At 38.0% G+C, this 72,089-nt stretch overlaps 1 protein-coding gene, 1 non-coding gene and 1 pseudogene across 2 annotated transcripts; all 3 read right to left on the minus strand.

Annotated features, from left to right (window-relative positions):
* Positions 1-21,558: 21,558 nt before the first annotated feature.
* LOC140176700 (uncharacterized) lies at positions 21,559-26,444 on the minus strand (annotated as a pseudogene).
* A 24,681-nt stretch (positions 26,445-51,125) lies between these two features.
* Positions 51,126-51,233, minus strand: LOC112731839 (small nucleolar RNA R71). The gene has a single exon (XR_003167595.1). It is a non-coding gene; the product is annotated as a small nucleolar RNA R71 (small nucleolar RNA).
* Positions 51,234-65,252: 14,019 nt separating this feature from the next.
* On the minus strand, positions 65,253-65,677 carry LOC112729963 (uncharacterized). Its single transcript, XM_025780091.1, has 2 exons — positions 65,428-65,677; positions 65,253-65,344 (listed from the first exon to the last, which is right to left on the minus strand). Exons 1-2 carry the CDS (start codon positions 65,675-65,677, stop codon positions 65,253-65,255), a joined length of 342 nt encoding a protein of 113 aa, XP_025635876.1.
* Positions 65,678-72,089: the final 6,412 nt, after the last annotated feature.

Consider the following 72,089-nt stretch of genomic DNA (forward strand, 5'->3'; position numbering starts at 1 on the left):
AGAGCTGTGATTGATGTTGACAGAGGTGAAATATTCCTTCAATGGAATGAGGACTCCCTTGTGTTTAAAACTCAAGGATCTCCCTCTGTAACCATGGAGAGGAAGCAGAAAAAGCTTCTCTCCAAGCAGAGTCAACCAGAGCCCCCACAGTCAAACTCTAAGTTTGGTGTTGGGAGGCCACAACCAAACTCTAAGTTTGGTGTTGAACTCCCATATCCAAACTCTAAGTTTGGTGTTGGAGAGTCTCAACAAAGCTCTGCACATCTGTGAGGCTCCATGAGAGCCCACTGTCAAGCTATTGACATTAAAGAAGCGCTTGTTGGGAGGCAACCCAATGTTTATCTAATTCTCATTTTTATTGTTTTTCATGTTTTCTTAGGTTCATGATCATGTGGAGTCACAAAATAAATATAAAAATTGAAAACGGAATCAAAAACAGCAGAAAAAAAAAAATCACACCCTGGAGGAGCATCTGTCTGGCGTTCAGCGCCAGAACAGAGCATGGTTCTGGCGCTGAACGCCCAAAATGGGCAGCTTCTGGGTGCTGAACGCCAGAACAGGCATGGTTTTGGCGTTCAACACCAGAAATGGCACACAAATGGGCGTTGAACGCCCAAAATGGCCACCAACCTGGCGCTGAACGCCCAGAGTTGGGTACAAAGGCATTTTTTACATGCCTAATGGGTGCAGGGATGTAAATCCTTGAACACCTCAGGATCTGTGGACCCCACAGGATCCACTCAGGATCTGTGGATCCCACAAGATCCCCACCTACCTCCACTCACTCCTTCTCACCACTCTCTTTCACACAACCCCATAAACACTCTTCCCCAAAAACCCTTCACCAATCACCTCAAACTCTCTTCCCCATCACCTCTTCACCACTCACATCCATCCACTCTTCCCCATAAACCTACCTCATAAACTCCACCTACCTTCAAAATTCAAAACCAATTTCCCACCCAAACCCACCCATATGGCCGAACCTTAACCCCCCTCCCTTCCCTATATAAAGACCTCCATTCTTCATCAAATTCACACAACACACCCCTCTACACTCCTCTTGGCCGAAACCACATCTCCCTCTCCCTCTCTATATTTCTTCTTCTTCTTCTTCTATTCTTTTGTTTATTACTCGAGGGCGAGCAATATTCTAAGTTTAGTGTGGTAAAAAGCATAGCTTTTTTGTTTTTCCATTACCATTGATGGCACCCAAGACCGGAGAAACCTCTAGAAAGAGGAAAGGGAAGACAAAAGCTTCCATCAAGGGTCTATAGCTCAGTGGTAGAACATTTGACTGCAAATCAAGAGATCCCTGAGATACCTCAGGGGATACATTTTCTTCCACACAACTACTAGGAAGCAACTAAGGGTGGAACATCAAGAGCACTCCATCATCCTTCATGAAATCAGAAAAGATCTAAAAAGCAATGAAGGAGGAGCAGCAAAGACAAGGAAGAGACATAGAAGAGCTCAAGGACATCACTAAGGTGGACTCATTCCTTGTTCTTATTTCTTCTGTTTTTCGTTTTCTATGTTATGTGCTTATCCATGTTTGTGTCTTCATTACATGATCATTAGTAGTTAGTAACTTTGTCTTAAAGTTATAAATGTCCTATGAATCCATCACCTCTCTTAAATGAAAAATGTTTTAATTCAAAAGAACAAGAAGTACATGAGTTCTGAATTTATCCTTGAACTTAGTTTAATTATATTGATGTGGTGACAATGCTTCTTGTTTTCTGAATGTACGCTTGAACAGTGCATATGTCTTTTAAAGTTGTTGTTTAAGAATGTTAAATATGTTGGCTCTTGAAAGAATGATGACTAGGAGACATGTTATTTGATAATCTGAAAAATCATAAAAATGATTCTTGAAGCAAGAAAAAGCAGCAAAGAACAAAGCTTGCAGAAATAAAAAAAAATATAGGCGAAAAAAAAATAGAAAGAAAAAAAGAAAAAGCAAGCAGAAAAAGCCAAAAGCTCTTAAAACCAAGAGGCAAGAGCAAAAAGCCAATAACCCTTAAAACCAAAAGGCAAGGGCAAATAAAAAGGATCCCAAGGCTTTGAGCATCAGTGGATAGGAGGGCCTAAAGGAATAAAATCCTGGTCTAAGCGGCTAAACCAAGCTGTCCCTAACCATGTGCTTGTGACGTGTAGGTGTCAAGTGAAAACTTGAGACTGAGCGGTTAAAGTCAAGGTCCAAAGCAAAAAAAGAGTGTGCTTAAGAACCCTGGACACCTCTAATTGGGGACTTTAGCAAAGCTGAGTCACAATCTGAAAAGGTTTACCCAATTATGTGTCTGTGGCATTTATGTATCCGGTGGTAATACTGGAAAACAAAGTGCTTAGGGCCACGGCCAAGACTCATAAAGAAGCTGTGTTCAAGAATCATCATACTGAACTAGGAGAGTCAATAACACTATTCGAAATCTGAAGTTCCTATAGATGCCAATCATTCTAAACTTAAATGGATAAAGTGAGATGCCAAAACTATTCAAGAGGCAAAAAGCTATAAGTCCCGCTCATATGATTGAAGCTCTGTTTCACTGATAGTTTGGAATTTATAGTATATTCTCTTCTTTTTATCCTATTTGATTTTCAGTTGCTTGGGGACAAGCAACAATTTAAGTTTGGTGTTGTGATGAGCGGATAATTTATACGCTTTTTGGCATTGTTTTTAGTATGTTTTTAGTAGGATCTAGTTACTTTTAGGGATGTTTTCATTAGTTTTTATGTTAAATTCACATTTCTGGACTTTACTATGAGTTTGTGTATTTTTTTGTGATTTCAGGTATTTTCTAGCTGAAATTGAGGGACTTGAGCAAAAATCAGATTCAGAGGTTGAAAAAGGACTGCTGATGCTGTTGGATTCTGACCTCCCTGCACCCAAAGTGGATTTTCTGGAGCTACAGAACTCGAAATGGCGCGCTTCCAATTGCGTTGGAAAGTAGACATCCAGCGCATTCCAGCAATATATAATAGTCCATACTTTGGCCAAGAATAGATGATGTAAACTGGCGTTCAACGCAAGCTTTCTACCCAAATCTGGCGTCCAGCGCCAGAAAAGGAGCCAAAACCAGAGTTGAACGCCCAAACTGGCACTAAAGCTGGCGTTCAACTCCAAGGAGGACCTCTACACGTGCAACACTCAAGCTCAGCCCAAACACACACCAAGTGGGCCCAGGAAGTGAATTTATGCATCAATTACTTACTCATGTAAACCCTAGTATCTAGTTTATTAAAAATAGGACCTTTTACTATTGTATTAGACATCTTTGGATCTTTGGATTACCTTATGATCCTTTGATCACGTTTTAGGAGGCTGGCCATCTCGGCCATGCCTGGACCTCTCACTTATGTATTTTCAACGGTAGAGTTTCTACACTCCATAGATTAAGGTGTGGAGCTCTGCTGTTCCTCAAAGATTAATGCAAAGTACTACTGTTTTCTATTCAATTCATCTTATTTTGCTTCTAAGATATCCATTCACACCCAAGAACGTGATGAAGGTGATGATTATGTGTGACGCTCATCACCATTCTTCCCTTTGAACACGTGCCTGACAAACACTTCCGTTCTACATGAAATAAGCTAGAATGAATATCTCTTAGATCTCCTAACAGGAATCTTCGTGGCGTAAGCTAGAATGATGGCGGCATTCAAGAGAATCCGGAAAGTCGAAACCTTGTCTGTGGTATTCCGAGTAGGATTCAATGATTGAATGACTGTGACGAGCTTCAAACTCGCGAGTGCTGGGCGTTAGTGACAGACGCAAAAGGAGGGTGAATCCTATTCCAGCATGATCGAGAACCGACAGATGAATAGCCGTGCCGTGACAGGGTGCGTGAGCATATTATTCACTGAGAGGATAAGATGAAGCCATTGACAAGGGTGATGCCTCCAGACGATTAGCCGTGCCGTGACAGGGTATTGGATCATTTTCCCGAGAGATGACTGAAAGTAGCCATTGACAGTGGTGATGTATCACATAAAGCCAGCCATGAAAAGGAGTAAGACTGATTGGATGAAGATAGCAGGAAAGAAGAGGTTCAGAGGAACGAAAAGCATCTCCATTCGCTTATCTGAAATTTCTACCAATGATTTACATAAGTACCTCTATCCCTATTCTATTATTTATTATTCGAAAACACCATTATCAATTTATATCTGCCTAACTGAGATTTGCAAGGTGACCATAGCTTGCTTCTTACCAACAATCTCCGTGGGATTCGACCCTTACTCACGTAAGGTATTACTTGGACGACCCAGTGCACTTGCTGGTTAGTTGTATCGAAGTTGTGAACCATGGTATTGGCACCATGTTCTTGGCGCCATTGCCAGAGAAAGAAAGAGCCATGAATTTTACATAATTAAAGTGTAATCACGATTACGCGTACCAAGTTGCTCACGTTGCCAGGGATTGTTCGAGCCTGGACATCACAATTTCATGCACCAGCCGTGACCCTAAACATTTTGTTTTCTAGTATTATCACCAGATACATAAATGCCACAAACACATAACTGGGTGAACCTTTTCAGAATGTGACTCTGCTTTGCTAGAGTCCCAAGTTAGAGGTGCCCAGAGCTCTTAAGCACACTCTTTTTGCTTTGGATCACGACTTTAACTGCTCAGTCTCAAGCTTTTCACATGACACCTTCACGCCACAAGCACATGGTTAGGGACAGCTTGGTTTAGCCGTTTAGCCCAGGATTTTATTCCTTGGGCCCTCCTATCCATTAATGCTCAAAGCCTTGGATCCTTTTTACCCTTGCCTTTTGGTTTAAAGGGTTATTGGCTTTTTCTGCTTGCTTTTTCTTTTTCTTTCTTTTTTTTCTTTATTTTTTTTTGCCAATTTTTTTCTTTTTTTTTTCCGCAAGCTTTGTTTTTCATTGCTTTTTCTTGCTTCAAGAATCAATTTTATGATTTTTCAGATTATCAATAATATTTCTCCGTTTTCATTATTCTTTCAAGAGCCAACAATTTTAATATTCATAAACAACAATATCAAAAATATGCACTGTTCAAGCATTCATTCAGAAAATAAAAGTATTGCCACCACATCAAAATAATTAAACTAATTTCAAGATAGATTTCAAAATCATGCACTTCTTATTCTTTTGCAAATAAAAACATTTTTTCATTTAAGAAAGGTGAAGGATTCATAGGACATTCATAGCTTTAAGACATAGACACTAAACACTAATGATCATGTAAAAAAAACATAGACAAAACATAAAGCATAGAAACCGAAAAACAGAAAAATAAGAACAAGGAAATTAAAGAACGGGTCCACCTTAGTGACGGCGGCTAGGTCTTCCTCTTGAAGATCTTATGGAGTGCTTGAGCTCCTATATGTCTCTTCCTTGTCTTTGTTGCTCCTCCCTCATGGCCTTTTGGTCCTCTCTGATTTCATGGAGGATGATGGAGTGCTCTTGGTGCTCCATCCTCTTTCTAGTTATGGGCTTTTGAGATGGATCTCTCCATCTCCCATGACTCGGAGTTGGAAGCAACTGCCTTCTTTTTCCTCTTCCTAGAGGATTCTCCAGCCTTAGGTGCCATTAATGGTTATGAAAAAACAAAAAGCAAAGCTTTTTCCACACCAAACTTAGAAGGTTTGCTCGTCCTCAAGCAAAATAAGATAGAAGGGAGTAGAAGAAGAATAATGCAATTAATTTTGAAAACTTATTACTGTATGCAAGAAAAATTAAAAAGAGTTTAAAAGAATTTGAAAAGATATGTAAGTTTTGAAAACATTTTGGAAGGAATTGAAAAGAATAAAAAAGAGAATTAAAAAGAATTGGAAAGATTACAAATTTTTGAAAATAGAAATTGAAAGATGCACGTTTAAAATATGTTTGATGCAAAAAATTATGAATTAAAACATGAAAAATTGAAAAAAATTGAATTGGAAACACACAGATACCCTGACTGTCGTTAAACGCCAGGAATCCTTCTTTACTGGGCATTTTTCTGAACGCCCAGAATGCTGCCTGCATGGGTGTTAAACGCCCATTCTGCTATCCTTACTGGCGTTTAAACGCCAGTAAGCCTGTCCTCCAGAGTGTGCTATTTTTTATGCTATTTTTTATTTTGCTTTAATTCTGCAGCTATTTTTATGACTTCACATGATCATCTACCTAAAGAAAACATAAAATAACAATAGAAAATAAATGTCTATGAAATTAAACATAATTAAATAATATTGGGTTGCCTCCCAATAAGCCCTTCTTTAATGGCAATAGCTTGACAGTGAGCTCTTAGAGAGCTTCACAGAGACTCAGAGCTTAATGGTGGCCTCCCAACACCAAACTTAGAAGTTAAGTGTGGGGGCTCTGTTTGACTCTGTATTGAGAGAAGCTTTTCATGCTTTCTCTCCATGGTTACAGAAGAAGATCCTTGAGCCTTAAACACAAGGTAGTCCTCATTCAATTGAAGGACTAACTCTCCTCTATCCACATCAATCACAGCCCTTGCTATGGCTAGGAAGGGTCTTCCAAGGATGATGGATTCATCCTCATCCTTCCCAGTGTCTAGGATTATAAAGTCAGCAGGGATGTACAGGCCTTCAACCTTCACTAAGACATCCTCTACAAGTCCATAAGCCTGTTTCATTGATTTGTCTGCCATCTCCAGTGAGATTCTTGCAGCTTGTACCTCAGAGATCCCTAGTTTCTCCATTACAGAGAGTGGCATGAGGTTTATTCCTGACCCCAGGTCACACAGAACCTTCTCAAAGGTCATGGTGCCTATGCTACAAGGTATTAAGAACTTTCCGGGATCCGGTTTCTTCTGAGGTAATTTCCGTTGAACCAAAGTATTCAGTTCACTGATGAGCAATGGAGGTTCATCCTCCCAGGTCTCATTACCAAATAGCATGGCATTCAGCTTCATGATTGCTCCTAGATACCGAGCAACTTGCTCTTCAACAATATCTTCATCCTCATCAGAGGAAGAATCTTCATCAGAGCTCATGAACTACAACATTAAGTTCCATGGAATCTCTATGGTCTCTATATGAGCCTCAGATTCCTTTGGCTCCTCATTAGAGAACTCCTTATTGGTCAGTGGACGTCCAGCAAGGTCTTCCTCACTGGAAATCACTGCCTTTTTACTCTCTCTAAGTTCGGCCACTTTGTATATAGTTATGGCCTTGCACACTCTTTTGGGATTCTCTTATGTACTGCTTGGGAGAGTACTAGAAGGAGTTTCAGTAACCCTTTTACTCAGCTGACCCACTTGTGCCTCCAAATTTCTGATGGACGACCTTGTTTCAATTATGAAACTGAGAGTGGTCTTAGATAGATCAGAGACTATGGTTGCTAAGTCAGAGAGGCTTTGCTTAGAATTCTCTGTCTATTGCTCAGAAGATGATGGAAAAGGCTTGCTATTGCCAAACCTATTTCTACCACCATTATTCTTATTAAAGCCTTGTTGAGGCTTCTGTTGATCCTTTCATGAGAAATTAGGATGATTCCTCCATGAAGGATTGTAGGTGTTTACATAGGATTCTACCATGTAATTCACTTCTTCCATTACAGGATTCTCAGGGTCATAAGTTTCTTTTTCAGAGGAAGCTTCTTTAGTACTGCCGGATGCAGCTTGCATTCCAGTCAGATTCTAAGAAATCATATTGACTTGCTAAGTCAATATTTTTTTCTGAGCCAATATGACATTTAGAGTATCAATCTCAAGAACTCTTTTCTTCTGAGTCATCCCATTATTCACAGGATTTCGTTCAGAAGTATATATGAACTGGTTATTTGTAACCATTTCAATGAGTTCCTGGGCTTCTGCAGGCATTTTCTTCAGATGAAGAGACCCACCAGGAGAGTGGTCCAATGACATCTTGGACAATTCAGACAGACCATCATAGAATATACATAAGATGCTCCATTCTGAAAGCATGTCAGAAGGACACCTTCTAAGCAATTGCTTGTATCTTTCCCAAGCTTCATAGAGGGATTCACCTTTCTTCTGTTTGAAGGTTTGGACTTCCACTCTAAGCTTGCTCAACATTTGAGGTGGAAAGAATTTGGCCAAGAAAGCATTGACCAACTTTTTCCAAGATTTCAGGCTTTCTTTAGGTTGTGAGTCCAACCATATCCTAGCTCTGTCTCTTACAGCAAAGGGGAAAAGCATAAGTCTGTAGACCTCAGGATTAGCCCCATTGGTCTTAACAGTGTCACAGATTTTCAAGAATTCAGCTAAGAATTGATGAGGATCTTCCAATGGAAGACTATGAAACTTGCAATTCCGTTGCATTAGAGAAACTAATTGAGGCTTAAGCTCAAAGTTGTTTGCTCCAATTGCAGGAATTGAGATGCTTCTTCCATAGAAGTCAGAAGTTGGTGCAGTAAAGTCACCAAGCACCTTCCTTGCATCTCCACCATTGTTGTTATTTTCGGCAGCCATGTCTTCTTCTTTTTCGAAAATTTCTGTTAGGTCCTCTCAAGAGTTTTGTGCTTTAGCTTCTCTTAACTTCCTTTTCAGAGTCCTTTCAGGTTTAGGATCAGCGTCAACAAGAATGTTCTTATCCTTGTTCCTGCTCATATGAAAAAGAAGATAACAGAAAAGAAGAGAAATTCTCTATGTCACAGTATAGAGATTCCTTTATGTGAGTAGAAGAATAGAAGAAATAGAATGAAGAAGGGAGAAGAAGAAGAATTCGAACAAGAGAGAGGGAGAGGGTTCGAATTTTAAGAAGAAGAGAAGTGTTAGTAATTAAATAAAATAAATAAAAAGAGATGAGAAAAAGTGTGTATTCGAATTTTTAATTAAAACAAAAGAAAAATATTTTTTTTATTTTAATTATAAGTTAGAATTTGATATTATTAAAATAAATAAAATAAAATTAGAATTTAAAACAATTAGTTAATTAAAAAGAATTTTGAAAAAGTGGTTAGTGATTTTCGAAAATTAGAGAGAGAGAAGTAGTTAAGTGGTTTTGAAAAAGATAGGAATTAATAAACTTTTTTTAAAAATCAAAACAAACAAGTCAAGGGGTTAATTGAAAAAGATTTGAAAATCAATTTTGAAAAGATAAGAAGTTAGAAAAAAATTTTGAAATTAAGTTTTGAAAAAGATATTATTGAAATTTATTTTGAAAAAGATTTGAAAAAGAAATTTAAAAAGATTTAATTTTGAAAATTAAAGTTGATGACTTGACTAACAAGAAACTAAAAGATATGATTCTAGAATTTAAAGATTGAACCTTTCTTAACAAGAAAGTAACAAATTTAAAATTTTTGAATCAAAACATTAAATGTTAGCAATAATTTCGAAATTTATGAAATAAAATTAAGAAAAAGATTTCGAAAATTAATTTTTGGAAAGTTTTCGAAAAAAATGAAAGAAAAATGAAAAAAATTTGATTTTGAAAAAGAATTGAAAAGATAGAATTTTTAAATTGAAATTTTGGCTTGACTAACAAGAAACAACTAAATTTTTAAAAAATTTTTACTAAGTCAACCCAAAATTTCGAAATTTATGAGCAAAATAAGGGAAAGATATTATTTTTGATTTTTTTTAATTAATGAGGAAAGATTATTTTTGTTGTTTTTCTCTTTCCTCATTAAACAACAAAAATAAAACAAAACATAAAAATTTAAGATCAAAACAAATAATGCATGCAAGAACACTTTGAATGTCAAGATGAACACCAAGAACACTTTGAAGATCATGATGAACATCAAGAACATATTTTTGAAAATTTTTAAGAAAAGAAACACATGCAAGATACCAAACTTAGAAATTTTTAATGTTTAGACTCTAGGAATTCGAAAATGCATATGAAAAATAAGAAAAGACACAAAACAAGAAAATCACAATATTAAACAAGGAAAATCATCAAGAACAACTTGAAGATCAAAGAAGAACTCAATGCTTATATTTTCGAAAATTTAAGAAAAATTAAAAAACATGCAATTGACACCAAACTTAAAATTTGACACAAGACTCAAACAAGAAACACAAAATTTTTTTTTTCGGTTTTATGATTTTATTAAATTTTTTTTGTATTTTTTTTATTTTTTTTTTTTTGAAAAAGAAAATAAAAAAATTCAAAATTTTTAATAAGAATTCCAAAGGATTAGACATGGCCAATGTTAGTCTAAAACTTCGGTCCAAAAGAATTAGACATGGCCAATGGCCAGCCAAGCTTTAGCACAGAATTTTAATTGAGAATCCAAAGGCTCATGCAATATTATTCTAAAGCTCCGGTCCAAAAGAATTAGACATGGCCAAATAGCCAGCCAAGCTTTAACATAACACATACAAGCATGTCCTCTTTACAATGGAAAGTGAAAACCTCAGTCCAAAAGTTTAGACATGGCTTAACAGCCAGCCAGGTTTCAACATATCTCATGAAGCTCTAGAATTCATTCTTAAAAATTCTGAAGAACACATTTTTTTTTGAATTTTTTGAAAATTAAAAATAAAAAGCTTAAACATAAAATAAAAGTACCTAATCTAAGCAACAAGATGAACCGTCAGTTGTCCAAACTCAAACAATCTCCGGCAACGGCGCCAAAAACTTGCTGCACAAAATTGTGATTCACACTTTTCACAACTCCGCACAACTAACCAGCAAGTGCACTGGGTCGTCCAAGTAATACCTTATGTGAGTAAGGGTCAATCTCACGGAGATTGTCGGCTTGAAGCAAGCTATGGTCATCTTGTAAATCTCAGTTAGGCGGATTCAAATGGTTATGAAGTTTTGATAATTAAAAGATAAATAAAACATAAAATAAGATAGAGATACTTATGTGATTCATTGGTGGGAATTTCAGATAAGCGTTTGGAGATGCTTTGTTGCTTCTGAACCTCTGCTTCCCTATTGTCTTCTTCCAATCATGCGTGCTCCCTTCCATGGCAAGCTGTATGATCCTCTCGGATGAAAAATACCAGGTACGATCTCTGCACCGCTAATCAACTGTCGAATTTCTCGTCTCGGATGAAAAATACCAAGTACAGCTACCACACGGCTAATCATCTGTCGGTTCCTTCTAGCGTCGGAATAGGACCCTTGTTCTTTTGTACACTGTCACTGCACCCAACATTCGCAAGTTTAAAGCTCGTCACAGTCATCCCTTTCCAGATCCTACTCGGAATACCACAGACAAGGTTTAGACTTTTTGGATCTCAGAAATGTTGCTAATGGTTCTAGTCTCTACTACAAAGATTCTGATCTCACGGACTTGGTGGGTGGATGAGAGATCCAAGAGATACACACTCAAGCTGTCGCCCAATGACTACGTTGAGCTCAGATAGAACGGAAGTGGTTATCAGGCACGCGTTCATAGAATTGAGAATAATGATAAGTGTCATGGATCATATCATTCTCCAGATTAAAGTACGAGTGAGTATCTTAGAATAGAATTAATCGTGATTGAATAGAAAAACAGTAGTAATTATATTAATTCATGAAGAACAGCAGAGCTCCACACCTTAATCTATGAGGTGTAGAAACTCCACCGTAGAAAATACATAAGTGAAGAAGGTCTAGGCATGGCCATGAGGCCAGCCTCCAAAACGTGAACAATGGTCTCTAAAGTACGATAAAAGATCGTCGAATACAATAGTAAAAATTGCTATTTATACTAAACTAGTTACTAGGGTTTACAGAAAATAAGTAACTAAGTGCAGATAGTGCAGAAATCCACTTCCGAGGCCCACTTGGTGTGTGCTTGGGCTGAGCATTGAAGCTTTCACGTGCATAGGCTGTTCTTGGAGTTAAACGCCAGCTTGGGTGCCAGTTTGGGCGTTTAACTCCAGTTTTGGTGCCAGTTCTGGCGTTTTACGCCAGAAAGTTTTTGGCAACGCCAGAAAGTTTTTGGCTGGCTTTTAGCGCCAGTTTGGGCTATCAAATCTTGGGTAAAGTATATACTATTATATATTTCTGGAAAGCCCAAGATGTCTACTTTCCAACGCAATTGAGATCGTGCCAATTGAACTTCGGTAGCGCCAGAAAATCCACTTCGAGTACAGGAGGGTCAGAATCCAACAGCATCTGCAGTCCTTTTTCAGCCTCTGAATCAGATATTTGCTCAGGTCCCTCAATTTCAGCCCGAAAATACCTGAAATCACAGAAAAATACACAAAATCATAGTAAAGTCTAGAAATGTAATTTTTTCATAAAAACTAATAAAAATATAATAAAAAGTAACTAAAACATGCTAAAAACTATGTAAAAATATTGCCAAAAATGGTATAAATTATCCGCTCATCAAGAACGAAGATACATCTTAGAATAGAATCAAGCATAGATTGAAGTAAAGTAGTGATATTATTAATCCATAAGAATCAAGAAAGCTCCTAACCTTAATGATAAACCACTGTTTTATGGTTTATCTTGTGCTCAATTGAGTGGTTTTTATCAACTATTTACTCACTTATTCATACTAATTGCATGGTTTTACGTTTTCCTTCCTGATTTTGTGCTATGATTGAAAACATGCTTCTTTGGTCTTAATTTTGATATGTTTAATCTTCTCTTATTACCATTCGATACCTTGATATGTGTATTAAGTGTTTTTAGAGATTACAGGGCAGGAATGGCTTGGAGGATGGAAAGGAAGCATGCAAAAGTGGAAGGAATACAAGAAGTTGAAGGAACTGTAAAGCTGTCAGCCTGACCCTCTCGCACTAAAACGGTCATAACTTGAACTACAAAGGTCCAAATGAGGCGGTTCCAGTTTCGTTGGAAATCTAACATCCAGGGCTTCAATTTAATATATAATTCGCTATAGTAGCCATACAGCAAAATGACGCGCACGCGTGAATCATGCGGACCCATCGTTCTGCAGAAATTTCAGCGACCTGCACGTGTTTGAATTCGGTCCCAGCGATTTCTGGGCTATTTCCGGCCCAGTTTCAAGCCCTGAAAACACAGATTAAAGGCTGCAAAGTGGAGGAATGAAGGGAGATGACTCATATTTCACTTTTCATAATTTAGATGTAGTTTTAGAGAGAGAGAGGCTCTCTCCTCTCTCTTAGGATTTAGGATTAGGATTCCTCTTAAAGGAATTAGGATTTCTTATTATTTCAACTTACAATTTCTTCTGAGTTCCAGGTTCAATGTTCCTTTTATTTATTTTTCCAATTTAATTTATGAACTTTTCCATGTTAGATTTGAATATTCTATTTAATATAATTTGAGGTATTTCAGTTATAAGATTGTTTTATTTATGCTATGAATGCTTTCGATTTATACAAATTATTTTCATTCAAGTAGATTCTCTTCCCTTTTGGCTCTGGTTAAGTAATTGGTGACGCTTGAGTTATCAAATAAAGCAGTGGTTGATATTGGTAGATTACTAATTGATCTAGATCGCTCTAAAGATAGTCTTCCTACAGGGATTGACTAGGACTTAAGGATCAAGCTAATTAGTCCACTTGACTTAACTAAGCGGGATTAAAACCCAATTCTCATCACCGTTGATAAGGATAACTAGGATAGGACTTCTAATTCTCATACCTTGCCAAGAGTTTATTTTATAATTATTAATTTATTTTTCTTGTCAATTAAATTACTTGCTCCTTATTTCAAAAACCCAAAAATATATCTTTTTACATAACCAATAATAAATCATACTTCCCTCCAATTCCTTGAGAATACGACCCGAGGTTTGAATACTTCGGTTATAAATTTTATTGGGTTTTGTTACTTGTGACAACCAAACTTTTGTATGAAAGGATTCTCTGTTGGTTTAGAAACTATACTTACAACGCGATTATATATTTGTGAATTTCTTTACCGATAGAAATCAGATTGTCACTTAACCTAGGAGGTTAGTGACTCATAGCTTACAGAAATAATAAAATTCGAATGGTGGAGGAAGAAGATCCTAAACAAGGTTGATCTTCTCCTATATATACTAATCTAATAACTAAGGATTACAGAAATAAGATAAACTAGTCATGTAGTGCGAAAATCCACTATCTGGGCCCACTTGGTGAGTGTTTTGACTGAGCTTAAGTGAAGCCACAAGCTAGTGCTCCCTTTTGGGTGTCCAACGCCAGCTTTGGACTCCTGAATGGGCGTTGGATGCCAGCTACCCCCCTTTTAGGCATTGGACGCCAGGAATGGGGCTGGTGGCTTGCGTTGAATGCCAGTTTTGGACCTTCATTTCCAAAGCAAAGTATAAACTATTATATATTTCTGGAAAGCCCTGGATGTTAGCTTTCCATAGCCATTGCGAGTGCACCATTTAGATGTCTGTAGCTCCGGAAATGCTCCTTCGAGTGCACAGAGGTCAAATCGTGACAGCATCTGCAGTCCTTTCTCTGTCTCTGAATCAGACTTTTTTCAAAACTCCTTAATTTCAATTAGAAAATACCTGAAATCATCATAAAACATACAAACTCAAAGTAGAATCCAAAAATATTAATTTTGCACTAAAACATATGAAAATATAATAAAACTTAAACAAAACATAATAAAAACTATATGAAAATAATGCCAAAAAGCGTATAAAATATCCGCTCATCAGAACACCAAACTTAAACTGTTGCTTGTCCCCAAGCAACCAAATAGTAGGATAAAAAGAAGAAGAGGATACAATAAATCTAAGAGTTCTCAATGAAGCTCAGTTTCAATTAGATGAGCGGGACTAGTAGTTTTTTGCTTCTGAATAGTTTTGGCATCTCACTATCCTTTGAAGCTCAGAATAATTGGCATCTTTAGGAACTCAGAATCCAGATGATATTATTGACTCTCCTAGTTCAGTTCTTTTTCATTCTTGAACATAGCTTCTTTTGAGTCTTGGCCATGACCCAAAGCGCTTTGTTTTCCAGTATTACCACCGAATACATAAACGCCACAGACACTTAACTGGGTGAACCCAATTGGATTGTGATTCAGCTTTGCTAGAATCCCTAGCCAGTGGTGTCCAGAGCTCTTAAGCACACTCTTTTTACTTTGGATCCTTGCTCTTGCCTTTTGGTTTAAAGAGCTATTGTCTTTTTCTTTTTCTTTCTTTTTCTGCTTTCTCTTCTCTCTCTTTTTTCTCATTTTTCTTTTTGGTGCTTTTTCTTTCTTCAAGAATCAATTTTTTTTTTGGATTTTTCAGATTACCAATAATACTTCTCCTTTTTCATCATTCTTTCAAGAGCCAACATTCTTAACTCCAACATCAAACATGAACTATTTATTCATGCATTCAGAAAATAAAATCAATGCCACTACATCAACATAATTGAACTATTCTCATTATATACTCTAAATTCATGCATCTTTACGACTTCTAAAAAAAGTCAAAATTTTATTCAAGTTCAATAAGATGATAAGAGGAACATTTTATAGCTAATTGGAAAATAGAAACTTAAATTCTAATACTGCTCATGCAATTCTTAAATTAAAAAACAAAAACTTAAACGTTACTAGTGATCATGTAAATCTAAACATAAGAAATAAGAATTAGAATAAGCACAGGAATAGGGGGTAGGACTCAACCACCTTAGTCATGGGAGGCGTTAGGCTCTTCAGGGGATAACTTCTTATGCTTCAGCTCTACTAGTTCACGCCCCTACTTCTCTTGTTCCTTGATCAGTTTGCAAAGCATGCTAGTCTGGTCTTTTTGTTCCTCTCTTAATTGATCCAAGGTGGTGCAACAAATGCTTCCAACTGGGTCTAATATTCAATTAGAGGGACCTCTTGCGTCTGAAGAGGCTCAGGTGTCTTCCTCTTGGGATGATCATCTGGTGGTCTGGCGCTTTCCATCACTTGCTTGGTGATTGGGCCATCTACTGGGATTCATGAGTCTCTGTTAATCAGGACTCCAGCCTCTTTGTATAAGTAAAGATAAGGTTTGGATAGGCCAACTTGGCTTGAGTTGACATCCTGTTTGCAACCTTTTACAGCTCAAAGGGGATTAATTGGTGGACCTCCACCTCATTCCCTATCAGGATGCAATGAATCATCACCGCTCTTCTAATGTTGACTTCAGAACGGTTACTAGTAGGGAGTATGGAACACCCAATAAAATCCAACCAATCCCTAGCAACTAGTTTGAGATCCAACCTCCTCAGTTGGTTTGGTTTTCCTTTTGTGTTATTGATCCATTGAGTTCCAGGTAGACATATGTCTTCTAGAATCTGATCCAGCTTGGGGTTAGCCATCACCCTCCTATTAAAGGATTATTGATCATCCCTTTGTGGGGGTAATTTAAAGATCTCTCTCACCTTATCAAGATGAAAATAGAGAGTCTTTCCCCGAACCATGGGGCGAAAATTTTGGAACCATTGTCCAACTATCTTTTGCTTATCTGTCATCCATAGATTTGCATAGAATTCATGGATCATTGTTATTCCAACATTGATCTCAGGGTCGGCCAGGATCTCCCAACCTCTCTTTTGAATCTGCTCTTAGATCTCCGGATATTTATCTTCTTTTAATTCAAATCTAGCCTCCAGGATCACTGTCCTTTTGCACATTATTTTGTAATAATGTTCTTCATGTTGCTTGGTATAGAATCTGAAAGGTTTGAAAATAGCTATTTAGTTGTCTTCTTTGCTTCTTGAAGTGGGTTTTGTGCTTTTTGGAGCCATGAAATTTGAATGGTGTGAGAAGGCAAGGCTTTTTCCACACCAAACGTAAAAGGTTTGCTCGTCCTCGAGCAAAAGAAAAGAAAGAAGATGAAGAAGAGGAGAGGGATTCGAATTGAGTTTGGATGAGGGAGTGTGTGGGGTGAATTTTATATAGGGAGGGGAGGGTGGGTTTCCGAAATTAAGTAGATAAAAGATAAAGAAGATATGATTCACATTTTGGTAAAAGATAGAAAAAGATAAGTTTTAAAATCAAAAGATATGAAAATGATAAAAAGATAAGATAGAAGGTATGAAAAAGATTTTAAAGTTTAATAAAAGATATGAAATTTTGAAAGATATTTGAAAAAGAATTGAAAAAGATTAAAAAAGATTGTAAATTTGAAAGGAATTTGAAATTAAAAGATGATGATTGAAAGAATCTTGTTTAGAAGATATGATTAAAAAGATAAGATTTGGAAAAGATAAGTTTTGAACAAGTCAAAAACTTCCCTAACCCTTGTTGGGCGTTAAACGCCCAAAATGTCCCTATTCTGGCATTCAACGCTAGTTGTGTGCTCCTCCTGGGCGCTAAACGCCCAACCAGTGCTCCCTGTCTGGCGTTCAACGCCAGCCTTGCTTCCTCCCTTTAGGGCGTTGAATGCCCATCCAGTGCTCCCTGGCTGGCGTTCAATGCCAGGATTGCTACACCTTGAGGGCCTCTGATTTTAGTTCTGACTGTCTCTGCTTCTGTTTAAACTACTGCACATGATCACAAACCTAAAGAAACAATTATGAAAATTAAACAAATATAATTGAAATATATGTAATAAAAACAAAAATAACTTTAATTATGGTTGGGTTGCCTCCCAACAAGTTCTTCTTTACTGTCGTTTAGCTGGACTGTGCTATGTTTATGTGAGTAATAGGGTGGATTCCTCTTGCTCAATTTCACCACCCAAGTAATGTTTCACTCTCTGGCCATTAACAGTAAATTATTTATTAGAGTAATTACTCTAGAGTTCTATATGACCATAGGATGATACATTAGTGATCAGGAAAGGTCCTGTCCGTCGTGGCTTGAGCTTTCCAGGGAAGAGCTTCAGTCTAGAGTTGAAGAGAATAACTCTCTGTCCAGGTTCAAAGACTCTGGAAGATATCTTTCTGTCATGCCACTTCTTGGCCCTTTCTTTATAAATTTTTGCATTTTCAAATGCAGCCAATCGGAATTCATCCAACTCGTTTAGCTGGAGTAACCTCTTCTCTCCTACTGCCTTTGCATCAAGGTTTAGGAGTCAGGTTTCCCAGTAAGCCTTGTGTTCTAGCTCTACTAGCAGGTGGCACGCCTTCCTATACACCAATTGGTAAGGTGACGTTCCTATAGGGGTTTTGAAAGCTGTTCTGTATGCCCAGAGTACATCATCAAGCTTTCTTGCCTAATCCTTTCTAGAGGTGTTCACCATCCTTTCCAGGATTCTCTTTAGTTCTCTATTTGAGACCCCAGCCTGCCCATTTGTCTGTGGGTGATATGGGGTGGCCACTTTATGGCGAACTCCATATTGGTTCAGCATAGAGTCAAGCTGTTTGTCGCAGAAATGAGTTCTTCCATCACTGATCAGTGTCCGAGGGACACCAAACCTAGTGAAGGTGTTCTTCTGTAGGAACTTCATCACTACTGTAGTACCATTTGTGGGTAATGCAATTGCTTCAACCCATTTAGACACATAATCCACTGCCACGAGAATATAGGTGTTTGAGTACGAAGGTGGGAAAGGACCCATGAAGTCTATACCCCATACATCAAACAGCTCAATCTCTAGGATTCCTTGCTGAGGCATGTCGTGACCATGAGGGAGATTGCCAACCCTTTGGCAATTGTCACAATGACAGAGAAACTCTCGGGAATCCTTAAACAGTGTGGGCTAGTAGAAACTACTTTGGAGAACCTTTGTGGTTGTTCGCTCACTACCAAAGTGTCCTCCATAGTCGGAGCCATGGCAATGCCATAGAATTTTATGTGCCTCTTCTTCAGACACACAGCGGCGGATTATCCCATCCGAGAATCTCTTAAAGAGATACGGTTCATCCCACAAGTAGTACCTCGCATCATGAATGAGTTTTCGAGCTTGATGCCTACTGTATTCCTTGGGGATGAACCTTATAGCATTGTAGTTCGCAATGTCTGCGAACCAGGGTGTCATCCGAATGGCAAAGAGTTGCTCATCCGGTAAGGTTTCAGACACCTCAGTAGAGGGAGGAGATGTCCCTTCTACTGGTTCAATCCGAGACAAGTGGTCAGCTACCTGGTTTTCTGACCCTTTTCTGTCTCTAATTTCTATATCAAACTCTTGCAGGAGTAGTACCCATCTTATCAGCCTAAGCTAAGAATCTTGCTTGGTGAGGAGATATTTAAGAGCAGCAAGGTCAGAGTAGATAATGACCTTAGATCCTATTAAATAGGATCTGAACTTGTCAATGGGATAAACCACTGCAAGCAATTCCTTCTCTATGGTAGTATAGTTCTTTTGTGCGTCATTTAGAACATGACTGGCATAATAAATGACATGCAGAAGATTGTCCTGTCTCTGCCCCAGAACTGCACCAATGGCATGGTCACTGGCATCACACATTAGTTCGAATGGTAAGTCCCAGTTGGGTGCAGAAATGACAGGTGCTGTGGTAAGCTTCGCCTTCAGAGTTTCAAAGGCATTCAGACACTCTTGGTCAAAGACAAACGGAGTGTCAGTAGCTAATAAGTTCCACAGGGGTTTTGCAATTTCAGAGAAATCTTTTATAAACCTCCTATAGGCCCAGAAAACTTCTGATTGCCTTAACATTAGTTGGTGGTGGTAATCGTTCAATTACCTCCACCTTATCTTGATCCACTTCTATTCCCTTGTTCGAGATCTGATGCCCGAGAACAATCCCTTTAGTCACCATAAAGTGCATTTCTCCCAATTTAAAACTAGGTTTGTCTCTTGACAACATTTGAGAACTAGGGCTAGATGGTCAAGGCAGGAGTCAAATGAGTCTCCAAAGATGGAAAAGTCATCCATGAATACTTCAAGAAATTTTTCACCATGTCAGAGAAAATAGAGAGCATACACCTTTGAAAGGTTGCTGGTGCATTGCACATGCCAAATGGCATTCGCCTATAAGCAAACACGCCATATGGCCATGTAAATGATGTTTTTTCTTGGTCCTAAGGATCTACTACAATTTGATTATAGCCTGAATAGCCATCCAAAAAGCAGTAGAATGCATGACCCGCCAGTCTCTCCAGTATTTGGTCTATAAATGGTAAAGGAAAATGATCCTTTCTGGTGGCATTATTGAGCCTTCTGTAGTCAATACACATACGTGACCCTGTAACTGTTCTTGTGGAAATCAGTTCATTTTTTTCATTATGAACCACTGTCATGCCTTTTTTTTGGGAACAACTTGGACAGGACTCACCTAGGGGCTGTCAGAAATGGGATAAATAATCCCAGCCTCCCAAAATTTTATGACTTTTTTTTGCACCACTTCCTTCATGGCTGGATTCAGTCGCCTTTGTGGTTGCATCACTGGTTTGGCGTCATCCTCCAGCAGGATCTTGTGCATGCATTGGGTAGGGCTAATGCCCTTAAGGTCACTGATTGTCCACCCAAGAGCTTTCTTGTGTGTCTTTAGCACTTGGATTAGTGCTTTTTCTTCCTGTGGTTCTAAAGCAGAGCTTATAATCACAGGATAAGTATCCTCATCTCCAAGAAATGCATATTTCAAGGATGATGGTAATGGCTTGAGCTCGAGTTTAGGGGACTTATCCTCTTCCTTAGGAGTTTTCAAAGGCTCCTTTGTTACCTCTAGCTCCTCTAAATCAGGCTAGGCATCATAAAAGATGTCATTCAGCTCTTCTTTGAGTCTCTCAACCATGTTCACTTCTTCCACTAGGGAATCAATGATATCAATACCCATGCGCTCCTCTGGAGTGTTTGGATGCTACATAGCTTTGACAGCATTTAGCACGAACTTATCCTCGTTGACTCTCAGGGTTACTTCTCCTTTTTGAACGTCAATAAGGGTCCGTCCTATAGCTAGAAAGGGTTGATACGGAAAAAAATTATTTCCGCAATAACTACCGGCAAGTGCACCGGGTCGTATCAAGTAATAAAACTCACAAAAGAGTGAGGTCGATCCCACGAGGATTAACAGATTAAGCAAACAATGGTTGATAATTAACCTAGTTAGACGGTTCATATTGGAGTGATAATCAAACAGAAAATGTAAATTGCATGAATGTAAACAAAAACTATAAAGTGCAGAAAAGTAAAATGGCAAGAAAAGTGCAGGAAATGTAAAGTGCAGAAAAGTAAATGACTATAAAGTAAATGTAAGAACTAAAAATAAAATGAACATTGTGATCAAGAGATATTGCAATCGTCCGGATCAAGTTCATTCTCATCTCTTTCTTAATCAATGCATTCATTGATCTACTTGGAAATCTTAGGTGATTGGATCCCAATTCCTTGGCAATCCGATCTCTCTAAGCTTGAACAATTGCCAATTCTTTGATCTAATTGCTCATGGGAAGAGATGAAGCTTGGTCAATGATTATACCACACACCTTCATAGATCAAAGTACTGGTAGGATTACATGTCATTATATCCATCCAACCCCCAACCTAATCCAACATGAGAAAGAATTTCTAGCATGATTTCCTCATTCCTCTTTCAAGGCTCTGAGGAAATTCAAGTATGATAAGAATTTAATTGGGGTTTAATACATTCAAAGTATTAAAATCCTAATGGAAGGGGGCAAGAAAAGGATGGCATCAAGAAGAGGAATTTATTGGCTTAAAGAGACACAGCGGAAACATAAAAAGATAGATAAAGGTTTTCCTACTAGACTTCTAAGATACCTGTTCTTAGCAACCTAGGTCACCGGAAAGGATTCCCTACTAGACCTTCAAAGAACTTGTCCTTAACAACCTAGATCAGAGGGACGAAAACTAAAAGAAACTACCACGCAGATTACCTTAGTGTTGGATCCTTCAATCTTCCTCATGCAACAAGCGAAGCAAATCACTCACCTCACTTCTCACACAATAAAACGTGCTTAAAAGCAACTGAAATTTGTTCATCAAAGTTATGTAAATTATCTCACCAGAAGGTGTTTAAATAGACCCTGAACAACCTAGCTAAAAGATAAGATATGATAACTAATTTAAATCAGATTTGATCTTATTGGATTAGATCAGATTTGATTTAAATTTTAAAATCCTAAAGATATGATAACTAATTTAAATCAGATTTGATCTTATTAGATTAGATCAGATTTTGATTTAAATTTAAAATCTCTAAAAATACTACTAAGCAAATCAAAAGTAAATCAAATCTTCCAACAAACTCTAACAACAAAACAAACAAAAATAAATGCCTAAAAATCAAAAATTAATAATAAAGTATGCCTTCCATTGAATTTGAAAAGCATTATTGGGATTCTTGCTGTCCTGACTTAGCCCAATGGGCCTTGCCCATTCTTCCTTGGTTAGAACTTGATGTAACACCATATGCATGAGTGCTGCCAAGTTTTCAAAGCTCTCTTTGAGCTTCTTTGCACGTGCTCTAGTGATGGGGCCCTCTAGAAGTGTGAAATTTCTATTATGTCCTTTTGTTTTAGAATGCCCCAGTTGTCTTTCTGAGCATGTATCATTCCCTCCTTCCTCAAAAAGATTTGTCCTCGAATCTGTGTCCATATCAAAAGGAGAGAGATCAGAAATATTGAAAGTAGCAAAGACATTATACTCACCTGGTAGGTCAATCTTGTAGGTGTTGTCATTGATCTTCTCAAGCACTTGGAATGGGCCATCCCCTCAAGCATCAAGTTTAGACTTCCTCTGAGTAGGGAATTTTTCCTTCCTCAATTGTACCCAAACCCAATCTCCTAGTTCGAAGACTATATGCTTTCGGCTCTTGTTAATCCTTTTAGCCGTGGCTTTGTTCTTCCTCTCAATTAGGTCACGAGCCTTTGCATGTATTGCTTTAACTTTCTCAGCCTTGTTTGCTCCATCTAAGCTAATAAGATCACTCAAAGGTAAAGGCATTAAATCTAAGAAAGTTAGAGGATTAAAACCATAGACAAGTTCAAAGGGCAAAAAACCAGTGGAAGAATGGATTGTCCTGTTATAAGCAAACTCAATAAAAGGTAAACAATCTTCCCAAGTTTTCAAATTCTTACCAACAACAGCACGCAACAAGGTTCCCAATGTCCTATTTACCACTTCAGTTTGACCATCAGTTTGAGGGTGACAAGTAGTTGAGTATAACAATTTTGTTCCCAACTTACTCCACAAAACTTTCCAAAAGTGACTTAAGAATTTGACATCACGATCAGAAACAATAGTTTGGGGTACACCATGTAAGCGCACAACTTCTCTAAAGAATAGGTCAGCAATATTTGTGGCATCATCAGTTTTATGGCAAGCAATGAAATGAGCCATTTTACTAAATCTATCTACCACAACAAAAATTCTATCTCGACCTCTCCTAGTTCTAGGAAAACCAAGAACAAAATCCATAGAAATATCAACCCATGGATGCACAGGAACAGGAAAGGAGTATACAAACCATGTGGTAAAGACTTAGATTTAGCTTGTTTACATGCAATGCATTTAGCACAAAAATTTTCAACATCTTTACGCATGTGGGGCCAGTAAAAATGCTCAGATAAAATATCCAAAGTCTTATGCACACTAAAATGACCCATCAAACCCCCACTATGTGATTCTAGAACAAGTAACTCCCTAATAGAACAAGTAGGTACACAAGTCCTATTACCCCGAAAAAGAAAGCCATCATGCTTATAGAATTTGTTATATGCACTATGTTCACATGCAGCATAGATAGAGGCAAAAGTAGAATCAGTTGCATACAATTCCTTCATACACTCAAAACATAACAGCTTAGAAGTAAGGGTTGTGATTAAGGAATACCTTCTAGATAATGCATTAGCAACTACATTCACTTTACCTTGCTTATAGGCGATTACATATGGAAAGGATTCAAGGAATTCTATCCATTTTGCATGTTTCTTGTTCAGCTTCCCTTGGCCTTCAAGTGTTTGAGGGATTCATGGTCAGTATGTACCACAAATTCCTTAGGTAGCAAATAATGCTGCCACACTTCCAAAGCTCTCACCAAGGCATAAAGCTCTTTATCATAAGTTGAGTAGTTGAGATGGGCTCCATTCAACTTCTCACTGAAATAGGCAATTGCTCACTTTTCCTGCATCAAAATAGCACCTATACCAATTCCGGAAGCATCACATTCGATTTCAAAAGTTTTAGAAAAATCCGGTAAAATAAGAATGTGGGCAGAACACAATAATTCTTTCAAGGTGTTAAAGGCAAGTTCTTGTTCCTGATCCCATTTAAAGTTGACATGTTTCTTGATGATTTCAGTTAAAGGTGCATCAATAGTAGAAAAATCTTTAACAAACCTCCGATAAAAACCCGCAAGACCATGAAAACTTCTAACATCAGAGACACTCTGAGGTGTGGGCCATTCTCTAATAGCCTTCACCTTCTCGTCATCTACCTCAATCCCTGCAGAACTTATCACAAAGCATAGGAATACGACTTTACTAAGACAGAATGAGCACTTTTGGAGATTAGCATATAATTTTTCTTTTCTAAGTACCTCTAAAACAGATTGAACATGCAAAATATGATCATCAAGACATTTACTGTAGATAAGGATATCATCAAAATAAACAACCACAAATTTACCTAAAAACTCTCACAAAACATGATTCATTAGTCTCATGAGTGTACTAGGTGCATTAGTCAAACCAAATGGCATAACTAACCACTCATACAAACCATATTTAGTTTTGAAAGTTGTTTTCCATTCATCACCAAGTTTCATTCATATTTGATGATAACCACTCCTTAAATCTATTTTAGTAAAAATAACAGAACCATGCAATTCATCAAGCATATCATCAAGTCTAGGAATAGAATGGTGATACTTTACCGTAATCTTGTTTACAGCTCTGCAGTCAACACACATCCTCCATGATCCATCCTTCTTGGGCACCAACAGTACCGGAACAGCACAAGGACTCATGCTTTCTCTCACAAAACCCTTAGCCAAAAAGTCCTCGACTTGCCGTTGGAGTTCCTTTGTCTTCTCAGGATTAGTCCGGTAAGCTGGACGGTTAGGAATGCTTGATCCAGGGACAAAGTCAAGCTGATGTTCATTGCCTCATAACGGAGGTAAACCTGAGGACATCTCATCTGGAAAGACATCGCCAAACTCCTGCAAGAGTGAAATAAAAGCACCAGGCAGGTCATGGTTAGTTTCAATGGTAGAAAGTAAAGACTCTCTAAATCGCACCAACATCAATGCTTTTTTTTTCCAAACTAGCATACTTCAGATCCCTCTCTTTTGCATAAAAACATATTATGTGAGCACTCTCACTCTCCACAGATTTTTCTCTTTTAGAACTCTTTTTCACTCAGACCCTGACTCTTTTTCTAACATGTTTTGTCTCTCAAAGCCCTCTCTTTACCCTCTTGTTTTTCAATTTTCTCACATCCTAAAGACTCTTTAGTAGATTTACGCATGTTCAGTTGCTCCAGGTACACTTCTTCAGGTGTCAAAGCTGCAAGGGTAATCTTTTTCCCAAGATAAGTAAAGGAGTATCGGTTTATGAAACCATCATGGACCACCCTTCTATCATACTGCCATGAACGGCCTAAGAGTAGATGACAAGCCTGCATGGGAACCACGTCACAAAGGACCTCATCACTATATCTCCCAATAGAGAACTGTATGTGGGCTTGCTTCATAACCTTCAATTCACCAATATCACTTAGCCACAACAGTTTGTAAGGGTTAGGGTGTTTGGTGCATTTCAACCCCAATTTTGTGAACAAAGTAGAGCTAGCAATGTTTGTATGACTTCTAGCATCAATGATCATGAGTCCAACCTTACCTCCCAATAAAACTTTTGTATGAAAGATGTTCTCTCGCTATTCTAAACGATCGTCCTTGGCTTGTACATTTAAGATTTGCCTAGTAACAAGGGTCTCTCCACTAACAGCATACTCAACTATATATTCATTATCTGTAGCATCATCCGCATGTGGCATGTCCTCATACCCATCTGAGTTATCAGATTCTGAGAAAATATCATTTGCTTTAATGACTACGGTCCTTTTATTTGGACACTTGCAAGCAAAATGGCCTAATCTGTGGCACTTAAAGCAGGTAATATCACAATGTCGTGCAGGAGGTTTAGGCGTGTGCGTCTTTCTATGCTGCTCTGTAGGCTTCTCCTTTGATTCGGTAGGTTTGGATCCAGTCTTCTCCCTGAAATTAGCACCTCTCGAATCCCACCTTGAAGTAGAGTTAGAAGAATTACGCAGTTCCTTTGCCTTTTGCTGTCTTTCCACCTTGATAGCTAGGTTCACCAAGTCTTCCATATTCACAAATGAGTGATGTTCTACAATATTTGCAATGTCTTGATTCAGCCCACTCAAGAAACGTGCCATAGTAGCCTCAAACTCCTCCTCAATATTTGCTTGGATTAGCAGCATCTCCATCTCCTTATGATACTCATCTACAGACTTAGAACCTTGGTATAATCATTGGAGCCATTGATGTAGCTCCCTGTAGTAGTAAGAAGGGACAAACTGTTATCGCATGACCTTCTTCATCTTCTCCCAGGACAGAATTGGTGGTTTTCCATTCCGCCTCTTCTGTTTGTCCAGCTCGGCCCACCAGACAAGGCATAATCCGAGAATTCTACAGCTGCTAGTCTTACCTTTTTCACATCAGAGTAGTTATGACACTGAAATAAGAGCTCCACCTTTCGTTCCCATTCCAGGGACGCCTCAGGGTCACTTCTGCCTTTAAATTTTGGGATGCACATCTTGATAGCATTAAGGTTATTATCAACAATTGCTGGTTATCTATGATGCCGGGATCTGGATGAAGTCTCCTCCTCAGACTCCGTAGAATCGTTATGAACAGATTCTCGTGACCGTGCTATTCGCCTAGGAGAAAAAGAGTTAATTCGGAAATCCATGTCATCAAGACGTTGTTCAATCCTTGTAAGGATGCTAGCAAGTGCGTCGACGCGGAAAGTTAGTTGTGGATCGGGGTTCCCTTCATTGTTAGCCATCAATGAAACTGTAAAAGAAAAGACCTTACAACACTCTTCTTACGTATATCACTCGGAGTAGGACACTCGTGTTTCACTCAATACGTGGCTTTTACCCTCTGTTGAGCTCACCACCCTTGCCTTTTTTCACTTTTGAATTACTTTAACAAGTTGCACTTTGGGAGATGAGGAATTGAGACACCAAACTAAAATAATCTAAATGATAGAGACGTTCAACTTGACAAGAAGACAATTAAAGTATGTGACAAAGGAAACAAAAAGTGATACTAGGATGACAAAAACTAGCAAAATTGAATCCTAATTGAAACCCAAAGAAATTTTGAAAGGATAAAACAAAGGGAAAATTTAATTTTTTTTATTATGTTTTTTTTAAATGTTTTTTTTTACTTCTTTTTTTTTTTTTTTTGCTTAACTTGAATAAACAAAAATTGCAGTAACAGAATTTAAGGAAGAAATTTTCATTTTTTTTTTTGAAATTCTAAAGTAAATTTGCAGAAATTGAAGAGAAAAATAAAGAGACTAAACAAAATTTTGGATCGTACAGATAAATAGGAATTTACCTATAACCTGTAACTGATACCAGATGATAAGAATTTAATTGGGGTTTAATACATTCAAAGTATTAAAATCCTAATGGAAGAGGGCAAGAAAAGAATGGCATCAAGAAGAGAAATTTATTGGCATAAAGAGACATAGCAAAAATATAAAAGATAGATAAAGGTTTTCCTACTAGACCTCTAAAATACCTGTTCTTAGCAACCTAGGTCACCGAAAAGGATTTCCTACTAGATCTTCAAAGAACTTGTCCTTGACAACCTAGATCAGAGGGATGAAAACTGAAAGAAACTACCATGCAGATCACCTTAGTGTTGGATCCTTCAATCTTCCTCATACAACAAGCGAAGCAAATCACTCACCTCACTTTTCACACAATAAAATGTGCTTAAAATCAACTGAAATTTGTTCATCAAAGTTATGTAAATTGTCTCACCAGAAGGTGTTTAAATAGACCCCAAACAAACTAGCTAAAAGATAAGATAAGATAACTAATTTAAATTAGATTTGATCTTATTGGATTAGATCAGATTTGATTTAAATTTTAAAATCCTAAAGATATGATAACTAATTTAAATCAGATTTGATCTTATTAGAATAGATCAGGTTTTAATTTAAATTTAAAATCCCTAAAAATATTACTAAGCAAATCAAAAGTAAATCAAATTTTCCAACAAACTCTAACAACAACAAAAAACGAAAATAAATGCCTAAAAATTCAAAAATTAATAATAAATTATGCCTTCTATTGAATTTGAAAAGTATTATTGGGCTTCTTGCTGTCCTGACTTAGCCCAATGGGCCTTGCCCATTCTTCCTTGGTTAGAACTTGATGTAACTCCATAGGCATAAGTGTTGCCAAGTTTCCAAAGCTCTCTTTGAGCTTCTTTGCACGTGCTCTAGTGATGGGCCCTCTGGAAGTGTGAAATTTCCATTCTGCCCTTTTGTCTTAGAATGCCCCAGTTGTCTTTCCAAGCATGTATCAAAGTATAAGCAATTTCTCTTCCGAGACAATTGTTCAATTGAATGAAGATCGAAAGCTTTCTAGCAAATCAAGAGAAAAGAAAGAGGAAGAAGAATGAGAACTATTATTGATCCATTGAATCACAACAGAGCTCCCTAACCCAATGAAAAGAGTTAGTTCTTCATTGCTCTATTCAAATAGAAAAGAAGGAAAGTGCAGAAAAATAAATATGAAGATTAAGAATGCAAAAACTGAAATTGAAACTTCATAGTCCATAAATGAAAATTACAAACTGAAACTAAACTACTACTACTACTACTAAGAAAAGAAAAGAAAAGAAAAGAAAAGGAAGGAGAGGGTAGGGGGGAGGGGGGAGGGGTCCAAAGACCCACTCCCAGTGGTGTGTACCAGGGAATGTGTGTGTGTGATTCTGGACTTCCCCTCCAATCCAGAATAAATTCAATGTAGAAACTAAGTCCTTTATATAGGCTCTCCTAAATTACAAAATGAAATGAAATTAAAAGCAAATTACAATTAAATGAAAATTCCTATTCTAGATGCTTCTTGTGGCCTTGATTGGTTGACAATTGTGGGCTTGCTTGCTTGAGGTTGGGTGGTCCGTGAAAGAGAAGTGAATCAAGTTGAGGTCCACGGGTGCCATCGTTAGTGCTGGCATTAACCATACTTACGCAAGTGTGGCGTTAGTGCTAAAGTTAGTGGCACTAACATCACACTTGCTACCCAGTTAGTGTTTTTGGGGTTTAAAGATACCTATTATTTGTGCTTCAATTTCATGCCCACTATAAACTATTATATATCGTTAAAAAGCTCTAAATATCTGATTTCTAACGCAACTAGAATCATCTCAATTGGATCTCTATAACTCAAGTTATGCTCCTTCGAAGAGGACAAGGTCGCTGGTGTTGTCGCTGGCGTTAGTGTGCTTAACGCTGCCACTAACGTCAGCGTTAATGGTGTTAATAATGCCAGGTTCTGAAGCTCAAACTTAATGTTCACCCCATACTATTGTATATTATTGGAAAGTCCTAAATGTCTACTTTTCAATGTCTTTAAAAGCTTATCATTTGGAGCTCTATAGCTCGAGTTACATTTCTTGGAAGGTGAAGAGGTCAGCTGGCCTTACTACAGGTTGATATCATGTTCATCTTTGTACTTTTGGGGCAAGTTTTCTCCCTCAAATTTAGTGTCCACCATGTAGTGCTATATATTCTTGGAAATCTCTGGATTCCTACTTTCCAATGCCACTGAAATCATTTCATTTGGAGCTTTGTGGCTCAAGTTATTCTTGTTTGAAGAAGGCATGGTCCGGCTGCCAGGTGAGATGTTGCCCACGTTAGTCCCCACGCTATGATTGAAAACATGCTTCTTTGGCCTTATATTTGCTAATATTAATCCTCTCTTATTACCATTAGATGCCTTGATATGTGTGTTAAGTGATTTCAGAGATCACAGGGCAGGAATGGCTCAGAGGATGGAAAGGAAGCATGCAAAAGTGGAAGGAATACAAGAAGTTGGAGAAATTGCTAAGCTGTCCAGCCTGACCTCTTCGCACTCAAACAGCTATAACTTTAGCTACAGATGTCCAAACGACGCGGTTCTAGTTGCGTTGGAAAGCTAACGTCCGGGACTTCGATTTAATATATAATATGATATAGTTTCCCTGACGCTAGGCGACGCGACCGAGTGCTTCACGCGGTCGCGTCGCAGTGACAGAAATCAGCGTGTTTGAAATCTTCTCCAGCGAATTCTGGGCTGTTTCTGACCCAGTTCTCGGCCCAGAAAACACAGATTAGAGGCTATAAAGTAGAGGGAATGCATCCATTCATAAAAAAAAGACCTTCATATTCACAATTTTAGTTTTAGATGTAGTTTTTAGAGAGAGAGGTTCTCTCCTCTCTCTTAGGATTAGGATTTAGGATTTCTCTTAGTTTTAGGAGTGACTCTCAATCCCAGGTTCAATGTTCTTTTTATTTCTTTTCTCAATTTAATTTATGAACTCTTTATGTTTAGATTGATCTTCTATTATTAATGCAATTCGAGGTATTTTCAGATTTAATTTTGCTTTGCTTCATTTATAAATGTTTTTAATTTAATTTAGATATTTTCCTTTTTGGCTTTGGTTAAATAATTGGAGACTCTTGAGTTATCAGACTCGAGGTGTTGACTAAAAATTGGAATTCTTCAAGAATTAATTCGAGTTTCACTAACTCTAGCCTTTTCCCAAGGAAAGACTAGGACCTGAGGAATTTAGAATTAATTCATCCACTTAACTTACCTTCATAGTTAGAGGTTAAAAAAGTGGGAGAAAAATCCAATTCTCATCACAATTGATAAGGATAACTAGGATAGGATTTCCGAATTTTCGTACTTTGCCAAGAGTTTATTTTATAATTATTATTATTTTATTTTACTTGTCATTCAACTAACTTTTTACCTTAATCCAAAACCCCAAAACACACTTTTTCATAACCAATAATAAGAACACCTCCCTGCAATTCCTTGAGAAGACGACCCGAGGTTTAAATACTCGGTTATCAATTTTAAGGGGTTTGTTACTTGTGACAACCAAAACTTTTGTAAGAAAGGTTGATTGCTTGGTTTAGTAACTATACTTACAACGAGAGTTTATTATAAATTCTAAACCATCAATCTTCAGTTCTTCAGTTCTCTATCCTTGATAGCTTATCCTCGAGGGAAGGGTGTGCAGCTGGGTTGGAATTTGGAGGTTGAGAGTGGCTGTTTTGTGTTTGTATGTTCTGGGAGTGGTATGAGCTTTGTGGGTAATGATATGGGTTTTGGGACTATGAAAAGAATTTTGTGTGTAGTGCAATGAATCTTGTGAGTGGTGAGATGAATTGTATGGATATGGGAAGGAATTTTGTGTTGAGGCATATCCAAGTGGTGAAGGATTTTGATGTGGAAAGCTAGGAGGTGAGGTTGAATACTTAAGGGATGACGGCTCTTGATAAATGGGGTGTGAATCAGTGAAATCTCTTTGATTTTGATCTTCCCAGCCATAACTTGAGTAGTGATCAATTTCATCAAAACATGGACCATTTTGTGGTTCTGGGAAGCACCTCATTTCATGTTCTTGATACTCCCATCCACCATGAGTATAATAACGTGAATCATTCTGTGGTGGTGGAAAGTTTCCCATGAAATTTGATTGACCAAAATATGATGGATACTCCATTCTTTCTTGTAAATGCTCTGTCTCAAACAACAATCGCCAAGAAAAAAGAGATTGAAATTTTCTTTGTCACAATTGAGAAAATTCTCAGTGATGTAATATCACAAACAGTTAGTTTGAAAAAGAAAATAAAGAAACAAAAGAAATCAAAGACAAAAGAAAAGTGTCTAATCTAGTAAATCAATCAACCGATAGTTTGTTAATCACAATTAATTCCAGGCAACGGCACCATAAACTTGATGCACAAAAACTTATCTCTCAACAAATTTTTCTCGGCAAGTATACCGAATTGTCGTCAAGTAAAAACTCACAATAGAAAAGTAAATAGTTAGAACTAAAAAGGAAAAAGAAAGGCATTGGGATCAAGAGATATTGCAATCTTCCGGATCAAGTTCATTCTCATCTCTTCCTTAATCAATGCATTCATTGATCTACTTGGCAATCTTAGGTGATTGGATCCCAATTTCTTGGCAATCCAATCTCTCTAAGCTTGAACAATTGCCCAATTCCTTGATCTAATTGCTCATGGAAAGAGATGAAGCTTGGTCACTGATTATATGACAAAGAAAAATTTGTTGTATGGTTTGGAATCAAGAATCAATTCGTTAATAGCATAGTCCAAACCAACAATGAATTCTCTTAATCAAATGTCAAATTCAAATTCAATTAACCGAGAGTTTTTCAACCTCAGGTCGTTCTCCCTTGGAATGCAATTGGAAATGCTACGCTTTTGGTTATGAGGAAAAGGGGTTTCTCAAATCAAAGAACTAAAGATTAAAAGAACTAAGCGATAAAAGAACTAAGCAATGATCAAAATTGGGAATTAATGCAAGCAAAGGTAAATAGGATCAAAACTAGTGAAAATGCGATAAGTGCATGAAAAGAGCCTTGACTTGAGAATGAGGATCCAAGGAATCCTATCATCACCATAACCACAACTATGATAATTATGATGAGTCAATTTCTTCTTGTGCGCACGCACGCAAGCTTGTACGCAGGCACAATTGTCTGTGTGTGATTTTCTTTGTTTTCTTCATGTTTTCTCCCTTGTACATGTTTTCTTCCACTTTTGGCTATCCATTCTTGCCTTCAAGGCCTGAGATCACTCAATGAACATGTCATGGCATCAAATGGAATAAAAATGGAATTAAATTGCTCATTTCAAGTCCAAAATTGCATGTTTTCACATTTAGGATCAAATTGGGGACAAAACACAAAAGTATGCTATTTTGGTGCTTAAGTGTGAGTTCATGTACTAGAATCCATCCAAATTGAGTCATTAATTCTCCCACACTTAAACAGTAGCATGTCCTCATGCTAAACCAACAAGGAGAATGATCAAAAAGGGGTAATCAACTTATTAAATGTAACTACCTATATGCATGCAAGTATGTATATACTATCCATACCTATATATCTATCTATAGTATCTATTAAATTGGTGAAAACAAACAATCAAATTCCCAAGCAAGTATAGACAAACAGGGCTAAGCAAGGAAATAATCCAATGCAAGCAAAAATCTAAAGAATTGATTCAACTCATCAAAATGAAGCAACTTGCAAGAATACATGATAAGAGATATGAAAACATAGAATTGAGTTATTGAACCCTTACTAGGTGTGTATACACTCTAATCACTCGGTGTCTAAGGGTTTAATCACTCAAATCTCTTCCTAATCATGCTTTCAAGGAATTGCTTTTCATCTAACAATCGATAAGTAATTTATGCATGAATGCAAGTATCATGAGGTCTTTAGAAGGTTGTAACGGGGTTAGGGTCAAGGTGGGGCAGATATGGTTAAGTGGACTAAATTGAATCCTTGATTAGTTTAAGTATCCATCTCAACCTATATCAATCCAATGACAAGAATATGCAACCTAACATTCCTATTCTCACTTTTTATACACATTCATGTATGCTCTTTCGTTTACATCGCATATGCATTCCTTATTCATTTCTTTTTCTTTGGGGTAACTTTTGTCCCCTTTTTATGAATTTTTTTTTAAAGTAAAAATAAATGCATATGGTTCAATAGCTCATACATGAATGCACCAATTTTCCAAAATTTTCAATAAAATACCCCAAAACAACATTTTCATTCACCACCAATGTTTCCCAAAATTCCCCCACACTTAGATGAAACACACTCCTCAACCTAAGCTAATCAAGGATACAATCCAAGGTAAAGTCATGGTTTTCCGCTTAAGGTTGTAATGTGCTAATGTCAAGAATAATGGGGCAAATAGAGCTCAAAGGGGGTTAAAAATGGTAGATGCAAAAGGTAGGCCATATGGGTAAAGTGAGCTTTTATCAAAGATGGCCTCAATCATGCTCAATGCAATTCAAGACATCAATCATTGGAAATAAAGAATCAAGCAAAACCAAGATTACAATCATAGAAAAGATATAACACACAATGAACAAAATTAGTGGTTAAAATATGTAACCACTCAATATAGCTCAAAACTCACAAGGTATTTATTCTTTCCTCTTCTATGTTCCATAAAAATCATTCAAGCAAGTTTGAAAACAATTTTCCGATCAATTCAATAGAATGCCCTTGAAACAAAATTCTTGAAAATTCTTTTGTTGTTTTTCACCAAAATTATGTCCTATATGTATGTATGTTGTGATGGATGCAAATTTTCAAAATTTTCTAGTTCTTTTTCTAATTTTCAACAAGCAAAAATTAACATGAACAATTAGGATCAACATGAACCAAGCATATGCTATTCACACCATCCATTCACAACCAAAATCTATACTACATATGAAATATATATATACCAAAATTAAAATGCAATATTAAGGATAGCTAGAAGCAAACTAATATATATATATATACAAACTAGGGTACTAAATTGTAGTGCATAAGACAAAATATCATAAATATCCACAAAAAGCGTAATAAAAACTGAAAATAAACTAAATGAAAAGTGTTTAGGAGAGAATATTTACACCCAAAAATCGTAGATCCTCCCCCACACTTAAATCATGCACAGTCTTCCGTGCTCAAAAGAATCAACCAGAATGATCAACCATGAGAAGCTTCGCCGTCAGATGGTGGTGAGTGGTGATGACGGTGATACACGATGATGGCTCGAGATGTCTCTGAGGTGGCCTCAGTTGCAAGCTCCTCAATTGCCTGGTCAATTGGCTCTGCTGCCATCTATACTATCTGCTCGGCTCCAGTTGCTGGCATCTCAACTCTCTGAACTACTGCCTTCTCAGTCGTGGACTCCGTCGGTCTCTGCTCATGGGGTTCAAATGGCTGGCCAGCTTTAGCTGCTGGCTCCTCCGGTACTGGCTCCTCGGTCTCAGGCTCATGCTCTGTCGTATCCAGAGGAGGTGGCCCAGGGTCTCGACCCTCAAACTTCGCCACAATCTACTAGAAGCGGCGAGCGTTGCGGTGCTCGAAACGGTGGAGTATCTCAAAGATCTCCCGACCCTGCTCATAGGGTGTCTGAGGTTGGGGTGTAGGCACAGGGGGTGCAGGAGGTGTTGAGGGCTCTACTGCTGATGATGGTGGCTCAGTGGTCTTCCTCTTCTTTTGTGGTGGTCCCTCATAGTCGCCGTATGGCAGGAACAGCTGTTTACTAATGAAGACAGATGTCCGGTCTGTCAGACGTCTCTCAACCCCAGACAAGGTAGCTAATCTGGTGATCATCGACGGGAAGGGAATGTTGTACTTTTGCTGATGAGTTACCTTCCACATCGAGTCTGTGATAAGGGGAAGAACAAAGATCCTCTTCCCCTCCAGAATAGCCCAAAGTAACACTGCCACACGGACCCTAATGTGCGTGACATGTATGCTTGGCAGGATATAGTCGACAATGATTTGTTGCCAGATCCTCACCTCAGGAGTCAAATTGGTGCACGCGATGCTCAACGGGACCGCATTGTCCCTTCGGCTGTACTCTCATCTGGCCTCAGGCATGCCAATCTTCTTCAGGATCACGTCCAATGACAGCTTGCCCAATGTCACGTCCTTCACTATCTGAGTGTAAGCATCCCGAGCCGGAGGAATATACGGGATCTACAGAAGGGCCTCTAAAGCATGATCAGACGTATCTAGTGTGACACCCCTCAGAAAAATAGTTGGGGCATCCCTCGTTAGGAGATTTTCGTAGAATTCTTTGACCTGGTGTTCATTAACTTCCACCGGATCAAATTCTACGAATTTCCAATGGTAAAAGTTTAATCTATTAAGAATTTGATCCGCATATTTCTTCGACAAGTTCAGCTTTCTCTCGTAGTGAAAGGCTCGCTTTTCCAGTTTTTTGTATTGTTCTTGGGCTTCAACATTAATGAATGTGTCCGGTTGGGTACTCGGAGGCACAGGAGGAGGACGAGCCAAAGGATTGACTTTCTCCTTCTCTTTGCGAGCCATCCTGAAAAAGATAAAAACAGAGTACAACTCAGTAGAAACAGATAAGAACCACAGAAAAAAAGAAGGAAACAATCAAACAATTCAAATAAGAGCCAATAAGGTAAACAACACTCAATTAAGGGAAAACATGTATAAAACAGTCAATTGCTCAAAAAGAAGTGTATTTTTCTAAAATCAAGCGACCTAAGTAACATAAAAGAGAATGAACAACAATTAAAGCATATATATGACTTAGGTGTGCAATGCAAGTGAATTGATTCAAACTTGGTTATTGTCTTAGTGTATTCAAAGTATAAGATTCAATCAAAATTCAGCACCAAGAGAATAACCAATTTGACAATTAGAAGCTTGCTTATTCATGTTGAAAAGTGGAAGACAATCAAACACATGCAGCCCTTGTTCAGAAAGCAATTAGTTGAAAGAGTTCAATTCGAATTGCTCAAAAACTTGGAGAAAAACAAGTGGCTATGCATACGATTATCTATGTTCAGAAACTTCATGAATAGGCAACAGCATCAACTCACTACATGAAATCAGGTTATGCATTTTTAATGAACCAAACAAGAGGGTCACAGCTGTAAAGTCATTTCAGTTTAGTATTTTAAGCAAAGTTAGCACCGAAATGCATAACCAACAAATTGTTAACTAAAGTATGGTATGCACAGTAAAAGTTAACATCAACCAGAGTAATCACAGTTGCGAATTTCAAGTTCAGGTTGATGTTCAAGCATAAATAATACAGAGTGCATAAACAAATTTAAGCTCAAGCAGCATCCAAAATTAAAGAAATTGCACGAGTGGAAAATAAAATGCCAAATGAAAGCAAAATCCAAGGTCTATGCTGATCAGACATATAAATTGAATAAAAATTTCCATTACGGCATTTTATTAGGCGAGTTATGTGCAGAAATGAAAAGCATCATTCTCAGTTCAATGTAGCAGTTATCCAGCCCAGAAAAATAAAAAATAATCAACCAGCATCAGCATTCAATCCAAAAAACAGAAGTCATCTAACCTACAGCCTACTAATTACTAAAACAGAAATTAAAAGTAGTGAAAGAAAGTAAAGGGAACAGAAGCAGTAGAAATGCAGGTTACAGAGAAGGAAATGGAACCTGTAATGTAGAAGGAAAGAGAAAGAGAAACGGATGGAGAAGGAGGATTGCAGCGGCACAGAGGTCCGCCGCTGCTAGTGTCTCGCCGGCGCTAGAAGGACACGACTAGGGCTTACTGTGGCAGATAGAAAGTAGCGCAGGGACAGGGGAGAAATGGGAAAATGTAGGAGAAGGAAAGGGGAGAAGGAGGAGAGAGAATGGAAGGAAATAGGGGGCGGTGATGGTGGTGCGATCGCCGGCGGTGATGACAGGTGGTGATGTAGGTTGAGGGGTGTGGTGGTGTTTGGAGGAAACTGAAGTGCGACTCTCTCTCTTTTCAAATTAACGTTCGAAAAGTGCCCTGTGCGGACGCACAAGGTCGTGTGTGGACGCACACACAGAAGAAGGAAGGGTATGCGCGCGCACAGAGGCATGCAGGCACAGCAGACAGAAGAGGTATCGCAGCCTGTGCGAACGCACAGGGCTTGTGCGAGCGCACAAAAGGAAAGAAGGGGTTGCGTTCTCTCCTTTTTTTTTTTTTTTTTGAGGTGATCAGGTTGAAGTTTGCATACGCACGCAAGGTATGCAGACACACAGGGGGAAAGAATAGATGTATACACACGCACAAGCCGTGCGCGTGCTGTGAACAGAGGGAATGTTTAGGGGTGTGCGTGCGCACATTGCTGTGCGGTCGCACAGGGACGGGAAAATAGGGGAACTGTGTGCGCGCACAAGGCTGTACGTACGCACAGAACTCTGTTCCTGCAACAGAAATTTTGCCTCTAAGGCATCAAACTTGATGGCCAAAATAGGTTTTCAAGTCCCAAAACATCATAAAACCCCCAAGAACACATTACTCCACAAAAATTACCCAACAAACTTCAAAATAAAGCTAACCAACCAAGCAAAATAACCAATTTATTCATGAAACAAAAGCTAAAAGAGAGAAAGTTAGCAGGGTATTCTATGGTGGGGTGTCTCCTACCTAGCACTTTGGTTTAAAGTCCTTAAGTTGGACTTGGTGAGGAGATCCTTGTTAGGGCAGCTTATGTTTCCACTCCTCCTTGAATCTCCAACCAAGTTTGCTCTTGATTTGACCTCCGAGGTCCCAAATGAATTGTATCAAACTCCTAAGAGACTTCAAGCTAGCAACTAGGATCCATAAGTGTTTATTCTTGAAATTAATACCCGGATCCCATACTTGAGTTCCTCTATGACCATTGACATGCTTGTGCACTCCCCAGAATCCACTAAAGTTATTCTCGCACCAAAATTGAGCTCCAAATGTTGATTTGGCTTCCTTGATGAACTTTCTATTTCCTTTCCAAATAACATTTTTCTCTTCACCATCCACTACTCCAAGAAAGGTTTGAAGTTGACAATCCGTCTCCAAGACGGCATATTGATGCGGGCCTAGAAATCTTGTTGGAGAAGTCTTCACCCGCTCACTTCGTTCTTGCATAACTATCTTTACTTCTTGGTGAATAGAATCTTCCTCAACCTCCTCTAAACCTTCCTCATCATCACTCAAGTCAAAAATTGGAGGTTGTGTGAAGTCCACATCAACATATCCTTCCAAATCCAATAAGGGAGGCTCATGAAGGTCATTGGCAGGGTTGACCAAGTTGGACAAAAAATGTTGAACGATGGAATCCTCTTGATCACTTTCCCACAATTCTTCATTTGTTTCCTCGTGTGCTTCGTGTTGTGACTTGATATCTTTCACTTGATTTTGCAATCCTTCGCTCACTCCACACTTTTCACTTAGTTTTACACATTCATCCACTAGAAATTCTTGGTCATGGCATGAACGCAATGAAGCTAACCGGTCAAGAGTTTCCGCTACTGTAGACATGACTTGCTCTTGCTTCTTCCGGAACTCTTGTTGTTCTTGAATGAGCATGAAAAGTATTTCTTGTGTGGCTTGATCCATATGTAAAGATGAATATTGAGGTGATAAAGATTGACAATCAAACTCATGAGGGTAATGGTCATGGCTTTGTATATAGTGAGGTGATGGTATATATAATTGGCGACTAGAAAGGTAAGTGTTTGGGTTCCAGTGGGGTTCATTGTGGTAATGGTGTGAAAAAATCATAAAGAAAATATAAACAAAAACTTACTAACAAAAGCAATCAAACAACCAAAAAGTACTATTTATACTATTAACATATTCACAACAACCAAAAGATATAACACCGTTTGCATTCCCCGGCAACGGCACCAAATTTGACAAAGAGAAATTTCTTGTGTGGTCTGGAATCAAGAATCAATTCGTTAGTAGCATAGTCCAAACCAACAATAAATTCTCTTAATCAAATGTCAAATTCAAATTCAATTAACCGAGAGTTTTTCAACCTCGGGTCATTCTCCCTTGGAATGTAATTGGAAATGCTACGCTTTTGGTTGTGAGGAAAAGGGGTTTCTCAAATCAAAGAACTAAAGATTAAAGGAACTAAGCGATAAAAGAACTAAGCAATGATCAAAATTGGGAATCAATGCAAGCAAAGGTAAATAGGATCAAAACTAGTGAAAATGCGATAAGTACATGAAAAGAGCCTTGACTTGAGAATGAGGATCCAAGAAATCCTATCATCGCCATAACCACAACTATGATAATTATGATGAGTCAATCTCGCCTAGTTAACCCCTAATATCGAGGAGTAAGTCAAGCAAGCATAATTGGCCTTAATCCATAAGTCCTAGCTAACTTACCAAACTAGTTGATAAAAAGCTAGCGTCAATGGAAACAAGAGTCAACTAACTACCCAAGAATTACCACTAAATGTCGGACATTATGACTCTAGTATCCTAGGAACTCAAATCCCAAGCCAAGGTGTGAAAATCTACTCAAAACTCATAATTGGCATTTTCACAAACACCTTGTGTGCATAAAAGTAAAACATGGAAAATTGCAAGGAAAAATAGAAAACTATAACCAACTATCAACAAATTCAACAAGAGACAAGCAATCAAGCATAAATAAAGCATAAGATATGAAATTCATTAATCAAAACTTCAAGAAACTCAAAATTGCAAATATGAACAAGGTAACTTGAACCATAGGAAAATAAAAGTAAAGACAATGTAATTAAATAAGAAATTGAGAGTACTTACAATTAAAGAAGTAAAATCCAAAATCAAAGCTTGCTATAAAATGCTACAATGGAAATGGAAATAAAATCCTAGGAGAGAATTCTACTATCTACACTACTCCTAATCCTAATACTATGAAATTCAACTATCTAAGTGAGCTCCCTTCAATGTGTTGAATTCCCCTTCATATAGCATCCAAATTCAGCCTTCAAGCCTTCCAAAATGGGCCAAAAGCCTCCAAAATTTGCGCATCACATGTTTCATTAACGAAATCACGTGCAGGGTCCTGTGCGTATGCACAGATTTGTGCGTACGCACACTTGGCTGAATTTCCTCCTGTACGTACGCACAGGTACTTTTGCGCATGCACACATGCAAATTTCTTCTTGTGCGCATGCACACTTGTCTGTGTGTGCTTTTCCTTGTTTTCTTCATGTTTTCTCCCTTGTACATGCTTTCTTCCACTTTTGGCTATCCATTCTTGCCTTCAAGGCCTGAGATCACTCAACGAACATGTCATGGCAACAAATGGAATAAAAGTAGAATTAAATTGCTCATTTCAAGCACAAAATTGCATGCTTTCACATTTAGGATCAAATTGGGTACAAAACACAAAAGTATGCTATTTTGGTGCTTAAGTGTGAGTTCATGTACTAGAATCCATCCAAATTGAGTCAAAATATATCATCAAATATGGACTCATCATTATACCACACACCTTCATAGATCAAAGTATTGGTAGGATTACATGTCATTATATCCATCCAACCCCCAACCTAATCCAACATGAAAAAGCATTTCTAGCATGATTTCCTCATTCCTCTTTCAAGGCTCCGAGGAAATCCAAGTATGAGCAATTTCTCTTCCGAGACAATGGTTCAATTGGATGAAGATCAAAAACTTTCTAGCAAATCAAGAGAAAAGAAAGAGGAAGAAGAATGAAAACTATTATCGATCCATTGAATCACAACAGAGCTCCCTAACCCAATGAAAAGAGTTAGTTGTTCATTGCTCTATTCAAACAGAAAAGAAAGAAAGTGCAGAAAAATAAATATAAAGATTAAGAATTCAAAAACTAAAATTGAAACTTCATAGTTCATAAATGAAAATTACAAACTGAAACTAAACTACTACTACTACTAAGAAAAGAAAAGGAAGGAGAGTGTAGGGGGAGGGGTCCGAAGACCCACTCCCAGTGGTGTGTGCCAGGGAATGTGTGTGTGTGATTTTGGACTTCCCCTCCAATCCAGAATAAATTCAATGTAGAAACTAAGGCCTTTATATAGGCTCTCCTAAATTACAAAATGAAATGAAATTAAAAGCAAATTACAATTAAATGAAAATTCCTATTCTAGATGCTTCTTATAGCCTTGATTGGTTGACAATTGTGGGCTTGCTTGCTTGAGGTTGGGTGGTCCTTGAAAGAGAAGTGAATCAAGTTGAGGTCCATGGGTGCCATCGTTAGTGCTGGCGTTAACCATACTAACGCAAGTGTGGCGTTAGTGCTAAAGTTAGTGGCACTAACGTCACACTTGCTACCCAGTTGGTGTTTTTGGGGCTTGAAGATGCCTATTGTTTATGCTCTAATTTCATGCCCACTATAAACTATTATATATCGTTGGAAAGCTCTGAATATCATCTTTCTAACGCAACTAAGATCACCTCAATTGGACCTTTGTAACTCAATTTATGCTTCTTCGAAGAGGACAAGGTCGCTGGTGTTGTCGCTGGCATTAGTGTGCTTAACGCTGCCACTAACGTCAACGTTAATGGTGTTAATAATGCCAGGTTCTGAAGCTCAACCTTAATGTCCACCCCATACTATTATATATTGTTAGAAATCCCTGAATGTCTACTTTTCAATGACTTTAAAAGCACATCATTTGGAGCTGTATATCTCGAGTTACACTTTTTGGAAGGTGAAAAGGTCAGCTGGCCTTACTACAGGTTGATATCATGTTCATCTTTGTACTTTCGGGGTAGATTTTCTCCCTCAAATTTAGTGTCCACCATGTAGTGCCATATATGCTTCGAAAGCTCTGGATTCCTACTTTCTAATGCCACTAGAATCACTTCATTTAGAGCTTTGTGGCTCAAGTTATTCTTGTTTGAAAAAGGCATGGTCAGGCTGCCAGGTGAGATGTTGCCCACGTTAGTGCCCACATTAGTGGCACTAACGTGGCCACTAATGTGATCCTTCTTTGCTTTGCCAAAGTTAGTGGTGCACTACTAACTTTCCATGCTGCTCCATTTTTTCCGCGTTAATGCCCACGTTAGTGGCACTAACGTGGGTCTTCCCTTCCTTTACTAAAGTTAGTGGCGTTAACGTTGCCACTAACTTTTTAAGATGCCCCCTTCTTCTACGTTAGTGCCCACGTTACTGGCACTAACGTGGCCACTAACGTGGGTCTCCTTGCCTTTTGCTGAAGTTAGTGGTGTTAACGTTGCCACTAACTTTCCAAGCTTTCCTTCCTTCTACGTTAGTGCCCACATTAGTGGCACTAACGTGACCACTAACGTTGGTCTCCTCTGCTTCTTGTTACCTGAAATCAATCAAACAAAGTGCATCGAAGTCTTACTCTTAGTCATGAGATGATGCATCATTCATTCTATGATTCAATTCTAGCATTATTCTCATGAAAAATGTTCAAAAATTCGCACAGTTTGCTTGAATCAAGGTATGGATGCATATTCAACCAAATACTTGCTTATTTCCTAAGAAAATGCATGAAACCAGCCTAAAACATACAAAAAATGGCTAGTAAAACTAGCCAAGATGCCCTGGCATCAAGGGTCTTCCTATAACAAGGGTTGCACTCTTGTGCTCATCCATTTGGAGCACCACAAAATCAGTGGAGAAAGCAAAGGGTCCAACCCTAACAATCATGTCTTCAATCACGCCTGATAGGAGCTTAACAGAGCCATCAGCAAGTTGAAGACATATGCGGGTCGGTTTAACTTCGTGAGTTAAACAAAACTTCTTTATTAGTGATGCAGGTATTAGGTTAATACTTGCTCCAAGATCACATAGGGCTGTCTTTGTGCAGGCATCCCCTAAGGTGCATGGCATCATAAAGATCCTAGGGTCCTTGAGTTTCTCTAGTAAGCTCTTTTGGATTACTACACTACATTCTTCAGTGAGGAAGACTGTTTTTGCCTCCCTCCAATCCTTCTTATGGCTCAAGATGTCTTTCATGAACTTAGCATAAGAAGGTATTTTCTCAAGAGCCTCTGCAAAAGGGATCTTGATCTCAAGTGTCTTGAGATAATCCACAAAGTGGGCAAACTGTTTATCTTTTTCCGCTTGACGGAGTTTCTGAGAAAAAAGCATCTTGGCCCTGTACTCATCAACCTTAGTTGATGTAGGTTGAATGCCTACAAAATTAGAAGAGGGTTTATTAGCTTGCTTAGGAGGGGTCCTATCAACACTAGAATGTGTCTGATCCTCCCTGTTTGGGCATTCAACGCCCTTGGCACTCCCTTCCTGGCGTTCAACACCAGGAATGCTGTCCCTTTTTGGGTGTTCAACGCCAGGAGTGCTACCCCCTCTTGGGCGTTCAACGACAGGGGTATTGTCCCCTTCTTGGCATTGAACGCCAATGGCATTCCTCTCTGGGTGTTCAACGCCCTCAGAGGTGTCTTGGGCTGCAGTCTAGTTATCTTCTGCCAGTTTTTCCTTCTCTGGTTTCCTGTTATACTGAGGTTGGCTGTTCAAAGTCTTCCCACTCCTCAGTTGAATAGCTTGACATTCTTCTTTTATCTGCTTAGATAATTGCTGCCTAGTTTGACTCAGCTGTGCTTCCATATTCCTATTAGAAGTCTAAGTTTCTCGCAAAGCCTCTTACAATTCCAGCAACTGCTGTGCAAGGGCGTGTAGCTGCTGAGTCAATGGGCCATTTTGTTCTAGAGAGTTAGATTCAGTGGATACTACTTTAACCTCTCTTTTCATGGAGGTCTCATCAACTGCGTACAGATGCTGGTTTATAGCAACTGTCTTAATAAGTTTGTGAGGCTCTTCAATTGTTTTCCTCATATGTATAGAACCACCAGCAGAGTGGTCTAGAGATATCCTAGCCATGTCAATTAGGCCGTAATAGAAGATGTCTAATTGCACCCATTCTGAAAATATTTCAGTGGGACATTTCCATAGCATTCTTCTGTACCTCCCCCAGGCATCATGAAGAGTTTCATTATTCTCTTGTTTGAAGCCTTGGATGTCTAGTCTTAGCTGGGTTAACTTCCTTAGGGGAAAGTATTGATTCAGAAATTTGTCTACTAGCTACTTCCATGTTTTCAAGCTAGATTTATGTTGGTTATCTAACCACCTATTCGCATGGTTTCTTACAGTAAAAGGAAAGAGCAACAGTCTGTAGACATCCTGATCTACCCCCTCAGTGTGTACTATGTCAGCAATTTGTAAAAAATCTACCAAAAATTCAGTAGGCTCTTCCTGTGGAAGTCCAGAAAACTAACAGTTTTGCTGCACTAGAGTAATGAGCTGAGAATTTAGCTCAAAATTACTTGCTCTAATGGGGGGTATACTGATACTTCTTCCATAGAAGTCAGGGGTGGAGGCCGTATAGGACCCCAAAGTTCTTCTGAACTGTTTATTCCCATTTGGGTTCATGGTGAAGAAAGGTAGGAGAATTTGGATATTAAGAAGTAAACAAGAGTGTGACCCATCACTTAAATCGTGGGAGTGGTACGGGCGCTATAACCCAAGAGTGTGTGAGCGCTATAACCCAAGACTGTACCAGGCATTATACCCCGAAACGATGGAAACGAGAGACAACGTTTGTAAGGATGTAATGTCAAGCGCGGGTCAAAAACCGACAGATGAGCTCATTACCTGCACTAGAGTTAGACATGCATCATACTTGTTTCTGCATATCTCTTGTGTGTTTTAAATTTGTTCTTGTGGTTGTATGTTATATTGTTGTTTACCCCCTATCTTCCTACCCCCCCTTCAGATGGAGACGGGTGTCATTCTCTATAAGCTCAAGAAGCCTTATGTGTACAAGGATCCTGTCCTTCACAGCTTCTATGTGGTGGCCACGGAGTCTCGAATCCGTAAGTACGTAGTTAGATATCATCCCTTTCAGCACTCGCTACCTTTACCTCTCTTTGATGTTGATGCACCGTATGCTTTTTCGCTGTCGTGGTTACATCCTGATTCTGTTCATCATCTTTTGATCACATGCATGGAGGTCCTGTTCCAGCACAGCAGGATGGTCAGGCGGTGTTTGAACTTGGCCCTGTCATCGATTACTACATCCCTGAGTTTTCTTTAGTAGGTTCGGATATGTTGATAAAGTCACCTTCTACCCACTCTTCTGATCCTTTCATGATAGAGCCTATCAGGACTTCTGCCGTGGTGTCTAGTCAGCCCTCAGTAGTTGAGCAGATTCCTCCTAGTGGTACAACTTTCGCAGGAGACAGTAGTGATGCCAGTCCCAGAGTACACCAGAGATGATGAAGACATTGAGGAGGAGGATGACCCTGATAAGGAGATAGAGATTATAGATCTAACTTCTGAGAAAGATGAGGATCCCGAGATGGATATAGAGATCGTGGACTTGACTTCTGACAGCAATTAGGTAGCAATGACGATCGGGCGCCATTTTTGACGATCGGTCTCTTGCTAGTAAAGAATTTTATGAAAGTAATCGCGTTGTAAGTATAGTTTCTAAACCAGCAAAGAATTCTTTCGTACAAAAATTTGGTTGTCACAAGTAACAAAACCCAATAAAATTTGTAACCGAAGTCTTTAAACCTCGGGTCGTCTTCTTAAGGAATTGCAGGGAAGTATGATTTATTATTGGTTATGGAAAAAGATGTATTTTTGGGTTTTTAAAATAAGGAACAAGTAAATTAAATGACAAGAAAAATAAATTAATAATTATAAAAATCTCTTGCAAGGTATAAGAACTGGAAATCCCATCCTAGTTATCCTTATCGGGTGTGATGAGAATTGTTATTGCTCCCACTTAGTTAACCCTTACTAAATAAAGAAAAGTCAAGTGGACCAATCAATCTGATCCTCAAGTCCTAGTCAACTCCTGTGAAAAGACTAGCTTTAGAGCAATCCAAATCAGTCAGCAATTCTCAAATCTCAATCAACTGCTGAGTTTGACAACTCAAGTGTTACCAATTACTTAACCAAAGCCAAAAGGAGAAAATAAATCTAAATTAAATTGAAAGCATCATAAATAGAGTAAAACAATCATTAATCTAAAATACCTCAATTGTATTAAATAGAATATTCAAACCTTAACATGAAGAGTTCATAAGCCAATTGGGCAACATAAGTCAAATACAAGTAAAAGCATTAGAGTAAATAAAAGTAGAAGAGGACATAAAAAGTAAAAGAACATTGAACCTGGTATGAAGAAAATAACCATAAAATAAGAGAAATCCTAATTCTAAAACCTAAGAGAGAGGAGAAAGGCTCTTTCCTCTCTCTAAAACTACATCTAAAACCTAAAATTATGAATTATGAATGTTGTATATGTTGTCTGATGATTGAATGAATGGATGGATGCATTCCCCCACTTTATAGCCTCTAATCTGTATTTTCTGGGCCGAAAATTGGGTCAAAATAGCCCAGAAATCACCCCCAACATTTTTTGGTACGTACAGATCGCTGCAAAGCCACGCGGAAGCGTCGTCCACGCGTTAGCGTGGATTGCGTTTTTGCCAGGTCACGCGTCCGCATGATCTACGCGTACGCGTCGCCTGGCTTTGAGGCACCTATGACAAATTATATATTATTGCAAAACCACGGATGTTAGCTTTCCAACGCAACTGGAACCGCATCATTTGGACCTCTGTAGCTCAAGTTATGGTCAATTTAGTACCAGGAGGTCAGGCTGGACAGCATTAGCAGTTCCTTCAGTTTCTTGTATTCCTTCCACTTTTGCATGCTTCCTTTCCATCCTCTAAGCCATTCCTACCCTGTAATCTCTGAAAACACTTAACACACATATCAAGGTGATGAGCGGATAATTTATACGCTTTTTGGCATTGTTTTTAGTATGTTTTTAGTAGGATCTAGTTACTTTTAGGGATGTTTTTATTAGTTTTTATGTTAAATTTACATTTCTAGACTTTACTATGAGTTTGTGTATTTTTCTATGATTTCAGGTATTTTCTGGCTGAAATTGAGGGACTTGAGCAAAAATCAGATTCAAAGGTTGAAGAAGGACTGCTGATGTTGTTGGATTCTGACCTCTCTGCACTCAAAGTGGATTTTCTGGAGCTATAGAACTCCAAATGGCGCGCTCTCAACGGTGTTGGAAATTAGACATCCAGGGATTTCCAGCAATATATAATAGTCCATACTTTGCCCAAGTTTAGATGACGCAAAAGGGCGTTGAACGCCAGTTCTATGTTGTAGTCTGGAGTTAAACGCCAGTAATACGTTACAAACCAGAGTTGAACGCCAAAAACACGTTACAACTTGGCGTTCAACTCCAAAAGAAGCCTCTGCACGTGTAAACTTCAAGCTCAGCCCAAGCACACACCAAGTGGGCCCCGGAAGTGGATTTATGCATCAATTAATTACTTCTGTAAACCCTAGTAACTAGTTTAGTATAAATAGGACTTTTTACTATTGTATTTACATCTTATGATCTTTTGAACCATCTTTTGATCTATTGATCACGTTTGGGGGCTGGCCATTCGGCCATGCCTATACCTTCATCACTTATGTATTTTCAACGGTAGAGTTTCTACACTCCATAGATTAAGGTGTGGAGCTCTGCTGTTCCTCATGATTTAATGCAAAGTACTACTGTTTTATATTCAATTCAACTTATTCCGCTTCTAAGATATCCATTCGCACCCAAGAACATGATGAATGTGATGATTATGTGACGCTCATCATCATTCTCACTTATGAACGCGTGTCTGACAAACACTTCTGTTCTACATGCAAACAAGCTAGAATGAGTATCTCTTAGATATCTAATACAGAGGACCGAGTCTGAGATATTAGAATCTTCGTGGTATAAGTTAGAACCCATGGATGGCCATTCCTGAGATCCGGAAAGTCTAAACCTTGTCTGTGGTATTCCGAGTAGGATCTGGGAAGGGATGGCTGTGACGAACTTCAAACTCGCGAGTGCTGGGCGTAGTGACAAACGCAAAAGGAGGGTGAAACCTATTCCAGTATGATCGAGAACCTCCAGATGATTAGCCGTGCCGTGACAGAGCATTTGGACCTTTTTCACATAGAGGATGGGATGTAGCCATTGACAACGGTGATGCCTTACATAAAGCTTGCCATGGAAATGAGTAGGAAGGATTGGATGAAGACAGCAGGAAAGCAGAGGTTCAGAGGAACGAAAGCATCTCTATACACTTATCTGAAATTCTCACCAATGAATTACATAAGTATTTCTATCTTTATTTTCTATTTATTTATTATTATTATTCGAAAACTCCATAACCATTTGATATCCGCCTGACTGAGATTTACAAGGTGACCATAGCTTGCTTCAAGCCGACAATCTCCGTGGGATCGACCCTTACTCACGTAAGGTTTTATTACTTGGACGACCCAGTGCACTTGCTGGTTAGTTGTATCGAAGTTGTGACAAATTATGAATTAAGATTAGTGCACCAAGTTTTTGGAGCCATTACCAGGGATCACAATTTCGTGCACCAAGTTTTTGGCGCCGTTGCCGGGGATTGTTCGAGTTTGGACAACTGACGGTCCATCTTGTTGCTCAGATTAGGTAATTTTCTTTTTGTTTTATTTTCAAAAATATTTCTTCAAAAAACTTTCAAAAAAAATTTTTCCTTTTGTTTTCGAAAATTATTCAAAATTTTTAAGAATGAATTCTAGAGTTTCATGGTAACATGTTGAAGCCTGGCTGGCTGTAAAGCCATATCCAAATTCTTTTGGATTGAGGCTTCCACTTGTCAACATAAAAGGCATGTATATGAAGTTGGATGAGTATCAGCTGTTATATGCCTGATTTGTATCTTCTAAAGCTTGGCTGGCTAGTGAGCCATGTCTAACCCTTGGATTGGAGCTTTAGGCTAACATTGAAAGATTCCTGGAATTCTTATTAAAAATTTTGAATTTCTTATTTTCTTTTTCCTATATGTTTTTCGAAAAAAAATTTAAAAGAAAATACAAAAAAATCATAAAATCATAAAAATCAAAAATATTTTGTGTTTCTTGTTTGAGTCTTGAGTCAATTTTTAAGTTTGGTGTCAATTGCATTTTTTTTTCTAAAAAAAATTTATGCATTTTTTGAAAATTCATGCATTCATAGTGTTCTTCATGATCTTCAAGTTGTTCTTGGCCAGTCTTCTTGTTTGATCTTCATATTTTCTTGTTTTGTGTCTTTTCTTGTTTTTCATATGCATTCTTGCATTCATAGTGTCTATACATGAAAAATTTCTAAGTTTGGTGTCTTGCATATTTTCTTTTCTTGAAAATTTTTCAAAAAAATAAGTTCTTGATGTTCATCTTGACATTCAAAGTATTCTTGGTATTCATCTTGACATTCATATTGTTCTTGCATGCATCATGTGTTTAGATCCAAAATTTTCATGCATTGCATCATTTTCATATTTTTCTCTTTCATCATTAAAAATTCAAAAATAAAAAAATATATATATATCTTTCCCTTTTTCACTCATAAATTTCGAAAATTTGGATTGACTTTTTCAAAAATTTTTAAAATCTAGATATTTTTATGAGTCAAATCAAATTTTCAATTTAAAAATCTTATCTTTTTCAAAATCTTTTTCAAAAATCAAATCTTTTTCATTTTTTTATTTTATTTTCGAAAATTTTAAAAATATTTTTCAAAAATCTTTTTCTTAATTTTATATCATATTTTCGAAAATATCATCAACAATTAATGTTTTGATTCAAAAATTTCAAGTTTGTTACTTACTTGTTAAGAAAGATTCAAACTTTAAGTTCTAGAATCATATCTTGTGATTTCTTGTGAATCAAGTCATTAATTGTGATTTAAAAAATCAAATCTTTTTCAAAACTAATTTCAATCATATCTTTTCAAAAATATCTTTTTATCTTATCTTTTTTCAAATATCTTTTCTAACTTCTTATCTTCTTATCTTCTAAAAATTGATTTTCAAAATTTGTTTCAACTAACTAATTAACTTTTTCTTTGTTTCTTATCTCTTTCAAAACTACCTAACTAACTATCCCTCTCTAATTTTCGAAAATGCCTCCCTCTTTTTCAAAAATTATTTTTAATTAATTAATTATTTCAATTTTTAATTCTAACTTTATTTATTATCTAATTTTTGAAAACTACTAACCTTTTTCCAAAAAAAAAAAAAACTATTTTCGAAATTTAACTTTAAATTTTTATTTTTATTTTTTCGAAATTCCCTCTCTCCCATCTCCTTCTATTTATTTATTACTTACTAACACTTCTCTTCATCTCATATCTCTGCTCCCCTCACCCTTGTGTTTGGATTCACCTCCCTTCTCTTTCTTTACATTACATTCTTTTCTTCTTCTACTCATACAAAGGAATCTCTATACTGTGACATAGAGGATTCCATATTTTCTTTGTTATTCCCTTCTTTGTCATATGAACAGGAGCAAGGACAAGAACATTCTTGTTGAAGCAGATCCTGAACCTGAAAGGACTCTGAAAAGGAAACTAAGAGAAGCTAAAATACAACAATCCAGAGATAACCTTACAGGAATTTTCGAACAAGAAGAGGATATGGCAGCCGAAAATAATAATAATGCAAGGAGGATGCTCGGTGACTTTACTGCACCAAATTTCAATTTACATGGAAGAAGCATCTCCATCCCTACCATTGGAGCAAACAATTTTGAGCTGAAACCTAAATTAGTTTCTCTGATGCAGCAGAACTGCAAGTTTCATGGACTTCCATCTAAATATCCTTTTCAGTTCTTAACTGAATTCTTGCAGATATGTGACACTGTTAAGACTAATGGAGTAGATCCTGAAGTCTACAGGCTTATGCTTTTCCCATTTGCTGTAAGAGACAGAGCTAGAGTATGGTTGGACTCTCAACCTAAAGATAGCCTGCACTCTTGGGATAAGCTGGTCAAGGCTTTCTTAGCCAAGTTCTTTCCTCCTCAAAAGCTTAGTAAGCTTAGAGTGGATGTCCAAACCTTCAGACAGAAAGAAGGTGAATCCCTCTATGAAGCTTGGGAGAGATACAAGGAACTGACCAAAAAGTGTCCTTCTGACATGCTTTTAGAATGGACCATCCTGGATATATTCTATGATGGTCTGTCTGAATTAGCTAAGATGTCATTGGATACTTCTGCAGGTGGATCCATTCACCTAAAGAAAATGCCTGCAGAAGCTCAAGAACTCATTGACATGGTTGCTAACAACCAGTTCATGTACACTTCTGAGAGGAATCCTGTGAGTAATGGGACGCCTCAGAAGAAGGGAGTTCTTGAAATTGATACTCTGAATGCCATATTGGCTCAGAATAAAATGTTGACTCAGCAAGTCAATATGATTTCTCAGAGTCTGAATGGAATGCAAGCTGCATCCAACAGTACTCAAGAGGCATCTTCTGAAGAAGAAGCTTATGATCCTGAGAATCCTACAATTGCAGAGGTGAATTAGATGGGTAAACCCTATGGAAACACCTATAATCCCTCATGGAGAAATCACCCAAATCTCTCATGGAAGGATCAACAAAAGCCTCAACAAGGCTTTAATAATGGTGGAAGAAACGGGTTTAGCAATAGCAAGCCTTTTCCATCATCCACTCAGCAACAGACAGAGAACTCTGAACAAAATACCTCTAATTTAGAAAACTTAGTCTCTGATCTATCTAAGGCCATTCTGAGCTTCATGAATGAAACAAGGTCCTCCATTAGAAATTTGGAGGCACAAGTAGGCCAGCTGAGTAAGAAGATCACTGAAACCCCTCCTAATGCTCTCCCAAGCAATACAGAAGAAAATCCAAAAGGAGAGTGCAAGGCCATTAATATAACCATCATGGCCGAATCCAAGAAGGAAGGGGAGGACGTGAATCCCAAGGAGAAAGACCTCCTGGGACGTCCAGTGATCAACAAGGAGTTTCCCTTTGAGGAACCAAAGGACTCTGAGGCTCATCTAGAGACCATAGAGATTCCATTAAACCTCCATACGCCCTTCATGAGCTCTGATGAGTATTCTTCTTCTAAAGAGAATGAGGATGTTACTGAAGAGTAAGTTGCCAAGTTCTTTGGTGCAACATGAAGCTGAATGCCAATTTATTTGGTAGTGAGACTTGGGGAGATGAACCTCCCCTGTTCACTAATGAACTAAATGCATTGGATCAACTGAGATTGCCTCAGAAGAAACAGGATCCTGGAAAGTTCCTAATACCTTGCACCATAGGCACCATGACCTTTGAGAAGGTTCTATGTGACCTTGGGTCAAGAATAAACCTCATGACACTCTCTGTAATAGAGAAACTTGGAATCTTTAAGGTGCAAGCTGCTAGAATCTCATTAGAGATGGCAGACAATTCAAGAAAAGAGGCTTATGGACAAGTAGAGGACATGCTAGTAAAGGTTGAAGGCCTTTACATCCCTGCTGATTTCATAATCCTAGACACTGGAAAGGATGAGGATGAATCCATCATCCTTGGAAGACCCTTCCTAGCCACAACAAGAGCTGTGATTGATGTTGACAGAGGTGAACTAGTCCTTCAATTGAATGAGGACTCCCTTGTGTTTAAAACTCAAGGACATCCTTCTGTAAATATGGAAAAGAGGCACAGTAAGCTTCTCTCAAAACAGAGTCATACAGAGCCCCCACAATCAAACTCTAAGTTTGGTGTTGGGAGGCCTCAGCTAAACTCTAAGTTTGGTGTTGAACTCCCATATCTAAACTCTAAGTTTGGTGTTGGGAGTCTATAAAATTGATCTGATCACCTGTGTGGCTCCATGAGAGCCCACTGTCAAGCTATTGACATTAAAGAAGCGCTTGTTGGGAGGCAACCCAATTTTTATTTATCTAATTTTATTTTTATTTTATTGTTCTTTCATGTTTTATTAGGTTCATGATCATGTGGAGTCACAAAATAAATAGAAAAATCAAAAACAGAATCAAAAACAGCAGAAGAAAAATCACACCCTGGAGGAAGGGCTTACTGGCGTTTAAACGCCAGTAAGGAGCATCTGGCTGGCGTTCAACGCCAGAATAGAGCATGGATCTGGCGTTGAACGCCCAAAACAAGCAGCATCCTGGCGTTCAGACGCCAGGAATGCACACTGAGGAAAGCTGGCGCTGAACACCAGAAACAAGCATAGAACTGGCGTTCAACGCCAGAAACATGCTACATCTGGGCGCTGAACGCCCAGAACAAGCATCAATTCGGCGTTTAAACGCCAGAATTGCATGCAAAGGCATTTTACATGCCTAATTGGTGCAGGGATGTAATTCCTTGACACCTCAGGATCTGTGGACCCCACAGGATCATCTCAACATCTATGGACCCCACAGGATCCCCACCTACCTCCACTCATACTCTTCCTCTTCTCAATGTTCATCCTCTCTTCCCAATAAACACCTTTCCCCAAAACCCTTCACCAATCACATCAAGCTCTCTTCCCTACTACCCCTTCACCACTCACATCCATCCACTCTTCCCCATAAACCTACCTCATAAACCCCACCTACCTTCAAAATTCAAAATCACTTTCCCACCCAAACCCACCCCATATGGCCGAACCCTAACCCCTCTCCCTCCACTATATAAACCACTCCATTCTTCTTCATTTTTCACACAATAAAACCCTCTCATCCCCTTCTTGGCCGAGACACAACCCTCTCTCCCTCTCTTCCATTTCTTCTTCTTCTTCTTCTTTTCTTTCTTCTCTTGCTCGAGGGCGAGCAATATTCTAAGTTTGGTGTGGTAAAAGCATAAAGCTTTTTGTTTTTCCATTACCATTGATGGCACCTAAGACCGGAGAATCCTCTAGAAAAGGGAAAGGGAAGACAAAAGCTTCCACCTCCGAGTCATGGGAGATAAAAAGATTCATCTCCAAAGCCCATCAAGACCACTTCTATGATGTTGTGGCCAAGAAGAAGGTGATCTCCGAGGTTCCTTTCAAACTCAAGAGAAATGAGTATCCGGAAATCCGACATGAAATCCAAAGAAGAGGTTGGGAAGTTCTAACAAAACCCATCCAACAAGTCGGAATTCTAATGGTTCAAGAGTTCTATGCTAATGCATGGATCACCAGGAACCATGATCAAAGTAAGAACCCGAACCCAAAGAATTATCTTACCATGGTCTGGGGAAAATACTTAGATTTTAGTCCGGAAAATGTGAGGTTGGCGTTCAACTTGCCAATGATGGAAGAAAACGCACGCCCCTACACAAGGAGAGTCAACTTTGATCAAAGGTTGGACCAAGTCCTCATGGACATATGTGTGGAAGGAGCTCAATGGAAGATTGACTCAAAAGGCAAACCGGTTCAACTAAGAAGATTGGACCTTAAGCCTGTAGCTAGAGGATGGTTGGAGTTCATTCAACGCTCAATCATTCCCACTAGCAACCGGTCTGAAGTTACTATAGACCGAGCCATCATGATCCATAGCATCATGATTGGAGAAGAGGTGGAGGTTCATGAGATTATACCTCAAGAACTTTACAAGGTGGCTGACAAGTCCTCCACTATGGCAAGGTTAGCTTTTCCTCACCTCATTTGCCATCTATGCAATTCGGCTGGGATTGACATAGAGGGAGATATCCTCATTGATGAGGACAAGCCCATCATTAAGAAAAGGATGGAGCAAACAAGAGAGCCTATTCATGGATCTCAAGAGACGCATGAAGAAGCTCATCACCAAGAAATCCCTGAGATGCCTCAAGGGATACACTTTCCTCCATAGAATTTTTGGGAGCAAATCAACACCTCCCTAGGAGAATTAAGTTCCAACATGGGACAATTAAGGGTGGAACATCAAGAGCACTCCATCATCCTTCACGAAATTAGAGAAGATCAAAGAGCTATGAGGGAGGAGCAACAGAGACAAGGAAGAGACATAGAAGAGCTCAAAGACATCATTGGTTCCTCAAGAAGGAAACGCCACCATCACTAAGGTGGACTCATTCCTTGTTCTCAAATTTTCTGTTTTTCGTTTTCTTTATTTTAAGTGCTTATCTATGTTAGTGTCTTATTACATGATCATTAATATTTAGTAACTTTGTCTTAAAGTTATGAATGTCCTATGAATCCATCACCTCTCTTAAAGGAAAAATGTTTTTAATTCAAAAGAACAAGAAGTACATGAGTTTCGAATTTATCCTTGAACTTAGTTTAATTATATTGATGTGGAGACAATACTTTTTGTTTTCTGAATGAATGCTTGAACAGTGCATATGTCTTTTGAAGTTGTTGTTTATGAATGTTAAATATGTTGGCTCTTGAAAGAATGATGACAAGGAGACATGTTATTTGATAATCTGAAAAATCATAAAAATGATTCTTGAAGCAAGAAAAAGCAGTGAATACAAAAGCTTGCAGAAAAAAATGGCAAAAAAAATAGAAAAAGAAAAAGCAAGTAGAAAAAGTCAAAAATCCTTAAAACCAAAAGGCAAAGGTAAATAAAAAGGATCCCAAGGCTTTGAGCATCAGTGGATAGGAGGGCCTAAAGGAATAAATCCTGGCCTAAGCGGCTAAACCAAGTTGTCCCTAACCATGTGCTTGTGGCGTGAAGGTGTCAAGTGAAAACTTGAGACTGAGCGGTTAAAGTCAAGGTCCAAAGCAAAAGAAGAGTGTGCTTAAGAACCCTGGACACCTCTAATTAGGGACTTTAGCAAAGCTGAGTCACAATCTGAAAAGGTTCACCCAGTTATGTGTCTATGGCATTTATGTATCCGGTGGTAATACTGGAAAACAAAGTGCTTAGGGCCACGGCCAAGACTCATAAAGTAGCTGTGTTCAAGAATCAACATACTGAACTAGGAGAATCACTAACACTATCTGAACTCTGAGTTCCTACAGATGCCAATCATTCTGAACCTCAATGGATAAAGTGAGATGCCAAAACTATTCAAGAGGCAAAAAGCTACAAGTCCCGCTCATCTGATTGGAGCTATGTTTCATTGATAGTTTGAAATTTATAGTATATTCTCTTCTTTTTATCCTATTTGATTTTCAGTTGCTTGGGGACAAGCAACAATTTAAGTTTGGTGTTGTGATGAGCGGATAATTTATACGCTTTTTGGCATTATTTTTAGTATGTTTTTAGTAGGATCTAGTTACTTTTAGGGATGTTTTTATTAGTTTTTAAGTTAAATTCACATTTCTGGAATTTACTATCAGTTTGTGTATTTTTCTGTGATTTCAGGTATTTTCTGGCTGAAATTGAGGGACTTGAGCAAAAATCAGATTCAGAGGTTGAAGAAGGACTGCTGATGCTATTGGATTCTGACCTCCCTATACTCAAAGTAGATTTTCTGGAGCTACAGAACTCCAAATGGCGCGCTCTCAACGGCGTTGGAAAGTAGACATCCAGGGCTTTCTAGCAATATATAATAGTCCATACTTTGCCCAAGTTTAGATGACGCAAAAGGGCATTGAACGCCAGTTCTACGCTGCAGTCTGGAGTTAAACGCCAGAAATACGTTACAAACCAGAGTTGAACGCCAAAAACACGTTACAACTTGGCGTTCAACTACAAAAGAAGCCTCTGCACGTGTAAACTTCAAGCTCAGCCCAAGCACACACCAAGTGGGCCCCGAAAGTGGATTTATGCATCAATGACTTACTTCTGTAAACCCTAGTAACTAGTTTAGTATAAATAGGACTTTTTACTATTGTATTTACATCTTATGATCTTTTGAACCATCTTTTGATCTATTGATCACGTTTGGGGGCTGGCCATTCAGCCATGCCTAGACCTTCATCACTTATGTATTTTCAACGGTAGAGTTTCTACACTCCATAGATTAAGGTGTGGAGCTCTGCTGTTCCTCATGATTTAATGCAAAGTACTACTGTTTTATATTCAATTCAACTTATTCCTCTTCTAAGATATCCATTCGCACCTAAGAACATGATGAATGTGATGATTATGTGACGCTCATCATCATTTTCACTTATGAACGCGTGCCTGACAAACACTTCCGTTCTACATGCAAACAAGCTAGAATGAGTATCTCTTAGATATCTAATACAGAGGACCGAGTCCGAGATATTAGAATCTTCGTGGTATAAGTTAGAACCCATGGATGGCCATTCCTGAGATCCGGAAAGTCTAAACCTTGTCTGTGGTATTTCGAGTAGGATCTGGGAAGGGATGGTTGTGACGAACTTCAAACTCGTGAGTGCTGGGCGTAGTGACAGACGCAAAAGGAGGGTGAAACCTATTCCAGTATGATTGAGAACCTCCAGATGATTAGTCGTGCCGTGACAGAGCATTTGGACCTTTTTCACAGAGAGGATGGGATGTAGCCATTGACAACGGTGATGCCTTACATAAAGCTTGCCATGGAAAGGAGTAGGAAGGATTGGATGAAGACAGCAGGAAAACAGAGGTTCAGAGGAACGAAAGCATCTCTATACACTTATCTGAAATTCTCACCAATGAATTACATAAGTATTTCTATCTTTATTTTCTGTTTATTTATTATTATTATTCGAAAACTCCATAACCATTTGATATCCGCCTGAATGAGATTTACAAGGTGACCATAGCTTGCTTCAAGCCGACAATCTCCGTGGGATCGACCCTTACTCACGTAAGGTTTTATTACTTGGACGATCCAGTGCACTTGCTGGTTAGTTGTATCGAAGTTGTGACAAATTATGAATTAAGATTAGTGCACCAAGTTTTTGGAGCCATTACCAGGGATCACAATTTCGTGCACCACAAGGCATCGAATGGTAATAAGAGAGGATTAATAATTAGCAATTTAAAGCCCAGGAAACATGTTTTCAATCATAGCACAAAATCAAGAAGGAAAATGTAAAACTATGCAATTTATATGAATAAGTGAGTAAAGAATTGATAAAAATTACTCAATTGAGCACAAGATAAACCATAAAATAGTGGTTTATCAAGCAACATCAGCATCTCCTTTTAGCAGCTCTCCGATTTAGTGTTTCTTTTAGACTCTCACTTTTGTTTTTCGAGAGACAAGGTTAGAAGACTAGGCTAGTCTGGGCCTCAGATTAGGGGCTTCCTATATGGTCCAGACCCCGGAGATATTTTGAGTGTGTGTGTGTGTGTGTATATATATATATATATATTAGTTTATTATCCTATTTGTGTATGTATCTATTTATCATTTTGGTTTGCATAATCTCGCGTTTCTTTTTTGTTGCGATTTTATTTTCTTTAAAGAAGATTTTTCATAAAACTCGAGTTCCCTTAACCCAATTACGGGCTTGATATTATTTATAACAGTGTCATTATAATTTTAAGTTGGTAACACTCGATGTTTTGGTATGAACATGCCATACTAAAAATATGACACTTCATCCATTTTAATTTAGAGAAAATTAAATGTGCCATTACCATTAATTTGAGGAGTGTTAATTTGGACTTGAAAAAAAGAGAAATGTTTTGGTGGAATAAGATTTGTCTAACGTCTAATTATTTGTGTTTATAAAATGGTGCCTTATCTTAGCGTTTCATATTTTACGATGTTATTGACTTATTGTAAAATAAATAAAATTAAAATTAAAAAATTGATAATTTTGTATTATTGGATATTAGTATTGGTAATAATAATTAAATTTAGTTTTACATGATTAATAAATCAATAAAATTAAGTGCATAAGGGACTTGATTTTAAAAAAGTTACCATAAATTAATGTATAAAAGATAAAAAATGATAAAATTCATAATAAAAAATAAAAAATTCTAATAAATAAAAAGAAAATAAAAGAAATAAAAGACATAGATTATAATAAAATGAATTGAGTGTGATAGTTTTTTTAATTTCGTATTCTAACCATTTCAATAATAATAAATAAAAATACGTTAACTTGATATCCGAGAAGAAACGATGAGATAAAATCATAACACAATTCTAAAGTAAAAGCTCAAATTAGACCATAAAATCATTGCACAACATAAATTAACAACAATTCCACACTACAATACACCACACAAATAGGTAAATGATTTGAGCAAGTCCAAACATTAAACTTTTTTTATTTATACATATATGAAAACACAATGATCATAAATGCTTCATGACTAACATATCATAGTTGACTTCTTTTATGACTTGTGTTGTCACTTGTGTGTTCACGATAGTTGCCTTCTTACGATAGCGCCTCATAGAAAGAAAAAAATCACTGCAAAAATTACCCAATGAAAGAATAATTAGTAAAAAAATGATATTCTTTTCTAGTATATATGGCCTTTTATAGTCGTAAAATAAAAATAAAAGGAATAAAATTTTGTATTTTTATATTAGGCATATAATTTGATATTTATCCTAATAAAATTAAATAATTGATTAGTTATAATTAATGTTTTAAATAAATAAAACAAATTAAATATAAATATTTTTAAGAATTAATCAAATCAATTAGTTGATACAAATAATTAGTATAATTGATTTTATTTGATTTATTGAATTAAAAAAATAAATTAGAAAATAGTTGATTGAATTAATTAGTTGATATAATTAATTTATTACAATTGATTGGATTTAATAAATTAAAAAATAAATAGAAAAATACTCTCTTAGCTTTAATTAATTGATATAAGTTATAATAAATTGTGTGATATTTAAATATTTAATTAAATTAATTAGTTGATATAATTAATTTACTGTAATGAATTGTATTCAATGAGTTAAAAAAAATCAAAAAATACTCTCAGAAGCATACCACATCAATTCTATCATTAAGTGCAAAAACTCAATTTTTATATAATAAAAAAACACATAAAATATGAAAAGATAAAGTATGTCTTTTCTCTTTAATATTTGTAGTTTTTATTCTAAAAATATTCTTAATACTTAATACTTAATTTTATTTAATTTTTTCGTAATATTTTTAATATATTTAATTTTTTCCTAACATATTTAATTTGTTTTAAAATTATTCTTGTATATTTTTTGTTTTGTTTTTAATATTTTAGATGAAATTAATATCTAGTGATAATTTCAACATAAATAAAAAATTCAAAGAATAAAATTAAATGAAAACTAAATTTTAAAAATTTTTAAAAAAATTAAAACATTAAAAAAACATATTTTTCTCTGTATAAAATTTTAAAGAATAATTTTAAGTGTAGGTGCAATTATTTCTAAAAAGATACAAAAGATTGGTACTTAAATTGGAGTAAACAATCATGTTACCTTTCTAAAAAAAATCAGTCACCTATCAGTCATCGCATATAAATACATATTTAATCATTAGTCTATTATACCGTTAATTATTTTATTCTATAATATTTAATTATTTGGATGACTGATTATTTAGTTGGAAAAAAACTTGTGAGTCAATGCTAGCAAATATATATAAATACACGATAATTATTTTGATAATTGATTTTTTTGTGTATGCATATTATTTTTATGAAAAAAATTAATAATGTTTATTGAAGTCTTTAATATAGTAACTTTTAAAATTTTAAATATATTGATTATATATTAAAAATTTATTTGGGTGTTATTAAGTTAAAAAATTATTTTTTTAATAAAAAATATTTTTTATTTTTTAGTATGTTTGAAAATTTTTAATAGTAAAATAGCAGTATTAAAAAAATTAGAAAAAAATTTTAGAATTTATAATTTATATTTTTTAAAAAGATATTCTTTATTAAAAAAAAGATATTTTAATATAATAGATAAACAAAAAATATTTTTATATTATTGTATTCAAACATAATAAATAAAAAGATATTTTTATATGAGATATCTAAACATTTTTTATTTTTTAAAAGATCTTTTAAAAAAAGAGTATTTACAAAAAATTTTTTTTTAAAAGCTCATACAAAGAAGCCCCAAAATTAGAGTATAGGAGATCGAATCAGATCAAATATGACCAAAATCTCGATTCAATCTACAACTAAAATCATTAAATTTGATCGGATTCAATATCCGCATTTTTTAGGTTCATATTCTATATGATCTGGCAGATCGGATTAAATATTGGATATTACTTATCAAAAATCAAATATTAAAAATATCTTTAAAAATTAGATTACTAAAAAATAAAAAATCGTTTTTTATTCTTTTATATTTATTTACTTTCCAATTATTATTAAACAATATTTTTTTAAATAATAAAAATAAAATAATTAAAAACATATGATTAATCATTTAAATATAAATAAAAACAACCAAATCTAATTAACCAATATTCTGATGCAAGAACAAATAAATAATAATATAAATTAAAAACTAAACCAAATAAAAAAATACTTAAACATAATATAATAAAATTACATAATTATTGTACGAACAAACATAGGATTTTTTTTTCTTAAATAAAAGAAAAAATAAATATTTCCCCAAATAAGATATTTTAGCTTTATTTTTTAAAATATATATATATATATATTTTTTTTTGTAATAAGAGCAAGTTTGCCGTACCCCTAAACTCTATCTAATTTATTCAGTTCGTCGTACCCCTTCCGGAACTCTATAATTTATATAGAGTTCAGGGCATCTCCCTGAACTCTATGATAAGTTCAGCAGAGTATATAAATCCAGTAGGACCATTTGTTTTTGTCCTTTTCTTTTTCAATCTCTCTTTCAAATTTGCTCTGGTCATCTTTTTTTTTGTCGGTTCGACGCCGATGAAGTTTATTGCTGACGACATTTTTAGTTCCAGGTCAGTAAATAATAGATTAGTTAGAGTTAATTTTTGTAGCTTAGTAAATAATAGGTTAGTTAGATAAAATAATTAGTTATAGGTTGCATGTTAGTTAGAGTTATAGATTTACTGTTTATGTAAACCCCATAAAATTAGCAAATAATTAACAAATAAATTAAATTTTAATAAAGGAGATTTAAAATGTAAATTTTATAGTAAAATAGGATAGAGCTAATTAAAACGAGAATTTTGACACTAAAATGGGCCTAAGGTCCAACCCATTGGCCCAATAACATTAAAAGAGGAGGGTCCTCTTCTTCCTCATTCAGCCAAGGACGCTGAAACATACAAGGAGGAAGAGGAAGGATTCCAAAACTTAAAATCCATTTCAAACCACCATATCTCCTCACTCCGAGCTCCGATGCTGCACTGTTTGCGGTCACGCAACCACCGCATTGAGCTCTACAAATCTATCGGAAAAATTTTATAGGTAAGCCTCACTCTCACTCCAGTTTCTCTACCCCTTGATTTTCAAAAATTATGAGTACATGTGTTGAGATTTTCAATCCTTCTATGTTATAGGATCCGATTAGTTTGAGGAAAACGTTCACTCTTACTTAATTGGCACTTGAGTACGGTAAAGATCATTAACCCTAGTTAATTCTTTGATTTAGCGTGTTGGAAATTAAATTGGGTATGTATATGTGGCAATATGAATTTAGGTGTTTATATATGTACATATTAGAGCTTGAATTGTGGACATTGGAGCCTTGGGAAAAGCTTAGGTTGGTGCTAGAGCTGGATTTTTGGTGTTGGGGAATTGCGTTTTTGCCTAAGTAGGTTGCCTTGAAAAATACGTGGAAATCGGCCAAGGTATGGTTTAGGTTTCACGTATTTAATATATAATATTCTGTAAAAACTTAGGCTAGATGGTCGTAGGATAGGTTGGAATAAATGAAAATGTTCGACGCTTAGCACCCTTGATGATGATTATGATGTGAATTGAATATGTGTTGGATGATTGTTGTTTATGTTGGTAATAGTATGTTAATTGGTGAGTTGGTGGTGAATGATAGAAAGATATGATGATATATATTGAGTAAATGGATATATGTTAATGTTGTTGATATAAAATGAGGAAACTGGATTGAATTTGTGTAAATATGAAGTATGGTTGAAGGTGGTGTGATGTGAAGGATGTAGTGTTGTATTGGTGTGCTATGATATGATATTGTGATGAATCTAGGTATAAAATTATGGAAATGAGTTTAGGTTCGAAGAAAATTGAGGTTTGAAGTCTTTTGTGTAAAATCGATTTTTGGCCGAATTTCGGCGAACCATAACTTGGCTTCCGGATCTCCAAATGGTTTCAAACTTGTTTCATATGAAAATTGGGGCCGTGAAGTTTACGCCATTCGAAGAATGGGTGAAAATATTTTAAAACGAAAAATTTATGCTTGTCGGAATTTTGGAGGGAAAAATTAAGAATTCTGCAGCATTCAGCATTTTGCTGATTCTGCACAGCTTGCATACGCGACCACTATTTTCTGTTTTCTGTTTAGTTATGCTTGAGAACTTTAGTTTCTTTGCGTGCAAGTAATCTTGTTTCCTGAGTGTTGCATTTTTTATTTTGTGATTTTTTCTTTATCCGTTTTTCAAGACTCCTCGTATACTGTATCCTTTTCAACAATATTATGTATATATTTTATTTTAAAGGTCGTAATACCACACCACCTCTATTTTACGGCTTAAGCATAAAGCTCTGTGTGGTAGGTTGTTACAGTTTACATATTAGTTAGACTTACTGTTAACTATTTTTATGTTAGTTAAATTTTTAATGTTATTATTTTTAAGTATAGTTGTTGTTTATTGTCTATAACATGTTAATTAGTTTAAGTTGTGAATCAGAAGGTAATTAGTTGAATAATTAATTAGGTTAAGTTAGTTAATTACCAAGGTTTTAAGCTGTTTCGGATTTAAATATATTTTTTTATTAATTTAGTTATCGTAAAAGGAACTGAGTTCAGTGTGTGTGACTTCGTTTTACTAGATTATGTTTAGATGGAGCAGTAGTTACTGGGTTATAAGGGTGAGATGTACAGGTTGGATCATGCTGAGCACATTGCTGGCAGGCTTGATCGAGTGGTACACTTTTTTAACTATTTTTTATGTTATTGTAACTAATAAGCAGTGAACTTGTTATTTTATGTGTTCGCCGTTTTGGTTTTTTCTTATTTTTTGTTTTCGTTTGGTAGGCGTCTCAGATCTTGCACACCAGGCAGAATTTGATGACACGGCCGTCGGAGCAAATTAGGCCATATCCTAAACGTGCCTGATTTGAGTATGTGGCCTATATGGTCATGTTCGAGCACAATTGGGCGCTTGCCTCGGCTTTGATAGAGAGGTGGAGGCCTGAGTTCCACACGTTTCATCTACCGTGCAGGGAGATGACTATCACCCTGCAGGATGTGGCCTATCACCTAGGACTCAAGATCGACGGTGATCCTATGAGTGGATGCATTGGCGGGTGGGAGCAGCACCATCAAGGACGCACCATTGAGGAGTTATGTGAGCAGATTCTGGGTGTTGTTCCCGACCTAGATGATAGACAGTCTCAGACGAAGTGGACTGTGAAGCTCACTTGGTTCTACAACACAATTTGTTGAGAGCTGGAGCAAGACGCCACAGAAGAGCGCCTGATGAGGTATACGAGATGGTACATCATGCAGTTGATAGGGGGTCTCCTATTCCCATATGCATCTGACTCTCGGGTGCACGGAGCATGGTCAGTGCAATTTGGGTGGGTGCATCACCTTGCTACTGTCTTGGGCTTATCATCATATTCCACTACTGTGGCCCAACGGCTTTGATACTCATCGATTTTTCTTGATGGAGAGGTATTATAAATACTTATGATAACCCTTCATATTGTTATTACTTAGTTAATTAAATTGAGTGATAAAATAATATTGTGGTTGGCATTGTAGGTAGGTTCAGTACCAGCCGGACAATGCCAGAGGCGAGAGTAGGCTTAGGCATTATAGGCGTACGCCGAACGGGATCGGGATGCTGAATGTAAGTGATAAATATTTAATTTTTACATATTTAAGTTTAAGTTACTTTAATACCTGTTTGATTTGAAATATCAATGTCGTCATTTATATGCTTTTTGTGAATAGGTTGACTGGACGCCGTATGCTGACCCACAGCTGATTGGTTTAGTTCTACCGGCAATAGCTGAGGCGGAGGCCTCAGCGGCAGTTGTATGTCTTCTACTTTGCTTCGCTATCATCGAGTGGCATCAGGTGGACAGGGTAGTACATCAGTTCGGTGGCCTGCAGCACATTCTGACCAGGCCACTGAACATTGACGACATGCACAGGTTGGATGGTCGGTTTGGGCACGGCGAGTGGTTCCTACAGTTGTTTGCGTTACTGTCTTGAGCTATGGCCATCACTAATGCTTAAAAGCCTCAACACAGTGAAAACGTCCAAAATACTCGATGAAATATGACAATGTCGGTGGAACCAGGCCAAGGCTGAGTCACCAGTTGCACCCAAGTACCTGAAGAGACATATTTAGTTTTAAATATTGTACACTATGAATTTTGTTTAATAGTGATTAACCGAACTTGAAATAAATCTTACCAGAAAAGTACATCTGCATAGCAAACAACCAACGAGGAAGCTCGTTGTATGACTCCTCCCAATCGCCATATATTCTAGCAATGACTCTCTGTTTTGCAAGCCAAACCATTCTATAGGACGCCTTGCAACAAAAGTGATTCACCACACCTCCTTGGAGAACCCTGATGCTGATTGTTGGATCGGCTTTGACCATCGAAAAAATGTGTTGCACAATCACCTTCGAATCCAACCTACCGTGGTCTTGTCCCATTGAAGTTTGCATGCAAGCATGAGGCCTAGTGTATCTCCTAACCTCCCACTTTTCTTACTTTTCGCGATACGATATGAGTATGCTCCAATTACAACCGGATCCAAACTGGATACATTGTGCATTGTACCTCAACTGGTCACTTTCTATTATTTTATAATCCGCAGCCCTCCTGATGCTATACTACTTAACAGCCAACATGACTTCTTCATTGTTCTTATATTGTTGTCCAACCTTAAACTCGTTGCTTTGATCCTCTTCAGGGCCTCCCTGGGTGAACGACCAATACGAAGTCATTGCATCGAGATTCAATCTCGTGAAATGATCTGGCCGGTCATATGGTTGAGAAATAGCAAGCTGTGTCAGAGCGAATTGTGTGTCACCGTAGTAGTACATCTCTTCTTCCTCGTCACCATCATCAGGAATTTCAGGTGGTTTTTCATCAGCATCATCTCCGTCATCGGGGTTAACTTCATACTCCTCTATCATCGGATCTCTGATAGCAGAACCATTATGACTTTCAACACTGTTGTCCATTAAGTCAACATTACGAACTTCAACATTAGACCCCTCCTGACTACCCTCAGGTGGCATATTTAGATCCACGATAGTCCTTCTGATAGTTCGTCTAACAGCTCCATTCAACGGACTATCATCGACAGTATCTGTAGATGATCCTCGGCCACCCACCTCAACGAGATACACGAATAATTCCAATAGATGAACATTTGTCCATCGGTTGTGCCATGATCTTATAAGCCGTACATCCTCGTCGTCGCGCAAACGGTACCTAGTTCAAGACAATAAAAATATTTCTCACAACCGTGGTCTGATAAATATAATGACAAAGACAATACAGCTGTAATATACCTTTTATAAAACAAACTGCCATCTACTTCAGTTGGATATCTGTAGTGAATTTTCTTCACCCTTTTTGTCTTTTGCTGCCCAACAGAGTACAATATCAAATTCTTCAAAGCTGTTAAACTGTCGACTTCCGGTGTCATATAGGTAATTATCGGTTGTCCCGATCTAAAAGCGATGGAACCTTCTTCATCATATATTATTTAACCATCGTGATGAAAGAATAACAATTGATTCTTTGACATCGTAGAGAAAATGTCAACAGTAAGAGAAAAAAATAAACAAGAATATTTGTACTTCTCTGATCTACTTTCCAGCAGACATGCTTTTATCTTGAAAATTTATCATATAATTCGAGGAGTGTGACAAACTCTATATAATTTATATAGAATTCAGGAGTGCGACGAAAATATGTATTTTTTATTTAAGAAATATCTTGTTTGAGAAAATATGTATTTTTTTTATTTTATTTAAAAAAATCCAACATACATAAGCAATTTCTTCGGTCGGAAAGAAAAGACTATATATATTTTTATTTATTTCTATATATCTTTTTTTGGATATGCAAATCTGCAAATTCGATTGGCAATACATAATTAAAATTTGCACTCCAATTTATTTATTTACGAATAAGATCATATCTACAAATTTTAAAATAGATACAGATAAATATCACAAATTTTACAAACTGAATCGACATTTGTAAATCTCTGTCTAAGATATCATAGTTTCGAAGTTTGTCTCTTTCAAAAAAGTTGCTACTGCTTTAAAAATTTTAATAATTATCTTTAAAATATTTGGATAAAACCTTGGGATCTTAATAAGAAAACATTTCCCATTTAGCTCAAGGCATGTAGATATTGCACATATATATAAAGCTTTTATAAGGATCGGAGCTTCTTTGATTAATTAAAAGTTTTGTACTCATATTTTCTCCATCCTATAATTATTATCTTTGTTAGTGTAAAAACTAAAAAAAAATATATTAAAGAGAAAAGCTCTGCATACAAGCCCTATTTACAAGTTAATTAACGAATCCCAAAAACGCAATACAAGGTCCGTTCTTCTTCTTCTTCCTCTTCCTCTTCCTCTTCTTCTTCTTCTTTTCTTTCGTTTCTGTTCGGTAGGTCGGCTACCGGACGGTTCGGGTCAGGATTCGGAGTGATGATGGGGCTCGTCTGGTCACTGTCGTCCGGTCCAAATGGTGCGAGGTCCCGAGCACTTTGAGTGGGGAAAGGGGGGTGCCACCTGCAAAGACACTCCGACGCTCTTGTCAGACAATGTGTAGGCAGAAAGAGGGGTGATGTGAGAAATGTGATGTACCTTGGGGGAAGAGCCATTCTTCCCCTTATATACATGTCAGTCCTAGGCCCCTCTGGAGGTCAGGCCCATATTTTCAGGGACGCTGTCCCATAGCTGTGTGTGAGCTGTATGGGACGCGTGTCAGGGTCGGTTGAAGGGCGCGTAGCTGGGCCGGGTGAAGCTCGGGTCGGGTTGACCCGCAGGAGTCCTGGGCTGGGCCGTAACAGTGCCCCCGACGCGCTAGTGATGGTCGCGAGGACGATCGGTGGCGCGTGATTTCCTTACTCGTGCGTCGTCGTCGAGTCGGCTGATTGTGGGAGAGACGCGTCTCTGGTGCACGTGTCTCTTGGTCTGCTGAGGCGTTCGTTCGTCGCTTCGTTCTTCGCGCTGAGCATTAAATGCTCGTAATGATTTGAAAAATTCCTGCGCGCAAAGACCATTTTGCCCTTGCCTTCTTTCGCGCTTATCATGGTGGTTTTTAAACAGTTTTTCTTTCTCTTCCTCCCACTTTGCTATTTTCATCTTCTTTTCTCCCTGACATCCAAAGATTCTCTATTCGGGCTAACTTGTGCCTCTCTTTTACACTCCAGTTTCGTGCTCCATTTCAGGTAATTTCTTGATCCTTCTCCCCCCATGTTTATATTATGCCTCACTGTTGCAGTAGTTACTGTTTGTATGTTTTGGTTTACTTTTGCTGAATGGCCTTCCATTGGTGGGGTAGACGAACTAGGGGAGGGGTACCATTCCTGGGAAGGTTTTAGGTGATTTGCGTGATAGGTGTAGTTTTTAACTGTTCTTGGCCATGATCTAAGTTTGAAAAGGCGTAGTTTCTGGGTTTCTGTGGACTCCCGAACTCATAGTCTAACGGAGTGGTACCCCGATGTAGGTATGCCTCGCATCGTTTCCCGGTCTTCAGGAACTGGCACAGCCTACGACCCGTACGCCTGGGTGACCGACGATATAAGGAGCTCACCCAACCAGATGGACTTGGAGGAGTTGACCGAGTTCCGGCAAGCCAGCTACTTGTGTGGGGGACTGACAAAGAGGCTAACTACGAGGCCATTGTCCCTACCCCCCATGAGCGTATTTATGAGCTCAACTTTCACTCCCCTCGTGTCCCCGATTGGATCTGGTTTTACAAGTCCATGTTCACACAAGTTGGCGTTCGGATACCGTTCTCCGAGTTTCAAATGGCGCTGCTGAACCGGATATCCGTCCCCCCGTCTCAGCTTCATCCGAACAGCTGGGCTTCGATCCGCTGCTTCGAAATGGTCTGCGAGTACTTGGAGCTGCCGGTGTCGGTGGACGTTTTCCTCTTCTATTTCAACCTTACCAACCCCTCCAAACAGGGGAAGGCGAGAAAAGGGTTTCTTTCTTTCCGTTCTACCCAGGGTAGGAGAATTTTTGGCCTTTTTGAGGACTCCTACCATGGTTTTAAAGATAAGTACTTCAAGGTTCGTCCCGTCAAAGGTCGTCACCCCTTTTGGTTGTCGTTAGAGGGGGAGCGCCTTATCCAGACTTATTGGAGTTTTGGTGCGGGGTTGAATCCTTTCATCAAGGTGACGTACAAGAGGTTGTCGGCTGTAGATAAGCAAATAGCTGACGTTCTTTTTGCCATTTTTAAAAAGAACCCCGTGAACCCACATCTTCTTATGGGTGAACGGGAGGCCGCCAGGAGCTATATTCGTGAGTTGTCTTCTTTGTTTGCCTATGTTTTTTTTTTTATCGTTGTTTTTCTTTTTCCGATCTAACGACTAACGTGCCTGTTGTTTGTTGCAGTGGAAATGTCTGCCACTGTGACCGGTCTTGAGAATCTGATGAAGACCTTTTTTGAGGCAAGTGATGACGAGAATGTCGAAGAGAAGGATGTCGGTAAGTCGGGGGGTCCTTCAGGGGAGAAGGAGAATCAGGCTGTGCCTTCTCCCCAGGATACCGACGTGTTGGGGAAACAGGCTGCAGGGGGCCAGGCTTCCCCTACTCGTGAGGAAGGGTCCGCTGAAGGGCACGCGACTCTCACCCCCCAGCCGGATAGTGACGTGGAGCTTATCCATACTCCCAAAAAGTGAAAGATGTCTTCCAGCCCGGAAGGGGCCCTTACCATAATGGAAAGGAACTTTGATGCTACCAAATTTATTGATTCCCAACTGATACCCGGGACAGAGGAGCATTTTCACGAGACCGAACTATCCGGGCAGGCGAGGTGGATGTATCGCACCTTGCTTCGTGGGGCCGTGATAGCTCGGAAGGCTGAATTCGAGCTATCGGGAATGGAGGCGCTCCGGAGGAAGCTTGAGTCCTCTGTTAAGGCGAACAATGACTTCAAGGCTCAAGTTGAACTCCTCCAGGGTCAGCTGTCCGAGATGGGGGAAAGCTTAGCGCTGCTGAGGAGAAGTCGTCGTTTGTTGCAGAGAGGTTGAAGGCGTCCGATGAGACCGTGGCCCGGCTTCTTGAGCGCGAGATGACATTGGAGGGTCAGCTGAACGCCGCTCAGGGTCGGGTTGTCGCCTTGGAAAAAGAGCGGGAGCAGGCCGTCTCGGAGGCAAAAACCGCTAAAGCTGAAGCCGCTGAGCTTAAGAAGAAGCTTAAGGTGACCAAGGAGCAAGGGAAGAATGCCATCTCGATGACCGAAGATGCCCTGAAGGCTCAGCTGAGGATCGCAGCTCCTGATTTCGACACGTCGTCAATTGGCGTTTTCAAGACTATCCAGGATGGAAAGATTGTTGACATGCCGAGGAAGTGAGGTCTTGTAACTTAGGATATTTTGTAACGCGTTTGTTGAACAACTTATTGCTCATTTTTTGTTTTGACTCTTTATAAGTTATACTTATTTGGTCGTTTGGCCGGGTTGCCGTTTGTTGTATTTGTTGTCGTTACTTCTCTTGGGGGGCTCGCGCCCGTTTTCCCGTTTTATGATAGTTATGGCTTGGATTGCCGTGGTCGTGTTGTCGTCGCAGTTGGCTTTGGCCGTAACGAAGATGGCCCCCGGGGTGATCAATCCCGGTTTGCCGTTTTAAGGCGCGCTCGTGTGCGGCACACGTAGGGAAGAGGTAGACAAGTACGAAAATTTTTTGACAAGTATGAGTTAATCGTTAGCTAAGCAAATTAATCAATATGGTGAATATTTGACAAGATAAAAAGGTAGATTGTCATGCAAACAAAGCAGGTATTTACTATTTCTTTAGGTTCTTAGGTCGGCGAATCGTCTGGTCATGGGTAGAACCTTCTTAGGCTACCCGCATTCCATGTTCTGGGCACTTCCTTGCCGTCGAGTCTTTCGAGCTTGTAAGCACCTTTGCCAAGTACCTCCCTTACCCTGTAGGGACCTTCCCAATTTACCGCCAGCTTGCCTTCCCCTGGGGTTGGGACGCCGATGTCGTTGCGTCGCAGGACGAGGTCCCTTTCCTCGAAATCTCGTTTGAGGACCTTTGCGTTGTAACGCAGGGCTATTCTCTGTTTCAGCGCTGTTTCTGTTAGGTGAGCCATCTCCCTTGTTTCCTCAATCAGGTCCTTTTCGACCGCTTCGCTCATGCCCGCGAGCAGTAGTCGGGGGCTCGGTTCGCCGATTTCGACTGGTATCACCGCCTCGACCCCGTATGTTAGGCGAAAGGGAGTTTCCCCCGTAGCGCTTTGCTCGGTTGTCCGGTAAGACCATAGGACGGAGGAGAGTTCGTCAGCCCAGCTTCCTTTCTTATTGTCTAGGCGCTTCTTTAGACCAAGAAGGACGACTTTGTTTGCGGCCTCTACCTGCCCGTTTGTTTGGGGATGTTCTACCGAGGAGAACTTTTGCTTTATCCCTAGGCCAGAGAGGAATTCCATGAACTTCTTGTCTGTGAACTGGGTCCCGTTGTCTGAGATAACGACCTCCGGGATACCGAAACGGGTTATCACCTGCCTCCATATGAACTTCCGGCAGTTGGAGGACGATATCGTAGCCAGCGGTTCAGCCTCCACCCATTTGGTGTAGTAGTCAATGGCGACAATGAGGTATTTGACTTGTCCTGGGCCGACCGGGAAAGGTCCTAGGAGGTCGACTCCCCATTGTGCGAAAGGTCGAGTGGTCGTTAGAGAGTTTAGCTCGAAGGCCGGTGCCTTGTGGAAGTTGGCGTTTTGTTGACACTTTATGCATTTTTTGACAAATTCCTTTGAGTCCTTCATCATTGTCGGCCAGTAGTATCCTGCTCGGATGAGCTTCCTTGCTAGTGCTTTGCCCCCGATGTGGTGTCCGCAACACCCCTCATAGACTTCTCTA

Source organism: Arachis hypogaea, chromosome 12 (genome assembly GCF_003086295.3).
Source record: "Arachis hypogaea cultivar Tifrunner chromosome 12, arahy.Tifrunner.gnm2.J5K5, whole genome shotgun sequence".
Classification (NCBI taxonomy): Eukaryota; Viridiplantae; Streptophyta; class Magnoliopsida; order Fabales; family Fabaceae; genus Arachis; species Arachis hypogaea.

Coding starts and splice junctions, on each gene's coding strand:
- LOC112729963 (XM_025780091.1), bottom strand. CDS start 65,677: ATGGGACAAGACCACGGTAGGTTGGATTCGAAGGTGATTGTGCAACAC. Junction 65,345..65,427: donor TATGCAGATGTACTTTTCTG/GTAAGATTTATT, acceptor ATGTCTCTTCAG/GTACTTGGGTGCAACTGGTG.